This window comes from Salvia hispanica, chromosome 1, assembly GCF_029641045.1.
Source record: "Salvia hispanica isolate PSC_SH4W2 chromosome 1, Shi_PSC_v1, whole genome shotgun sequence".
Classification (NCBI taxonomy): domain Eukaryota; kingdom Viridiplantae; phylum Streptophyta; class Magnoliopsida; order Lamiales; family Lamiaceae; genus Salvia; species Salvia hispanica.
The window spans coordinates 17101435-17171670 of record NC_142692.1 but is presented as its reverse complement, the minus strand read 5'-3'; the positions used below and the strand labels follow the sequence as shown (position 1 = coordinate 17171670).

Here is a 70236-nt window from a genome sequence, read left to right as displayed (position 1 = left end):
TTCAAGTAGTTTAAGATTTGAGTTTGATTTCCTTCTAATTTGTTACAGAGTTGTATTGGCATAGGACTCTTGATGCATTCATCTATATTGGGGAACGATCAAGAAGTAGAAGCATCCAAGGGATCAAAATAGTTGAGACCGGCAAGTGTCGTCCGTTCTTAGTTTGGGATTCATCCCTTTCTTTTATAAATTTCAGTTGTTAATTGTTATCGTTTCTCTCAGACAAATACATCATACAGTTTGTGTGCATTTCTTTTATCTTTCTATATCATTGTATTGTAGTATTAAGTCAGTTTCATCACACTTCTGGGTGAACTTCAATTCCCATTCGACCAATCTATCATCCGTCTTTCACTCTGTATAATAATAGGATAAAACAGCACCTATTCACTCTAGCTACTAAGGTTGTTGTTCCTTCTTTATTTATTACTCCCTCAGCCCGCCATTAAATGTCAATTAAACGTTCAGTTTTACTATTTTTTAGTAAATGGACCCCACACTCTTCTAACGCATTCAACTCATATTTGACGAGTAGAAAACTAATACTTCCTTCATCCCTGATAAATTGATTCGCATTCCTTTGCGGGACGTCCTATGTTAATTGATTCATTTCCTCTTTTGTAAAAATTAACTCTCTCTCTCTCTCTCTCTCTCTCTCTCTCTCTCTCTCTCTCTCTCTCTCTCTCTCTCTTACTTTATTCTCTCTCAATTTAAGTCACTAAACATCTTTTTCTTAATTCTTGTGTCAAAACAACCTCAGTTAACCGGGGCAGGACAAAGGGAGTAAATAAAAGTAGGACTCTCATTGCACTAACTTTTTCCACCCACTTTCTTTAAATTTCTTAAAACCCATGCCGAGTCAAAGTGGGACATTTATTTATAGACTGATGGTTTTTTTTTGGGAGTTGTAGGCATGTAGCTAACAAGGATTGCATGAAATCACTTCCGAAAAGGCTAATGGAGAAAGCTTTCTTCACGAATGGATTTACACACTCCATAATATAAGTTCTTTACTTACACTAAGAATTCCAATCATAAGTGAATCTATAGGCAGATTTTTATCATCACCGTTGAAGTCATAAGGAAAAAAGTAATTACCGTGTTGGAGAGAGCATCTTTGCAACAGAGGTCCGGCTGGATGTAAACGGGCTGATTCATATACAACTGCCAAGAGATTAGGTGACATATCAAAATTCTGTTCGTCTAGCCTTCTCCCAGTTTTTTGGTCAATAACTATCTCCGAGTGGATCTATCAAAAGTACATCATCAATCAAAGGCACTATCACTAATATTAAAAAAATGAATCAGAATCATAAACTTCAAAATGTAATGCAGTTTAACATCCTAGGTAAAGAAGTTCAAATGAGATTTCGTAAGCAATGCACTTATACAATACAGCCATTCATAAGGGATGCCTTATTTTAGCCTCGACTAAGAACTACAAAAACAGCTATGGGAATACACATGGAAAAAGAAGAATCTAGACAGCCACTGAAAAGTTTGCGATTTAAAACAAAAAAGCACTGGAAAATTGTTATACTCATAAGATATTGAAAATCCAGAGAAATTTTTCGGTAGAGACTAGAGAGATCATTTTTTTTGTCCGCGAACTTCACTAAGGTATCAATTTTGGTCCGTATCATTTGAAAATATCTTTTGAGGTTCAATAAGTTCGATATAATATCGTTTGAGCTACTTTTTTATTATTTCAAACTTTTTTGGATGAAAATACCCTCTAGTCCATGCACATGAAGGTCATTCAGTCTATTTATTCTCTTATCTTTATAAAAATATTTAATTTATCTCTTAATTTTTGTTGCCCCTTTATTAAAAGAGAGAAGGAAAAAATGGGGAAGAAAAGAGAAAAAGAGAAGGAAGAAAGGGGCAAAAAAAATAAAAGCGATAAATGAACTATTTTAATAAAGAAAAGAGATTAAATAGACTGAAATGCCCCCTTTATGGGCTTGCAGGTATTTTCGTCCAAAAAAGTTTGAAACAATGAAAAAGTAGCGATATTACAATTAATGGACCTTAAAAGATATTTTCAAATGTTACGGACCTAAATTGATACATTGGTGAAGTTCGCGGACCAAAAAAAATTCACTCTTTTCTGTAAGTAAATGAAGTAATGAACATGTAAGACCTTCAACTAAGAAAGCAACTGCATAAGAGGCATATCAAGGAATTATTCTAGGACATCACGCCGTCGTAATGGATTTTGTTTGTAAGATGAGGTACCTTATCCTGTACGTCTGCATGTGTCACAAGTCTTTTCAAGATATTAGCAATAAGAGAAGCCATAGTGAGAGACCCATGGAACATCAGGCTTATTATTTCTCCACACGGCTCATGTTCCATGTGATCGAGGGCATCAAACTCCCATAAGAATCCTGACTTGCGGTTTTGCCTGCACTCTGTTATAAGCTCCAGCGTTAAGCACTTCAACTGAGCACAAGAATCCTGATACATCCAAAAACCCCTTTTCCAGAAAGGCGTGACGCTATAAGATGCCCAAAAGCATGCATCTTTAGCTATCGTCAGTAGCAGATCCTTAAAGAGAGTTGCCTTGGGCCAATCCAAAAACGTATCTCCAAATAGTGTAGCTCCGAGGATGGTATAAGCTAGATGAAGAGAAATTGTTTCAGAGTCCACAGCTCCATCGTGCCTTGCGCTTTGAGCATTTTCTATAGCACGAACCAATATCTGTTTAGGAATTGAAGTAGCTCTCTCAAGCAACGCACCTCCAAGTTTCAGTTCTAACGACTTCCGCTGATGTTCAACCTACAACAAAAATGTGAAAAGTTCAAAAGAGCAGACTGCTGTTTTCGGCATAGAAAACATATCTATCAAGTAAGCTTCTAGACTAAACACGATAACATGGAAACGGACTATTGAAGGATCAAACACGGGGGGATGGATATAAGGCATAACTCGCTTGTACTAACATGATGTACATGTACATCATCTAAAAAATATGTTGCGTTGCTACTTGAAACACATCCAAAACATAACAAACCTTGTGAAACGATGAGATAAAAAGGCTAGATCTTCCAAATGCAAGACGAAAGGCCCTCCCTGTCAAAGGCAGCTTATCCTCAGCCTTCAAAAGTACCTCTTTTATAAGATCCATTTCCTCTACCGAGACCAATAGTTGCGTAGGAGCTAGCCAAAGTTTCACAACGCCACCATATTTCTTATGCATCTTATCAAGAACATCTGAATCAGAAGCAAACATGTAGTCCATCAAAAAAAGGAACTCTTTATGCATATAACACACAAACAGTTGTTCTGAATTTCGAATCATATTCTCTAATAAATACACTACACTACTACCTCCGTTTCCTAAAATAAAACCTTCATTTTTTATTGTTACTCTATTTTAGGAAATGAACCTCACAAACCACTATCATTAATTTCACTAATTTGTTCTCTTCGTCTTTCTTACTTTACAAATTTTCAAATTAAAAATCCGTGTAATTTCCAAAGTTTCTATATTTAGGAAACGGGGGAACGTGTTCAATTTAAAACATCATTAATCCCTTCCAAAACCTAACATGAATCTTCGAAATTGCAGAGTTATACTCGAAATTAGCAATAACAAATAAGGGAGGAAGAGAGAAACCGGGGAGATTGGAGGTGGAGAAGAGGCAGGCGTGGCCGTAGAAGGAAGGGCAAGGCGGGCCAGGTATGAGGCGGGCCTTGCACCATAACTGGAAAATCTTCACTAGTTTTCCAAGCAAAAAGGAGGTTACGCCGATTAGCGACAGCCATAGGAAGGCATTGATCTCGCGTTCAAGGCAAGAAGCCATAGTTCCCAAACATCGATCAAACAGAGATGGAGGGATTGGGGATTATGACAGACAGCCATGTTAGTATGATTTTAGTTGACTGTCCCTCTCTCGATTGTCGTCTTCCGAATAAATGGGTTACTCTTACTTATCCATCTACTACTATTATTACTCGTACTATGCACGGATCATGAATACAAAACTCTTAAGATAAGTGAATACTGAGCCAAATTTTATAGTGTTTAAAATTATGATATGTATAGGGTAAATAAAATACAATAAAGAACATAGTTAAGACAATGATGCTTATATCTAAGAATACGTGTACATTATAATAAAATATATACAAATAAAAGAAAATATGCAACTAATAGCAACATACAAATACAAAATATACAAATAAACCGGGACTACATCATTAATAGCTGAAATATTAAAAGTTGGAGTATAAATTAAGAAGATCCATTTAAATAAAAACATCACGCAAAATACCCAAATATTTTTAAAAAGAAAAAAAAAAGATAGAAATACAACAATAAAATTATGAAACCCATACATTTAATTCAAAAAATGTAACAAAAGAAACGAAATAAGGAACACAAATAAGCCCATTAAACGGCGACACATCCTCACATCTCAAACGACGACAAACATTACAGATCGGCGGTGAAAAAGCACAACTAATAGAAAAATATGCATGTTCCCCAAAAAAAACACAATGATAGAAATAACCTTTCATATACGTAATACTCCCTCCGTCCCGGATAATTTGGGTCACTTTGACCAGGTACGGACTTTAAGAATTGTAATGAAAAGTGGGTCGAAAAAGTTAGTGGAATGTGAGTCCTACCTTTTTATATTAGTTTTATAATAAAATGTGAGTAGAAATGAGTTAGTAGAATATGAGGTCCACTGCCAAAAATGGTAAAAGTGAAATGAGACAAATCATGTGGGACGGACCGAATGGAAAACTGGGACGAATTATTCGGGACGAAGGGAGTAATAAATAAAAGAATATTAGATAATAAATTATTAAAAAAACTAAGCATGTTCAATGTGTAAATTGTAAAGAGTGAACTACATAAATGGTACCTGATCTTTCACTTTCGCACGTAAATGGTACCTGATCTTTATTTTATATCGTTTTTGGTACCTATAAATCACATTTTTGGTACCTGATGCAATTTTCTCCCCAAAATGCCCTTTAAACAAATATATTTTCCCATTTATGTCATAGAGGATATTTTGGGCATCCATAAAATTAGTACCAAAAGTGATATTATAATATCTTCTTTCATTCTCCTAATTCTTTACACTATTATTATTAATCAATATTAATATTATTATTTTGATGTTATAAATTAATAATTAATTCATTTTTAATATCATTCAAATATATTTAAATATAATTATAGTTATAATTATATTTAATTATTATAATAATATTACTATTATAATACTAAAAACTAATAGTAATTAATAAATAATTATAGTATAATTATATAAATTTTGAATCACATAATATTATGTAATAATAATAATAATAATAATAATAATAATAATAATAATAATAATAATAATAATAATAATAATAATAATAATAATAATCATTATTATTATTATTATTATTATTATTATTATTATTATTAGTAACTAATCAATATAGCCTTAATAAAAATTTAACATTGTGAACTGTAATGATATAAAAGTTGAATATTATTAGTTAGGTGTTTGAACCTTAAAATGAGTATAAAATAATTTAATAAATAATATTCAATTAATTTAATTACTTTAAATAATTAATTTAATTAGGTATTTTATTTTTTATTTATATAATGCAATAAGATGTATGTATAAAACACTAAAGAAAGAAGAAAAAGAAGAAAAAAGAACAAAGAAGGAAGAAGAAACATAAATTAAGGAGAAAAAAGAAAAAAAGAAAGGAAGATAAAATACTAAAAAGAATAATGAGAAAAAAGAAAGAATAAGGAACTAAATAAGAAAAAGAGAAATAAGAAAGGAAGAAAAAATAATCACATATTTGGTTACCATTTAATTGAAATTTTCAAAAATATCCTCCATGAAAAAAAAACCACATATTTGGTATCTAGGGTTATTTTTGTCACTGGGTACCAAAAACGATATAAAATAAAGATCAGGTACCATTTATGTGCGAAGTGAAAGATCAGATACCATTTATGTAGTTCACTCAATTGTAAAACAATAGTTAAGATAAATATTTCAGAAAAATAATACACAGTGACTTATGATTAATACGTATTAGATTGATGTTTACAAAACGTAATAGACACCAATCTAAATCTATATTAGAATCATGATTTAAAAAATTGTTGCAAAAGTTAATTTAAAAGGAACTAAGTAACCAATAAAAAAAATGCTAAAAACCGATTAATAATAACTTGATTAAAAATAATAAGTTAAATGCTGATAAAGATTAAAAATTGTAAATATAGAAAACACACTTAAACTTAAACTTATGGTAACAAATAAAATATTAGATAAAAAGATTCACCGGCCTACTATTAGTAGCCGCCACATGTTACTTGGAAACCCAATCTATACAAATAATAGAGGTATGAAATCTAAAACTCAATAGATTATAAATGAATCTGCTTAAATAATGTATAAGTTACTCATAAAAATCTTTAATTTCACCTATAAATCCATTCCATACTAATAAATACTCCCTTCGTCCCATTGAAGATGACTCACTTTCCTTTTTAGTTTGTCCCAACTAAGATGACTCATTACTTAAAATAAAAACACTTTTATCTCTACTTTATTCTCTCTCTCTTACTTTACTCTCCCCTCTCAGCACACAAAATAAATTTGCATAAAATCCCGTGCCGCCAAAGAAAAGGATCATCTTCCTTGGGACGGAGGGAGTACATTATAGTTTACAGATGAGGAATTGATTCAAGATTGAGAATCTGAATAACTATACCATGAAGAATAAAGAAGAAAGAAGAAGAGGTGGAGATAATACAAAAAGTAAAAAACTAATTAGTATAAAAGGGTTTTCAAATATTATGTGAATATAATGAGTAGTTACATATAAATTCAGTAGTCTATCTAAGATTTCATCACTTCAGTTACATATGACATAACGAATTTATGTCAGAACTCAATTATTTATAAATTTTTTAAGATTTAACATAGTCAGAACTCAATTATTTATTGTCCCTTCTTTATAGGAAACAATTCATAAAAGTGTTTATCTACTATATAATCATTTATTGCAAAAATTATTTCCTAAATGCTTTACTAACATTCTCATGAATTTTTTTTCAGGTACTTCTCATTGGAAACAGCCAAGTGGAGCTAGAACAGCCGTCTCTCTCCCTTCATGGAGTATGTAATAGAATATATATATTGTGTAATAGAATAGCAATAAAATACTGCAATAAAATTCATGATGTTTCCCGCCTATATTGTGTCAGAGTGGCAGTCATGTAAATTTATCAACAACTCTCCTTTTATATTAGTATAGATAGATATCCACAAGAACATACCCTATTTCATTTTGAGTTTGTGCACTAGAAAATGTGCATGTGCTTTGTAATTTTGGTAATTATTTCTAAATTACTCCATCTATTAATAATACTTTAATTAATTTATCTCTATCTTTCTTATTATACTAATTTTTACATTAAAGCTCCTGTAGAATTCAAAGTGCATATTCTTTCGAATTTCTGAATGTTTGGTTTTCTATTTTTATTTTTTTATCAATAAATAATTCAGATTAAAATGATGCTATGGGGAATACACTTCGCATATCATTTACTTATGTGGCGAAATATGAAGTAGTATGACATATTGTTAACCCGCAATATATGGATTCTCTGCATTTTCTGATTTTTAACGTAAACTTCATTTTTTTATAGTAACTAGTGTCAACAGCCGTGCTATGCACGAGATATAAAATTTTTAAATTATGTGTGAATAAAGATAAATAGTACTATGAGTTAGTTAGAATAAAAGATTAGTAATAAAAATAAATACAGAATATAAAGAGAGAGAAAATAAAACATGTGCAGATAAAGACGAAAAAGTAACAACCGAATAAATGGAACAAAATAAACATCTCACCAAAATATGATCTACAAAACACCAATAGTTCATATGTTTTGGAAAACCTCTTTGTAAACAACATTAACAGTCGAATCACCCTTACTATCATCACCAAGATATGTGATCTACACGACTCGTAATCTTCAGACCTGTACGACTCGTAATTCTAGATATAGCAACATACAATTGTCCATGATTGAAGACTGGTTTTCGTAAGAATAACTCAACATGAGCCAAAGACCGACCTTGACTTTTGTTAATTGTCATTGCATACGACACAACCAAAGGAAATTGTCGTCTTTGAAATTTGAATGGCAACCTTGGATTAGAAGGAATTAAAGACATTCGAGGGATCAAAACTTTATGCCCAACATTGCCTCAAAAACGTAATCACCTAATCGTGTAATTAGTAATATTGTGTCATTAGATAATCCATTCGAGTAATCTATATTCCTTAGCAACATCACAGGAGTACCAACTTTCAGCAATAACTCATGATTAGGTGTACCTGAACACTTCAAGATATTCAAAAACTCAACGGAATGTATCTCAGCTAAACCATCCGATGTCGAATCTGAGTTGGAAATACTATCAGAGCTCAAATAAAGACGATCTTCATACTGATCCAAAGACATCATGAATTGGTTAACCCCGTCAACAATCTCCAACATAGGAGCAAGTATAGCACGATTTTAAACAATTTTAAATTCGGCAAACGATTTTATACAATTTTAGTTATGATATTGATATAAGTGGAGTAAAATAAACGACATAGAAGAGACGTGTGACTAATGATCAGAGAGTATGAGTTAGTTAGAATAAGATACATGAAAAGAAATATAGTACTATGTTTGAGTAGAGATTAAAGAGAAAAAAGCAGATAATTGGAATAAACTTATTACTCCATGTAACATTAACAGTGGAATCACCACTACTATCGTCATCATATATAATTAACAATTTCACTAAATAAATACTCTCTCCGTCCAAGATTTATAGTCACATTTTGCCATAAAAGTCCGTCCCACATTTATAGTCACATTTAGAATTTTCTATATTTGGACATAAATTTTTACCCCATTATTCACTATAATTACATCCAAATGCCATTATCTACATTAAAATAAATCAAAACAAAAATAAAAAATCAAAAAAGTCAAAAAGGGACCTACCTTCAACCAACCCACTTCATTTATTACACACTCCATCATCTCACTCCACCATCTCATTTAATTTATTACATACTCCACCTCTCACTTCATTAATTACACACTCCACCAATTCCTTAAAACTCGTGCCATAACTAAATGTGACTATAAATCTGGAACGGAGGGAGTAGTTCATAAGTCGAGGTGGCAATATAACTCGCATTCGCATCAACTGAATTAATAGTTTTGCCTTGTAATTGTTGTTATTGAAGTCTACGTTGCCTTCGTATTTTGCTGGAAATTATTTTGAACTTTAAACTATGGATGTTTTCGTTGGTGTGTCTTTTAAATCTCATGGTGTTGATGCGTAGTTGTTGTTGGATCTATTCTTGTTTGAATATGTTTAGAAGCTGGTTTCTGTCAAATTTCTGTTGAGATCTCGTTAAGAGATATTGGATCCGAGTTATTTGATGATTCTTGCGTGTAGCAGCCATAAGATGTTTGGATCTAGGTTATTAATGTTTGATGTTGCTGATCTGCGCTTGTTTATGTTTGATAATGTTAGATTCACGTCAGATGAGAGCTTGAGTAGGAAGATCAAGGTTGTTTTGTTTTTGAATCCTGCATGATGATGGTTTATTACTGTTCATTTCTCGATTTCGCTTGGTCAAGTAGATCTGGGAGTTATGTTTTGATTTTTATTCTTACGCTAGTTTCTTGGTTTTCTCTGTTAACGATGTCTGAAATCTTGTTCATTCTCTGTTTCTGATCGATCACATAAAGAAGATGAAGTAATTTGTTAGTTGTTAGGTCCATATTTGCAGTTTCTGCGCCATGTTTTGCTTTTCGGCAGCTTTCGAGGGAATCGCTAGTTACGGGAATTGGTCCCCACTTGCTTTTACTTCTTGTTTAGCTATTTCGGGAAAGTATCAGCATGATGGTTTCACACGTTTTTGTTTGCAGATTTAAGTCCTAATTACCTTTCTATCTCGTCGCATAATTACCTTTGATTACCAAGTTGATCAGTTAGGAGTCTAGTAGTGCAGTTTCTGTTAGTTAACCTAGTTGATCGGTTAGATAAGTTCCTTTGTTCGTTCAGTTAAAGTAGATAAAACTTAAGCCACTCTGTATGCATGGCAGCAGCCATCGCAAAATGTCAACAACAAATGTTGAAACACCTCATCTCTGTGGGATTCGACCTTACTTCTCTTTACGAGTTAATAGTATTATGGGATAAGGTTTTGAAGGTTCCTTATTCTAGGATTGCACACCCGACGGCACATAGATACACCTTTAAGAGTCGCCTTGATCAGTTAAACTTTTACTGCTTGATCCGTCTGTGAGAAATTGCAGGTCAGGTTGAAGCGTATATTCTGGATCAGTCGATCTCTTGATCAGTCTGCATAATTTTTGCTTAATTACATCGCGTGCAATTCGAGAAACGACGAGCGAAAGATAAATAACCTTCAGTAAGGTCGGTAGCCACTCGGAATTCCCGAGTCTTGGGTAGTAGGAGCGGCCAAAAAACCCGTATTCGGCGAGTCGGATGACGGACTCTCAAACCAATTGTGGTTCCAACCGCTGGACATGTTTGCAAGACAGAGTGTTTGAGAATTTTGAGAGAGAAAATGAGATTGAGAGAGTTGTTTGGTGTGATTTTTTTGGATGAAATGGGGGTCTTCATAGATGAAAAATGTGAATATTGGAGGAAAAAATGAAAAAATAAATTAAAAGTGGGAAAAAATGATACTCCCTCCGTCCCATTGAAGATGACTCACTTTCCTTTTTGGTTTGTCTCAATCAAGATGACCCATTACTTAAAATGGAAACACATTTATCTCTACTTTATTCCATCTCTCTTACTTTACTCTCTTTTCTTAACACACAAAATATAACTGCATAAAATCCCGTGCCGCCCAAGAAAGGGGTCATCTTCCTTGGGACGGAAGGAGTATATTTTATTGGGAAGTGGGAAATTTTTTTATTAAAAAATCCTTTTTTTTTTGCATTTTTTGAATTAAAAAAAAAATATTTTTCGCGACAGCTATAATGAAGCCCAGTCACCGGGGCGCAATTGAGTTTCACCGCCCAATGTGGGTGCGCCACGTAGCCAGACGCGTGTGTTCGTCAGAAAGGACGGAGCTCTTAGCTAAGAGCAGTGCAGTGTCGTCGGCACGAGCACAACGGTGAACAACTCTTTTGCCGTGCCGTAGGCACGACTCCACTCGTCAGATCGGTGTCCGTTGGAGATGCTCTTATAATTTATTTACTATTTTAGACCCATATAATGATATTGTTTCTTATTTTAAATAAATATTTCATAGATTGAAGAAAATAAAATGGACCGTGCATAGAACGAGTGTATTACTAGATTTTTTTTAATAAAGAGAGAGAGGATAGATTTTTTTTACAAAATGTACAAGTGGACATTTTTTAATGGGATAAAGTAAAAAAGAAAATGACCATCTTAAATAGGGTAGAGGAAGTATCATAAATGAAAGTATTGTGTGAAATTAAGATGGAATGGAGGGAGTATCATAAATGAACTACTCCCTTCGTCCCATAATAGGAGTCATATTTGGCGTGGGCATGGGCTTTAAGAAATGTAAAAATAATTGGTTAGAAAAGTTAGTAGAATATGAGGTTCACTTTTTTATATTGATTTTATAATAGAATGTGAGTGAAGTGAGTTAATGGAATGTGAGACCTACTTACCATTTGTGGTAAAAATGCAATATGACTCTTTGTGGGACGGGACCGAAATGATAAAATGTGACTCTTATTATGAGACGGAGGAAGTATTTTTAGTATTGCGAAAATTATATTTTTGGTGAGAATGTGATAATATCACAAAACGTAAGCATACAATCATCATACATATACTACGCGAAGAAATACATCAATGGCGTTTGATTCGTTAAACAATATAACAGTAATATACGATAAGAGATAAATTACATGATATATTATCAAAGTTAAATGATTAATAATGAGATATAATCTAATCTTGGCATTATGCAAGCCGACCAAGATACATTATTACGGGACGAGAAAAAAAAGCAACCAAAAGTCAAGGCCTACAGTGATGACAATCAAATTACGTTTTACTATTGTATACAAATAAATTACATAAAGATTAATAAATAAGTAATTCAAACTCTGACAAAGAAGATACTAAGCTCGGGCCCACTATTCCCATCAGGATTCATCATATAGTAGGTCTCAGAGTCCCTGGACCCCACCACCCTCTCAAAGTGGGCCCTCATGTACGTCATCTCCCCCTCCGCCGCCGTCGCGCCGCCCTCCACCGGCAGCACCCCCGCCCCCATCGACACCGCATGGAGCAATTGCATGACCTTCAAGTCATCCTCAGTTGGCTCCCTCTTCACCGCATACCCCACTTTCTTCCCATTGCAATACATGCTCCATATGGGCTCGTCCACCAGCTTGATCTTCTCCGAGGGGCTCTTCTCGCTCTCGAGGGCGATCCGCACGAGCCCGAGCCCCATGTCCTGGAGCAGCTTCCCCGTCGGGAGGGACAGCTCCAGGACCAGCATGGGGAGGCATCTCGGGTGCTCCTGGATCGCCAGGTTTACCCGAGACTTGCGGTGCCCGAATAGGGTCCCGCTCATCTGCCTCCCCCCGTGCATGTGGCCGTCATGGGTGCGCCCCGTGTGGGTTGGCCCTGGCATCTTGCACGGGGGGTTGATCACGGGGAAGGACCGGAAGACCGACTTGAACCGTTTGAGGAGCTTGGTGGATTTAGAGGGGTTTTTCTTGTGGGAGGGCGGCTCGAGGGGCCGGGGCGGGGACTGGGCCGGGTTTGGGGACCGGGGCGGGGTGGAGGCCTTGTGTTTTGGTGTTGGCATGTTACAAAGATTTTGTTGTTGTGTATGAGATCAAATTCTATGATATATATTGTGTGGGTTTTGAATTTTGATGCATTTGTGGTGGAAGTGTACATGGAGATATCAACTATAGTGGGAAGCACGATTATTTTGCTAAGGTTTGGTTTACTTGTTTTATTTAATTAGAGTTTGGTACGTTTTAGTTGGTCTTGGTAGGTTGATAATTAATTAAACTTTTTTCTACTGTTTGACTTATTTTTGGAATGAGTTACATGAATTGACCTTACTAGATACTGGTGTGTAAGCCTTGCACTTTAATTTATTCTTGAATTTCTTCTTTAGTGTACTATATAATTTTCTGGGTTTTTCTTCCGAGTTTAACACCTACAAACTTAATATGTATTGGATAACTCGAACTCTAATCTAATACTCCCTCCGTCCCTGAATAAGAGTAGCACTTTTCCATTTCGGTCCGTCCCCGATTAAGAGTAGCACTTCATTTTTATCATAAATGGTAAGTAGGTCTCACATTCCACTAACTCACTTCACTCACATTTTATTATAAAACTAATATAAAAAAGTGGGTCTCACATTCCACTAACTTTTTCAACCAATTTTTCTTTACATTTCTTAAACACGTGTTCGGTCAAAGTGCTACTCCTAATCGGAGACGGAGGGAGTACTAATTAGAAAGAAAACATCTTATCAACTTAATTATGTTTAGTACTCCTCCATTCCATAGTAATAGGGGCGTTTTTTCATTTCCGTCCGTTCCATTGTAATAGAGTCATTTCCCTTTTTAGTAAAAGTCAACACATTTTTCCACATGTACTTTACTCTCTCTTACTTTTTTCTCTCTTCATCTCTCTACTTTTTTCATTTTCCACTTTATTCTCTCTTTACTTAACTCACCTAACATAATTTTTCTTAATTTCCATGCTGAAAAGTTTTGCCTCCATTACTATAAAATAGAGGGAGTACTATAATACTCAGGCTAAAAAAACGAAAACTTCGCTATAAACCTATTCCTCATATACATGTAATTACTCGACCATGCACAACATTGCATCACTTTGTAATGTGGTTGTGTGGTTCCCTACTTAAAACATAAATAATATTTTCCCGTCCAAGAGAAATAATTATATTATTTTATTTTATTTTGGGTCATCCACTAAAATCAATTTTTATTTATTCATGATAATGAGATGTATCTTACTCCCTCCATCCCCGAATAAGAGTTACTAATTTCCATTTTGGTCCGTCCCCAATTAAGAGTAGTAGTTCACTTTTACCATAAATGGTAAGTAGGTCCCACATTCCACTATCTCATTTCACTTACATTTTATTATAAAACCAATATAAAAAAGTGGGTTTCACATTCCACTAACTTTTTCAATCAACTTTTCTTTACATTTCTTAAAACTCGTGTCCAGTCAAAGTGTTACTCCTAATGGGGACGGAGGGAGTAGTATTTTCTACTAATAATGCTTCAGTTTCATTTTTTTTCTATCTCTTAGCTTATCAATTTTGTATTAAAACTATTTCTTCACAAATACTATTCCCTCGTCCCACAATATTATGCACTTTTAATTAGACACAAGTTTTAATACAGAATTGGTAAAATAAGAAAGATGTAGAAAGAAAAGTAATTAGAGCATTGTTAGTGAAAAATGAGTTTTATTTTATTAGAGATAAAAGAGTTTTCAAAATTAGAAAGGGCATCTTTTTTGAGATGGAATAAAAATGAAAGAGTGTATATTCTTATGAGTTGGATAAAGAGTTTTTTTAGATTGAGATAGAATATGTATTCTTTTAAATAATTGTAGTTTAGGACTGCATGATACAACTGGTCGAAATATAAAAATTGAGAAAAGAAAGAAAAGTCTAAACAAGTTGAATCTTTAGAAAAATGAATATATACAAAACAATAAATAAATCATTTAATTTGGTTAAATTTCAAGGAATTTTAAGTCCATGTCATATTTATAAATTTTCTAGAAAGCAACCTTTACACTTGACGGCATTTCATAATAATCAGTAAAGTTTCTTTAAGCTTAGCAACTGAAAATAGATACAGTATATCGCAATGTATTTCATACAAGTTTAAGTGATACTGTATCTCATTTATATGTCCAAACATAAACATCAAGGTAGATTCTATCTTAACTTTTGGTATCTCCATTCGGAAGAATATTTTGGGTTTGAGCCAATCGTTTGGCCTCCTGCACAAACACGAGTTTTAATACCAAATTAGTATAATATAGGAGAAAAATAGAACGAAACAGTGATTGATGTATTGTTAATGGAGAATGAGGTCCACCTCATAAGAGAACAAAAACTTGCCAAAAATGAAAGTGGACTAATTTTGCGGGGCGGACCAAAACAGAAATAAAAAAAAAAAGAGACTATAGTTTGGGGACAGAGGGAGATGTTAGTTGCTCTGGCCTTGTCATCACAAAAATGCATTCCTAAGCGCAAAAAGAACATGCCTAAGCTATATAGAAACATAAAAGATCAAATGAAGAAAAAGAGACAAGGATAAACATTGCTGCAGCATGCATTTTCATATAAGAAATACAATCTATAAAGAACATAAAATGTAGAGGAAGCCATAATATAGCAAATATGACTGGTTTAACTTGTAACGAAAGAGAAAACAAGAGTCTAAAAACTTACGGCTGCAGATGCTGCTCGTATCTCCCTATAAGTTTCAACTTCATCAGGAAATACCTGCTCCAGTTCTTCAAGGAGATGTCTTCGCAGGCCCTGCATCATTAAAAGAGGATATAAGTTGCTAAAATTTCAAAGAATCAACTCCTACCATCACGAAGCATACAATGAAATAAGTGCAAAGTGAGCACTAAGGGAAGAATGCCTATTGACTAGGAGTCCAAACCAATTAGGTTGATCATTTTCTAACAAATTGAATGCTGGTTCCAATATCTAGCCATACTTCTTCAAAACAACTGGTTCAGAACTGACCACTGAACACTGCCAAGACCTTGCTCAGGTCTATTGAATGCCATCTTTAGAAAAGACATAGCTCAAACACTCAACCAAGAACCACAATTATGTTTATTCCAATTAACTGCGATATAGTTCTATTGCATAATCTGCAGCACCAACTACAAATGTTCCAAATGATCTTACCATTTAAAAATGTAATTTGAAATGTCACCAAGAAATCAACAGAAGCTTAGATACATAAGACTAAGAGTATCATTCATAATTGGTTAAAATATTATCCCCATGTTGGTGAGATGAAAGGGCATCAGTACAAACTCTAGTGTCCAGAATGATCAGATTGTAATTTTAGGTGCATCACCATGTGAATTAAATATGCCGTAAATTTAACTCGCAAAAAAAGCTCCATTAAGCTCAACCAACATGGAGGAAAGAAAAGAGACAACCTAGTGGTCCTTCCCTTTTAGCATATCACCTTATTACAACATGTTAATCTTGCCACGAAGACATCTACCATGTCTTTAAGATTAAAAACTAGTAGTACATGGGAAAACATATCATGCAAGTTTCTAAGTTTCTGTACATACACAACCTCCTACGTATTAGGATATCCCAAAATTCAGTTTGATTAGAATAAATGTCATCCTAATGAAGTTAAAAATCCCCTACTCAATAAAAAATGACAGCAATTGCTTAGGGCAGCTTCTAGAGCACCAAGCAAACGTTTGACTAGTACAAACCATCCTATCTATGGGGTCAAAACATATTCTAAAGTCTAAACCAAGGTTTCCACCTTCCTGACTATTCAAATTATTTATTGCAGAATCTGGTAGTTAGCAAAATCAATTAAATAATAATCAAAGAAAAATTAGCATATTCTAGTTTGAGTCTATCAGATAAAATTTGTGTTTAGGTGTGGGGGAGGTCATCAGCAACTGTTCCTAAATCCTGATACTTCATTTTGATCTGATTCTTAAAATGCAAAATCATGCAATTCACCAGAACAGATCCTTACTCCTCATTCTTCGAACAGATTGAGTTTGGAAACTCAAAATATAAACTTATCATACAATCTTGGCTTAGGATTTAACATTACAATCACTTATACTAGGATTATCAGAACTATAGCTCATTCCCACAATCATACTAGATAAATAGCCCCCACAGGTTAAATCGGAATAGACAGCTCTTTGCATAAACAACTTTTTTGCATTAAGGGAACAATTCAAGAAAACATGCACGCAGATAAACGAAGAAACTACATTAATAAGATATCCATAGATTTTTTTCTTGCTGATGAAAATGCTAAAGAAGTTATTTGCATCCATGATTCCTGATGCATATCTGTATTCAGACATAATGTGTACCATCAAACACAATACAGGTAAAATAAATATGCAAAATAAAAACAAACGTGCATCAAAATAATAAATGTATTATTGTGCAAACGAAGACCAACCTTGAAGGCATCTGTTTTCCCTTTAGTAATCTGGTTCTTGGCAATGCATCCATTCAACATATCACGAGTGAACTCATCAGGATTCTTCCCATCATCTATCAAACTACATTACAATTCGTAAATCCAGAAGAGACACAATTATTAGAAAACTAGTCTAAAATCAGATTTATCAATCATTAAAAAGAAGGAAAAAGAGGGGCTTACTTTAGAACCTCCATGGGCACCTGAATGTTACACTTTTCTGCTAATCTCGTCATATTATCCAATTCTAACACTAGATTATTCCTAAACCACAGGAAAAATACAGCCAATCATAGAAATAATCTATGGCAAACAAATTAATAACGATCAACATTAAGATTTTGAATTAGCTTAAAGCATCAATTGAACAAATACCCGACAATAGCAAACCCTAGAATCCCCAACCCCCTAAAAATACTACTAATTGAAAAAATGGAACTGGAAACTGAAGGAGGAAATTACATGCGCTGGAGGAGAGGGAGTTGGGAAGCAACATTGTAGGAGGAGACGGTGAGGTAGAGCTGATGGAGGAGGGCGAGAGTTTTCTGGATTGAATTTATAACTTGAGGCAAATTCTGTTTAGGATCGTCAACTGAGGTTGCGGCGGGGGCGGCGGTGGCTGAAGAATCCATAGGCGACGCAGCGGTTGATTGCGAGACCATAATGTTGTTTCCGCCGCCGCCTGCGGTGGTTGCCGGTGATGAATCCATATTCCTCGAAACTCTGATAGATTTTTCTAGAGAGGAAGTCTATGAATTTATGCAAGATCAATTATGTAAAATTCTACTATGAATTATGATTCCCACAATTAACCTTGTAGTAACATTTAATATATTTATACTTAGAGGGTGTTTGGTTTGCAAGATTATGTCCAGATTTAATTTTGTACTAGTATGTTTGATTCATTAGATTCAGCCTACAACTCAATCCTAGATGAATAATCATGGAAATCGAACGCCACCTAAATGTTAGTCTGTAATATTCTGAAATTTTTAATAACTTATTATGGACTTAGGCCTGCTTATTCGGCATTGACCGGTTAATTGGTTTTAATTTTTATAAATCCTAGAATCGGAAGGTCGGTTAAGAACCAGTCTATTCTAGTTCCAAACTGGAACCAATGTACTCCCTCCGTCCTATAAAAATATGTGTACTTTCCATTTTCGTCCGTCTCACAAAAATATGTGCACTCCATTTTTGGAAAATTATATCAATTTAATAATGTAGGTCTCATTATCCACTAACACTACTTTAGTCTTTAACTACCATTCTCCTCCTCTCTCTTATTTTACCATACCATCGTCCTCATGTCTTTTACTTTACCAATTTTGTCTTAATTTCCGTGTCATACACATTGCCCATATTTTTATGGGACGGAGGGAGTATAACTTTAATCCGAATTCATTTATAATTTTAAAAAGTTCAATACTAAAAAAATAATAATCCAACATCTAAAAATATAAAGTAACAAATAATACCTAAAAATTTAAATAAATACACAAAAAATACAATCAACACAATAATATTCATGTATGGGTAAGAGTGATACCAAGTGTAGTAGGTCAACTAGTTTACGTTGTCAATTTTTTTTATCTTTTTTGTTTATAACGGAACAATTAATAAAGTATTCACAAACAGTTTAAAACCGTATGTTAAATGAGTTGTTACGTAAATTTGTTATAAGGTTAAATTTTTATCATATGAAATGGTATTGTATTTGTATAAGTTCTTTTGGAAATAAAATCAAACTTATGATGTTCTACTCATAGTAGTAGTTGATAAAAAAATGGATTTAGGAAATAATTGTAGATTCAAAGTATCACCCTTAATTTAAACACTTTAAATACTTCAGAAAGAAGACAGAGTTGTAAATTTAACACTGTTTAAATCTAAAAATCACTCAATGTTTCAAATTATTTTACTTCAGTTCAATATTAATTCAATTAAGTTAGATTTATTAGTATATGAAATTATTAAAAAATTAAAATTAAATTATAACCCGGTTCCCGGTTAAGAACGAGTCGTTTCTGGTTAGAATCAAAACCGATTTTATTTAAAAAGTTGGAACCGTAACCGGTTTCCTATTATCGGTTCCTAAATTAACCGGACGGTTCCCATTCCAATTTCGGTTAACCGAGAATCGTTTAAGCACCCCTACATGTTGGTACTTAAGTCACAAAAATTATCAAGTGAAAGGAGTACACAATAAATTGTGCATGTAATCTATAGGAGATTGAAGAAAATAACAAAATTATCATTATGAATTAAGTATTTAACAAAATTAAAGAAATAAAAAGTTTTTCTACATATATTTTTTCTGGTAATCGGAGGAAGAGGAAGTGGAAGTGAAAAGACTTGTGATGATAAATTGAACGGGAGAGATAGAAATGAAAGGTTTTTGAAGTGAAAAAGAAAGCCGCCCCCTATCTGATAAATAATTTCTACGCTCGTTTCGTAAAAATAATTTAATAAATAGTTAGTTAAAGTGAAGGGAAGACAAAACAAGAAAGAGAATAATGTAAAGAAAAATTTTAATTAAATTATTTTTTCTTATTTTACATTCTCTTCAGTCTAACTATTTATTACTCCCTTCGTCCGTGAAACGTTGTCCAATTTTATTATTTTGGTCTGTCCGCGAAATATTGTCCACTTTGCTTTTTTTCCATTTTTGTGGCTGAAACGTAACTGTTCCATTATTATGGACACTCTAATGCACCAAAAGTATTATTTTTTTCAATAAGACAATAACAACAAATATCAACAACACCATATCATTTTATAAACGTTATAATATCATTTTTTCAGTCTTTTATATAATACCACACAATTGGAATTTCGTCTGCATCGTCCTTAAATTTTCTTTAATTTGATATATTTTTTGTTAAAATAATTTATACTATTTAAAAAGTTTTAGCAAATTTAAATTTTGAATTATTTCAGGAGAGAAAAAGTGAATTCCAAATAAGATACTCCCTCCATCGTATTTTGCCATTTCGGGCCGTCCCACAATAAGTGTCACTTTTCACTTCACTCACATTTTATTATAAAATCAATATAAAAGTGGACTTCACATTTTATTAGGAGCATTACATTGCTTTGTTCGAGCCTCCAAGTTAGGTTCGTCGACATCTACGAGTTTGGGTGCTTCTGCTTGATTTGAGAAAAGTCGTTACATCTTTGGGGGATATTACGTCAATTCGTGAACACTAGTCGGAGCGTATCTCATCTTGCAGAAAGACGGATACCTCGATTCAACTTGAAGAAGAAAATAATTTGCTTTCTTGTAACCTTGTTATATCAATGTTGTTGTTATTTTACCATTCTAGTTTTTTTTTTAAAAATTTGTAATATCAAGAGTTTCTCGTGTACGGCTAAAATATTTTCAACATGAGGGGGAAGGATGGATCGTACCAGAGAGTTTGTCAAGCATGGAACATTTTTGCATACATTTTTGTGGAGAGAAGCTATGGGGAAACGATTTTGCGACAAGAAGATGATTTGAGAGTAATATTTTGCAAAGCTAGGTCAATTAATTGAGGGTATTTAAGTAATCAAACTAAATTATACGCCCTCCGTTCCTGAAAAGTATAAATATTTGGTTCGACTTGAGTTTTAATGCATAATTGGTAAAGAAAAAGAAAGATAAAGAAAAAAAAGTAATTAAAATATTGTTAGTGCATGATAGGTGTCATTTTTTAGAGAGAAGAAATTTTCAAAATTCGAATATTCATACTTTTTAGGAACGGACTAAAATAAAAATTGTTCATACTTTTCAGGAATGGACTAAGTATTTCATATAGATAAATAAACCCACCTTCCGGGGTTGGTTCAATTATCCTGCCAAAACATGGAGGACAATGCAGGTCTTTCCGAACTGAACAACAACAAAAGCTTATTGTTAATTTATTTTTTAAATTAAACAATAAGTAGAGCCATGATAAATAATACTCTTTTCATTTAAAAAATAAATAACGTTTGAAACGTTTTTGGTTTTAATGCACAATTGGTAAAATAAGAGAGAGATAGAAAGAAAAACCGATTGACGTATTGTTAGTGGAGAATGAGATCCACCTTATTAAAGTGAAAAAAGTTTCCTTAAATAGAATTGGTCTATTTTAAGGGTCATCCCAAAATGATAAATACTCCATTCGTCCTACTAAAGATGACTTACTTTCCTTTTTGGTTTGTCCCAATCAAGATGACTCATTACTTAAAATAGAAACACATTATCTCTACTTTATTCCCTCTCTCTTACTTTACTCTCTCCACTTAACACATAAAATAAAATTGTATAAAATCTCGTGTCACGAAAGAAGGGATCATTTTCCTTGAGACAGAGGAAGTATGATCTATCTCACTTTGGTCCTACAAAAGATGTGACACTTGTTGTGGGATGACATAAAATTTTAGAAACTTTTATTTTGTATTAACTAGAAAAAGAAAATATAACTTTTATATTAATGTGATAGAATTTTTTTTCAAAAGTCAAAATATACTCCCTCCGTCCCATAGTAGATGTCACACTTTCCTTTTTAGTTTGTCCCACTAAAAATGACACATTTTTTCTTTCCGAAAAAGTTCATTCTCACATCAATTATAAAATTATATTTCCTCTCACCACTTAACACACAAAATAACATCTCCTAAAATCATATGTCATCTTCCAAGTGTGGCATCTACTGTGAGAAGGAGTGAGTAACATTTTTAATGGGATAATTAAAAAAAATGAGGCATTTTTCGTGATGGAGAGAGATATCCAAGCAATTAAAATAACGAAGTCAGAGGGCTAAAAGTCTTGATCACTGATGTTGGCAAGGCCGGCCAGCTTGCACAATCAACCCTATTACACTAAGTTCATATATACTAAGTCAGAAATAGACAATAGTAGTATTGATTACAATACGAATAAAAAGAAGTTTGAACATCGAACATCATCACTCTACAACGCCAAAAGTCTCTAACAAATGTTGAATATAACATTAAACATTTCATATCATCACCACTAGTCTTCTGCAACCTACATTAAAAAAATGACAATACCTTCATGGCTTTTCCTTATACCTGTACTCATATCTTGGTCGACCTCCCTTGCCCTCCCCTCCGAGCAATCAACTCTCGTGGCCCTAAAGCGTCACATATTTAAAGGAAACACTCATCACATATTAGCCCAAAATTGGTCGGAGACGGCCTCCGTTTGCACGTGGATGGGAGTCACTTGTGCCTCATCCCCGGACAGAGTCACTGCACTCAACATCTCCACCATGGGACTGACGACAACTCTCCCTTCTATGCTCGGCAATCTCTCTTCTCTCGTTTATCTCGATTTGCGCAACAACAACTTCTATGGCGATTTGCCTGAGGATTTGTCGAATCTGCCTAGATTGAGGGCCCTCAACTTGTATAACAACAGTTTTAGTGGACTCATTCCTCTCTCCTTGTTCAACATCTCCAGCCTCCAGAGTTTGATCATAGCATCTAATTTGCTAAGAGGGAATATTCCTCAACAAATTGGCAATCTTAGTAATCTCAAGGAGTTTTATGGAGGAGTCAACAGGTTTAGTGGAGCTATACCAAGTGGGATTGGAGGGTTAAGGATGCTTGAATATCTCTATCTTGGGAGCAACATGCTTCAAGGTTAGTACTATATCATTAACACTCTCTTGGATAACTTTATTTAATTTTATTGTTGTGTGCATTAGCATTCATAAATTTTATTGTTGTGTGCATTAGCATTCATAAATTTTTATGTGGAAAACTAGTAATCTGCAGTAAAAAAATTTTCATAATTAGATGCATGATTTTTGTACTAGGAGATCCATATGCGTTCCATCTATTAATGAGATGTCTAGACAATATAAACAGTGAGATTCATACGAGATAAACCACTATAAAATTTATCTAAAATTATAATAGTAGTCAAAGGGATAAATGTCAGCTGGTTAATCATAAAATACAATCTAATTTCGGCATTATGAAAGTGGATCAAGGTACATTATCACAATCCAAGATTTTGAACAAAACGCAACTGAAAAAGAAATTAAATTAGTTATAACCTTTAATGTCAATTAATCATGGACAACCGTAGGAGTGTAGGACCCCTAAATGGAGAACAATGTAAGAGTGATCGGTTAATAGAATTATTCGGAGGTGCGAATGTCCTAATACTTAAAAAAACTTACTCTTCAGTCCGCTATCAAGAGTTCCATTTCTTGATGCCACGAATTTTAAGATATATTAAGAAAAGTGGATAGAAAAAAGTTAGTGGAATATGAGTCATACTATTATAGTTTTAAATAAAATGTGAGTGAAATGAATAGAGGAATGTGATACCCTATTACCATTTATAGTAAAAATGGACCGCGACTCCTATTTGCAGACAAATTAAAACGAAAAAACGAGACTCCAATTCGTGGACAGAGGGAGTATTTTTAAGGATGAAAAAATTGAGATGCAAATTTACTTACATTAGAAAATTTTTATAAAAATAATAACAATTTAGGACGCAAAAGAAAGCGTTCTTAAATTAAAAATAAATTAACTTAATTTCTTTTATTTTTTTTAAAACGCTATTATTTGCATCCTATAATTTTAGTTGAAATACCAATAATAAGAATGTTTTTTGAATGGATAGTGACAAATTCAGAAACGCAAATTAGCATCCTTAATTGCATTAAAAATGTCTTCAAACAGATTTTTTTTAAAAATAGAATGTCCCAATATTATGACGCATGAATACCACATTCAATTAAGATTATTAAATTATAATTGAAAATGACATTAGATTAATCAACCCAAATCGGTTGGGTCTCCGTGCTTGTCTCAGATGAAGACATCCTTACACGAATACACGATAACTTAGTCAACCCATTTTATTTTTATATGATCATCATATTGTTAAAGATATTAGGTAATAAAGATGGATCTCGTACTTCCTTTTTATTGTTTGCCCAGGACCAGGATCAACCTTGCAAATATAGAATAGAAATAGACACCTTGTTTAAGTTTGAGTGTCACTAAAATATCTTTTATAAAAAATTAATAGAAAATTATACCAAAGTAGAATACCAAAGTAAAAATATACCAAATATAGAATAGAAATAGACACCTTGTTTGTTTAAGTTTGAGTGCCACATGAAATTAATTTAGTGTCAACTATTTCGGCCGGTTGAACAAATTTAAGAATTTGGTCAATATTAGGTTGGTTTTATAGACTTTAGTGATTTATGATCTTTCTTCTTTGTTGACTTAATTGATTCGCGACAAGAAGTAAGTTTGCATAACTTGATTACCAAATTGACTGCCGCCATTTACGAATTAGTGGTGTGCGTTTTAGGTTTGCATCTACTGTTTAGTTTTAGACTTTTTGTCAATATTGTTTTAGATTTTTTGTCAATTTTACTTCTATATGATGTCTTTTATTTTGACAATAATATATACTCCCTCCAAATGTCCTTTAATGATCGATTCAAGTTTTAAAAAATTGTTTGATTTTATAATAAAATTATTAGAATGTGAATCTTATTTTTATATATTTATCTTAGAATAAAATATGAGTAAATTGAGTTAGAGTAATGTGAGGTCACTTGCTAAATATTAAAAAAGTAAAATGAGACATCTACATCGGACGGGCAAAGAAAATAGAAAATTTAATGGTGGACAGAAGGAGTGTTTGTTTTATGAACTAAGAATTCAAACTTTCAAAACTTGTAAGAAGCTAGGGTTCCTAGCTATTCCATCGAATCACTAATTTTATACTCCCTCCATCCCATACAATTTGTTCAGTTTGATCCGGCGCAAATTTTAAAAAATTATTTAACTTTGTATTAAATGGAATTGTGTAGTAGAATAAGGGTCACACATTGAGGAGATCGAGGGGTGTATTTAATGTCTATTTTTTTTTATAGATTTGAAATGGGATGAATTTTGTGAGACGTATGAAAATTAGAAAATGGGACAAACTTTGTGGAATTGAGAGAGTATTAAATTTTGATATTTCTCACAATTCTCGTGGGAAATTCTGATTGAGGTTAGGTACTCATTAAATAATCAATTAGCAAGTGATTTTTCCTTTTTCTTTTTTAAAACTATTTATCGTACTTTTTATTTTATTTTTCTCCCTACTCTTTTTTATGAAATTTTGATTTTGCAACGCAAATTAAAAAGTTAAGGGACACATCTCACTTTCTGTTAGACCAATCTCTCTAAAACCTGATGTTATTCGGCAGGTCCAATCCCTGAAGAAATAAGCAATCTTGATCATCTACAAGAGATTGGATTAAGCAACAACACTTTGAGTGGTCCTATACCAGTTGGATTGTTCAACATTTCCACACTGAGAATAATCTCAATGATCATGAACAATCTCTCTGGATCTCTCCCATCCACCATGGGCCACAACTTGCCCAATCTTGAATATCTGTCTCTCTACATGAACAACCTCAGTGGTAGAATACCAGACTCCATCTCCAACTCAACCAAACTCATACAAATAACCCTTCAACGAAACAAGCTCTCCGGCCCCATTCCACACTCCTTGGGAAGCCTCAAGCTCCTAGATTGTCTCCACTTATTTGGCAACCAACTAACAAACAATGCACCTGATCAAGAACTCACCTTCCTAACTTCCTTAACAAATTGTCCCATGCTTAGAGACCTAGTCGTGTCATACAATCCTCTTCGCGGTCGCCTTCCTTCTTCTATAGGAAATTTCTCCACTTCCTTGCTTAGGCTTTACATATCGGGTTGTGTGCTCGTTGGGGAAATCCCGGATCATATAGGAAACCTTACCAATTTAAACAATTTAGACCTAACAGGTAATGACTTGTCTGGATTTGTTCCAACCACGATCCGAGGTATGCTACGTCTGCAAGGCTTGTCACTTAGCCAGAACAAGCTACAAGGACCGTTGCCAGATAATCTATGTGATATGCCAGAGTTGAGCCATTTGAAATTAGGGAAAACCCTAGTTTCAGGTCCTATCCCAAACTGCATAGGAAATGCCACTTCTCTTAGAGTGCTTCATTTGTATTCGAATAGATTGAACTCGACTCTGCCACGGAGCATTTGGAGCCTCAAAGACCTCCTGGAGCTTGACCTATCTTCGAATTCTCTGACTGGCAACCTGTCTCAACAAACTGAAGATCTGAAGGTTGCAACTTACATAAACCTCTCCAGAAACGCGTTCACTGGCACCATCCCTGACGCGTATGGCAGCATGAACAACTTGATGATCTTTTCTCTTGCGAGCAACGAGCTCCAAGGATCCATACCACAATCCCTTGGCAAAATGATAAGCCTGGTTTCGTTAGACTTATCGGACAATGCTCTCTCGGGGGAGATACCTAGAGCATTAGAAAACCTCCAATTCCTAACCTATTTCAATGTGTCTTTCAACAAACTAAGTGGTGAGATCCCTAGTGGAGGGCCTTTCAGTAATTTCAGCTACTCCCTCTTCGCATCCAACGAAGGCTTATGCAGTGCTCGTGACTCGCCATACGTGGATAGATGTAAGAAGAAGGGGAAGAAGAGCAAAAGAAGAATCATAGTTGTTGTGATTGTATCTTCCACTGTGGTGGCATTTCTCATCACATCCTTCTCAGTCCTAACATGGACAACGAGGAGGCGTAGAAGACGAGCAACGGAACAACCTAGCTCACACAACATCAAAGAGATGGAGAGGTTTTCATACCACGAGCTCAAACAAGCTACCAACGACTTCAGCAACGAAAAGCTACTTGGAAGTGGGGGCTTCGCCTCGGTCTACCTGGCGAATTTTGACAACGGGAACCACTTCGCAGTCAAAGTGTTTAATCTCGGGCGAGAATACGCTTCTAGAAGCTTCGAAAGGGAGTGCTACATGCTGAGCAAGTTGAGGCATCGGAATCTGACGAAAGTGATCAGTGCTTGCTCGAATCATGATTTCAAAGCTTTGCTTCTTGAGTATATGCAGAACGGGAGTCTAGAGGATTGGTTGTATGGCGATGGATTCTTCTTGGATGTTGTGCAGAGGATCGAGGTGATGATCGACGTTGCGTTGGCTTTGGAGTATCTGCACCATGGCTATGTGAAGCCTGTGATTCATTGTGATTTGAAGCCGAGCAATGTATTGTTGGATAAGGATATGGTGGGGCATATCACTGATTTTGGGATTACTAAGTTGTTGGGAGAGGAAAACAGTGTTGTGCGCACACAAACTTTGGCTACTCTGGGTTATATGGCACCAGGTAATTAACTTAGCTTTCTTTCTCAATATATATACACAAACTTTCTTACTAGTTACTAATAATATGCATGTTTAACTTGTTAGAATGTGAGAAATATGTTGGAGGATTAATTTAGTTTGAAGGAAATATTTGAGAGGATAGTTGGTGGAATATATGGCAAATGGTTTAGAAGATGGTGGCAACTTGTGCAAAATGATACAACTCACCCATATCCATTCCAACCTTTTCCTTTTCTTTTTTTCAGAATATGGGAACGAAGGAGTGGTGTCTAGTGCATGTGATGTATATAGCTATGGTATTCTATTAATGGAAACATTCACAAGAAAGAAGCCGACAAACGACGTGTTTGGGGGAGAATTAAGCTTGAGGAGTTGGATAGATGCTCTGCTTCCTGATTCAGTTAATCAGGTTGTGGATTCAACCTTATTGAGAGAGGAAGATGAGCATTTTACTGAAAAAATGTGGTGCGTTTCGTCGATTTTGGCCTTGGCCATGACTTGCACAGTTCAATCTCCGAAGGATAGGATGAATATGAAGAATGTGTTGGCAGCTTTGGAAAAGATCAAGCTTCATATCACCTCAACGCCGGATGTTAGCATATAAGTCCCATTGCCTACTTTGTAGATATATTTTGATTGATTTGGCTTTAGCGTTTGGAAGCACTGCAAAAAATAAAAAATAAAAAAATTTAAAGATATTTTTTAATGCAATTAAAGACGCTAATTTATATTTTTAAATATACCACCAGCGTTTTAAAAAAATCCTTATTGTTGGTGTCTCAACTAAAGTTAGAGGACACAAATGAAATTATTTCGATAAATATGAAATTAATTTTCTGAAAGAAATTGTAGCATTATCTTCAGACAACAAGTCTAGAATATGTAAAACCATTCATTGCACAAACCCATCGTTAGATCTTTGTTGCTCGTGAACAAATTTGACTATAGTGAAGTTTTGAAAGAACGGAAACAAATTAAAAGAACTTCGTATGATTGAGAATGTCATGAGACTGAAAGGAATCATCACCAAAGTGTACACAATTCCAAAATGTAACACTGAGGCAGTGCCTCAATGAGTTCAGCGACAAATTTTATTCACAAATACAGAAACAGACAGCCTAAATCATGACTGTTGCACAGTTTCGCGAAGGGGAAGAAATGGCAAAAGCACCTGCTGGCTCGATCATGAAATGGTTACTTGTACCTAAGAAATTGGATGAGGCTGCAAGGCTTTCTGGACAAGTTCGGTCTGCTCCTTGACGTGAACTTGGTAAAAGCCGGTTGCAGTAGCAGCAGACGGACCTCGGCCAGCGTACTTGACGTCATCCGCGGTACCTCTATTGAGAGCTTTCATCGCAGTTCCAAGCCGTGGCAAGATGTGGCTGTATGCTCCCATGTTCATGGGCTCTTCCTGGCACCACACGACTTCTGCATCTGTAACAATCACAAACCAAAGAAGCCATCACTCAACATGATGATTCACATAATCTGTTTGGAGTCGGTAACCTCAAGATCGACTTGTGAATCATTAAATAGAATAGAGTTAGTGATGTCTTGTGTCCCCAACTTGCAACATTTTCCATAAAAATGTTCCCAACTTATGTTTTGTGGACACAAAACACTATTAATCAAAAATCAAAATCCACCTCAATAAGTTATAATCCACCAAGAATCCGGTGGGTTGACTCATTCCGTTTCGAACAGATCAAGCAATACATAAATTAAACTTTTCGACAAGTTGGGGTTTAGAAGAAAAAATGTAAGTTGGGGACATTTCTTGAAAAATGTTAGTAAAAGTTTGGGACGCAACATGATGAACCCTTATCAGTATTGAATAAGTGGCTTAAGATGCCAATAATTTATGTGCAATTATTCAATTAAACAACATTTATTGTATAAGACGTACTTGGGTATCTTTTCAGCTCACGTTGGATAAGATCATATGGGAAGGGGCAAAGCTGCTCAACCCTACAAATTGCGACATCTTTGCCATTCACTTTTTTCCTCTCTTCATCAAGCTCATAATAAATCTGCAAATATGAACCATAGACTATAGTTGTAAAATCATAATCAATATAATAACCGACTCTCGAGCATTGACTTTGTTATTTCCTTTATTATTCATTTTAAATTTCTTTTTTTTGGGGGGTTGGGAGGATTCAGAACGAAGAATATCTCATACCTTGCCAGAGCAAAGAACCAAACGTCTAATACCCTCTTCAAGATCTGAGTGGTCATTTTGGTCCTTTATGAGACGTTTAAATCTTGTTCCTTGCTTGTCAAAACCTGGGTGTCCTTGAACATCATCAAACTCTGATAAATTTGATTTACATTCCTTGTGACGAAGTAAATTCTTTGGGGACATCACAATGAGGGGTTTACGGAATTCCCTATGAATCTGGAACAAATACGCAAAATGTGAGAAACTAGATACAGCTGCTCAGTCTTAGGGATTTACCGATTTAGTGAGTTAAAATCACTTACCTGGCGACGCAAAACGTGGAAATAATTTGCAGGAGTAGTAACATTAACCACCTGCCAATTGCATTCCTGAATCTGTTTCCTAAGGGTAGGGTCCATCTCGGGGATAACATAGGGATGTTCATCACTCATCTGTATTATAGCATAAAGTCACCTATTCAGTTCAAGAATGAAACAACCATACACATAGACTTCGAAACTATATGTGACTGACCAGATACAATGTTTTAAAAGACACTGTAATTTAAGAAAAAGGGGCTAAGAGAGTGTTTGGGAAACAATAAGCCCTTCAAAATAGTGTATAAGAGAGGGTTTAGAGCTTAAAGCTCCTTGACAATGGATCATATTAGCTCTTAAAATAAGATGTCAAAAGTTTATAAGCTCTTCTGGAAAGACGGGAAAGCCACAACTGAGCGCAGGAAAAGGTCCTAATTCTGGAAGCCAAGAAGATAACTATTAAACACTGCACTCTTTCAGTGGCTAGAAAACATAATTTGTTCTGATTTTTTCCCAGGAAAATAGTTAATGGATGATGATGAAGCGCAACCTAGTTGGTGAAACACTTCTCCTCCACCCAAGAGGCCGGAATTCGAGTCACCACGGGGGTAAATGGGGAACCATTATTGATCCTCTTTTTAAAATAGGAAATGTACTTTTAGAATGGAGTGGAATACCCCTCTGTTCTAAGCTATCTTTATTACTCTTCCTCAATGAGCTTTTAGAATGTCTTAACAAACATCATTCAGCCAGTGAAGACAAGTAACACAATAATAAGTTATAAGCAGAGTAGAAAGATCAAAAGGAGATACCTGAAGTAAACGCTCCAAACGAGCACTTGAGTGTTCAGGACCTTGACCATCATATCCATGAGGCAGTAGGACAACTAATCCAGTTTGACGCAACCATTTTGCCTCCCCACTGCTAATAAATTGGTCAAATATCACCTGAGCCCCGTTGGCAAAGTCACCAAATTGGGCTTCCCAGAGTACCAACGAATTGGGATTTTCCATGGAATAACCTAGTTCGAAGCCTAAAACTCCAAACTCCGAAAGAGAGCTGGAAATGGGCAAGAAACAATAGTAAATAGTAGAATTTTCACATGCTCGTGAACAATTACCTAAGAATTTTAGAGCCCTAAAGGAAAAGGACCAACCTTGTATCAAATAAAAAAGTAAAGAACATATGTTTTTTTTGGCTTTCTAAACATCCAAAATTACAAGAGTTCAGAAGGCACAAGAATCACGTATCGGCACTCCTTTTCTTTGTATGTAAGAACTTTTTAACTATTGTATAAAAAAACAAGGTAAAAAGTTTCTAACAAACAAGTATTTCATCCCAGTCAACTCCATGGAAAAATAAATATCACATTCAATGTTTATAGTTCAGCTGACATTAATTCATTCTTCAATATCAGAAATTTACTAAGAAAAAACCTAATCAAACAATCGGTTAGAAAGTTGTGGTTGTTAACTGCTTTTGCACAAATATTGCTCACTTGAAACAATAAATCCCAACTAGAGCGTGATATGGATGTTGGTTGGAAAGTTTATAATTGAGGAGAGTGTGAAGTAGTCTTGTGCTCATATTTATCGACAGCCTTTACTCCGTATCAATTTGGTGTGGTGAACGATGCTCAATTCTCTGACAGACGCCACACTCGTGTGGATAGATTGGAGAAGGCTATAGCAAAGAGAAGTTGCAGTCCCAAAAGACGGTAGATCAAATCGAGGCTTTAAATTCTAAGTTAGAGGATTTCATATGGGAGATTCGAGCTTCTCGTGCTTCACCATTGATGACCTTTCCGAAGTTTGATGGATCTGGGGCTCTCGTGTGGCTCGCGCGGGAAACTTTAGCCAGGGCATTGCTGGACTGGATATGGCATTGATGGCTACATCGACACATCTATCCGATGGTGTTTTGTTGATGAGGAAATATAGGTTTGCCCGCGCGAGCCACACGAGAGGCTTAGATCGATCAAACTTCAGAAAGGTCATCTGTGGTGAAACATGAGAAGCTCGCAACTACAACGTGAAATCCTGAATTCAAAGCCTCGATCTGAATTGCCGTCTTTTGGGATGGTAACTCCATATCCGCAATAGCCTTCAACAATCCATCCAGACGCACGAGTGTGGCATCTGTGCGAGGATTGACCATCGTTCATCCCACCAAATTGACACAGAGTAAAGGCCGGAGACTGATGAACAATAACATAAACTAGAAGGAAACTCTGATACTTAAAGAAATCGATAGAAATGGAAAATAACATAATGGAATTAATCGACTACAACAAAATAATCCTCACGTAGGAGGCCATTCCTCACATAGGAGGCCACGATCAAAATACCATTCTACCTCTTATCTTTTCCCAAGATGTCTCTAACTAATAAGACCATCCTTTATATAGAAAAGGATACTGAATCCTACTGCGGTTAGAAAAGAAAACTAATCCTGATTCTAATCAAAACAATTAATAATATTGGACACAATTAAGATAAAATCAAATCAAATCCTACCTAACCGATTAAGGAAGTAAATTAATAAATAAATCTAATAAAATACTAACTAAATATAAGTATGCATATCCTGCTATATCCATATCAAATCTCGTTCTGTATGAAAGCGTGCAAGGAAAAAGTATCTCGTTAGCATGTGTATTTGCATCATAAATAGGAACATAAAATACCTGTTGCTAACAGTAAACGTCTCTTCATTTTGGTTTATCATAACATGATCTAAGGGGCAATATTCTCCCCCAGTTTCTTGATCGTGTAAAACAGAATGCCTGTGGCTGAAAGTACCTCGCTCAACATCCTGCCCACTTAACCTGACATGATTTCCCTCAACCAACAAGGTTGCAAAAGCAAGTGCTTCTCCCATTGCCCAGTCAATACCCTCACCTGTTTCAATCATCTTTGCACGATCTTCAAAGATCCTCTTCACTGCACGGTGAGGTTTAAAAGTTTCTGGAAGAGTTGTGATAGCCTTGCCAACATTTTTCAAAATCTCAGGTTTTACTCTGCAAATAAAATAATTTTTTAGCAACCTAAATTGCAAGAGGCAATAAACAATGTCATCAGAGGATCAATTAGCCAAAAATTTACCCAGTATTACGAATGCGAGAGAGCTGTTCCGGAGATTTGAAACCACCCCAGTACGCTGAAAGCCAGTCCCTTTTCTGAGGCACGTACTCTTTACTGGCCATAAATTCTTCGTTGAGAATTGAAAGTACTTTGGTGTTAATTCTATCAATGTCCTCTTTTGTAGCCTGACCCGATTCTAGAAGTTTGTTTTGGTAAATCTGAAGTGCGGAAGGATGATTCCGGATGATCTATAAAAAAATTAAAGTACAATATTTTAGAAGCTTCTACAATGAATGAAATTGAGAAGAAACGGTAAAAGAAGAAAGCTTGATTTCACACGAAAGTTGAAAAAGAGGATTGACAAAATGGACCTTATACATCTTTGGTTGAGTAAATGATGGTTCATCAATTTCATTGTGGCCAAATCGACGATAGCACACGATGTCAACAACAACATCTGTATGGAAAGTTTGACGCCACTCTGCTGCAAGTTCACAGGCATGGACAACTGCTTCCACATCATCACCGTTGACATGGAAAATTGGAGCACTGAGAGCTTTTGCAACATCTGTACAGTACTGAGAAGATCTTCCTGCTCTTGGGTCAGTAGTGAATGCCACTTGATTGTTCACAACAATATGAATGGTCCCACCAGTAGTGTAGTTTGGAAGAGCACTAAGATGCAAAGTTTCGTAGACAACACCCTGTCCGGCAAAACTACCATCACCGTGTATCAAAATGCCCATGTTTTTTGTTCTATCAACATCATTAGAGTAATACTGTTTGGCTCTAGTTTTTCCAACCACAACGGGATCCACAGCTTCCAAGTGACTAGGATTTGCAACCAGTGACAAGTGGATTCTCTTGCCTCCCCTTGTTGGACGGTCATAAGAAGTTCCCAAATGATATTTAACATCACCTGTTCCAGTGTATAGGCCAACCTCATCCACAGGTTTCGTACCACCACTAAACTCACTGAAGATCTCTCGGAGGGGTTTCCGCACAACATTGCCCAGAACATTCAATCTTCCTCTATGTGACATTCCAATTACTATGCTCTCAACTCCAAGATCTGCCGACCTATCAAACATTTCCTTCATGCCAGGAATCAAAGTCTCACAACCTTCAAGCCCAAACCTCTTCGCTGCAGTCCACTTGGCAGCTAAGAAGTTCTCAAATTGGGTACTCCAAATAAGCCGGTCAAGGATCACCTCACGCCGCTGGCTACTGTACTGAGTTGGTGTTGGAGTCTCAATCTTGTCTCGCAGCCAGTTACATTTTTCCCGATCAGCAATGTGCATGTACTCGTAGCCTATGTTTCCACAGTAAGCCTGCTCAAGTCTTTTCAATATCGCCCTCAGGGTTTGCACCGGGCGGTTCTCAGACAAGAACCCAGCCATTCTCCATACCCCAATGAAGAACTCTCTATCAAGATCAGCTTCTGAAAATCCATAAAGGGCTGGATCAAGGTCGTCAGTAACAGGCCTCTCTTCCAAACCTAATGGATCCAACTTGGCTTTCGTGTGACCATAAACCTGGTAAGCTCTCACAAGCAACAACAGCCGCATACTCTCTTGAATGGTTTGCCCTGAAATCCCAGGTGACGTAGCAGCCTGCCCAACAAAGTTCCTGAAAAAATTGTCCCACGATTCATCAACACTACTAGGGTCCTGCTCCCAAGCCCTCTGGAGCTCTTCCAGATAAACGCTGCTCGTCCCATCCAAGAAGCTATCAGTCAACCTGGATAGTGGAACTGGACGAGGAACAGGTGCAGATTGCGCCTTTGACCTAAAAACTGTAGAATGCAAATATCTGTTTCTGGAAGATAGAGTCCTTGTCCGAGTTGCATACGAACAACTATGTGCTAAAGTTCTCTGAATAGCATGCTTTGCAACACTAGACCCCACTCTAAACCAGGCCATTGTTATGCACAATATCCAATTAAATCCACCACTCAGTATCCAAATTCAGCCCTTCTCCAAGAAGATTAACCAGTATGAGCTCTCAATCCATCACCATCAAAACCTAATCAACAAATGAACATTGATAAACGCATTGGAACATCTTATAAGCCCAAAAAAAACACAATTTCCCTAAATAATTAGCCTAGAGAGATTCTAGCAGAATAACAAATTAGTACCATACCGAATTATGAACTAATTCCACGGTGCAGTCAACCGAATTTTAATTATCATAAGAGAGCACACAAAATTTGAGAAAACACACTAAAATAACAACACACAAACAAACAAACAAAAAATTCAACTACACAAATTAAGCTCGCCCACTTAAAAATGGTGAAAGTTGAAGCTTCTGAGGTAAATCAACAGCGCAACAGACGCTAATAGTCCTTGATTTGAAACCTGTTTGACTACGTATTTTGCTTAAGAATCAATTTCCATACCTCAATTGTGAGAGAAAGCGAGACTGAACCCCAAATCTGAGATGATTGCGTTTCTCTTCTATTTTTTCGATCTTTACTGTTTTCAAGTTTTTAACTTTTTTTTTTACTTTCCCACCTTCGATGTGAATAGCACTATTGATTGAATATGAGAAATAAATTCAAGGCAACTGCAACTTATCTCGTATTAATTGCTGTTAGTTTTAAGAAAAGATTTGAATTCGTAAGAAAATTGGATGAAAAAATAGTGTAAAATATAAGTCTTAATTTTATACGAGTAATAATTACGAATAGATAGAGTTAATAGAATATGAAATTTACTTATTAAAAATAATAATAAAATAAAATATTTATTAAATACTTCCTCCGTCACAAGGAAGATGACCCCTTTCTTGGGCGGTATATGCAAATTTATTTTGTGTGTTGAGAAGAGAGAGTAAAGTAAGAGAGAGGGAATAAAGTAGAGATAAAGGTGTTTCCATTTTAAGTAATGGGTCATCTTAGTTGGGAGAAAGTGGGTCATCTTCAATGGGACGGAGGGAGTACTCTCCAAATAAGGAAATACTATAAGACATACTCCCTCCGTCCACGATTAAGAGTCATACTTTTTTATTTCGGTCCGTCCCCAATTAAGAGTCACACTTCATTTTTACCATAAATAGTAAGTAGGTCCCAAATTCCACTAACTCAATTCACTCACATTTTATTATAAAACCAATATAAATAAATGGGTTTCACATTCTACTAACTTTTTCAACCAACTTTTCTTTACATTTCTTAAAATTCGTGTCCGATCAAAGTGTGACTCCTAATGGGAGACGGAGGGAGTATAATAGAAATCGGAGGAAGAAGTAAATATTTCACTGTACCTTTCTACATAGATTTTCTTTATTTTCATTTTGCATTCTAAATACTCTCTCTGTCCTATAAATTTGGCATCATTTGACCTGGCGGTTTGGTACGAGTTTTAAAAAATGTAATATAAATTAGATTAAAAAAGTTAGTGGCATATGAGTCCTATTTTTATATTATTAATTTTAAAATAAAATATAAATGAAAATAAGTTAGTGGAATGTGGGGTCTACTACCAAAAATAGTAAAAGTGAAAGGTGACAAATTTTTAGTGACGGACGAAAAAAGAAATAGATGACAAATTTTCAGGGACGGAGAGAGTAATATTTAAGTGTATTATCTAATGTATTTTTTAGAGATACATACTCAATTACTCATACATCGGGTCCTCTTCTATGCTCATAACACCTTAATCCAAAACTAAGACTAAATCTACACCCTTGGATTTTGAAATGAGTGGATGAGATTAAAGCTCACAAATTTCAATAAGAGCATCCACAATGGTCGGTGAGCGACCGGTTAGCCGATTCCCGGCGCTGGCCGGTTCGCTCGCCGAACCATTGCAATCGGCGAGCGCTGGCCGATCCGCTCGCCGCCATTGTAGGCTGGCGATCGGCAAGCGATCGGCCAGCGCATTTTTTTTATTTTTTTAATTAAATTTTCGAAACACTATATATACGCGATTTTCACGTCATTTTCATTCGCACCACTTGTTTTAGCGAGTTTTCTCTCTCTCTTAATTTTTGTACAAGAGCAACAACGCGAAATGGATAACAACAACGAGTCTACTCCAGCAACGAGCGGGTCTCAAACTCTCACGGTACCCGTGGGAGCTGGATGGGGGCCAATGGGCGGGTACTACAACATGTACCCTTGGCAACAGATGATGCCCGGGATGGCAGCCGGGGGTACTATGGCAGCCGATGCAGATGATGCCGCAGGGAGGCGGATGCAACCCAGTATGCAGATGATGCCCGGTTGGGGAGTCGGGATGCAGATGATGCCGGGGTGGCAGGCGGGGGTGCAGCCCGTGATGCAAGGGACGCCGGGGGAGACAATGTCTATCGCCCCAGTCTTGATTTTTTGACTGCGTCTTCCCACACATCGACCCCCATGGAGACTCAATTCACTGAAGATGAGACTTTCTCCTTAGAGGAGTTGTTTGAACAAGTCAATCGATACGATGCCACTCCCAGGGATACAGGGGAGTCGGTCAGGGGCGGGGGCAGGGTCGGGGCGCACCGAAGAATAAGAAGAAGGGCAAAAATGTGGTTGGCGAGTCGTCGCAGCCGGCTGATGGCGGCAGCCCGGCACGGAGGAATTGGACGGATGATGAGAACGTCGCACTGTCCAAGGCTTGGTTGTCTGTTTGCGATGATCCCCTCGTATCGAACAATTAGAGGATCGTCAACATGTGGGCTAAAATTGCAGCAGCCTACAAGAGAGATTGCCCCCATGGAACGGCATACAGCGGGGAGGAGTGCCGGAAGGGGTGGGAGCGAATAGGGCTGCGGTCTCCCGATTTGCGGGCTTGTACACCAACGCCCTCCGCATGAAGACCAGAGGCCAAACTGACGAGGAGTGTAGGAGGATAGAGGAGAAGCATTCCTCGTGTCGGGGTTGTATAAGGAATTCACCTACTGGAACTGCTATCTGGTGCTGATGGATTCTGAGAAGTTCCGGGCGGGTGTCGATGTTGGTTGGCCGAAGAAGCAGCGGCTGAACTATGCCGGTGATTACAGCGGCAGCAGCGGCGGTTCCCACGACCTCCCCGAGGATGTTCAGGAGTTCCCATCCCCTCCATCGTTTACTCGCCGCACTCGCCCGGTTGGTCAAAGGCGGGCGCAACGGGCAGCGAGAGGAGTCGCCCAGGGGTCCCAGGAGGTCCAATCGGCATCCCCCCTGCTGACAAGTCGACAGCTGAGCTCGCTTGCTACGCGCGTCAACAAACGATTAAACAGATGCACAAGATCTTATCTGAATGGAGGGAGGCAACTGACCCGTGGAGAAGAGGTTTCTTCACTCAATGCTCAAGAATATGTGGGTCGATTTGGATGCCGCCGCGGCACAGTTGGGGGGATCAGACGCAGGCTCAGATGCCGCAGATTTGGGGGTCCCAGGTGGCGACGAGGAGTAGAGTGGGGCGGGGGGCTCGTGTGTGGAAGCCCGGTTTTTTTTTATGTAATTTTTTTTAGTTAATGTACTTTTTTTTATTTAAATAAAATTAATGAATTTTTCTGTATATGTGTCGTAAATTTAATTCCGTATTTTGTGTTTAATTCCGTAAATTTTTAGTTGTTTTTTAAATTTTGTTTGATGTGGCTAGCGTATTGCTTGTCCAGTTGCTTGTCCTGATGATGCGACAGGAGGAATTTTAGTGTTGATGATGTGGCAGGAGGAGTTTGTGGCTAGCCTATGGCTGGCCTTGAAGGAACTGGCAGCGGAAGCGGTGCGATCGGATTAACATAATTTGACAATTATTAATCGCACAAATAAACCACATAATAATCAGATCTAATTAGCAGATTATTTAGACAAAATCTATTCGCGTAATTCTCACATGTATCATGCTCATAACTTGAATTAATCATGTTTTAAGAATATTGAAACCTAAAACATGCTTTTCTACGGAGCAGAAATAATACCTAATTAATTCTCCAAAGAATTAAAGATGGCTAGCAATTTCTCCACGTGACGCTTTGAATACTAGACCATAGATCTTCTCTCTGGTTCCCAAACTGTACTCCGATATCAGTGTGGGTTGATCTCACCAGAATACTAGGACTTAAAATAAAGAAGACAGAAGAAATCCTTTTTGGAATAAAAAAAAATTCGAACTCCTCTTAGACAGGGGGGACGAAAATTATGAGTATTAAAACTTATGATTTCTGTCTCCTTTATTCTCCTATTTATATTAAGTTCCTTTTGGGCCCAGACAGTGATCTATTGAAGGTTTTGGATATGGGCTCATCCAATTTACTTTTTACTAATTAAATTGAACCCACAATTTAATATAAGCTTAATTGGAATTTACGAGCAGCCACTACAGAAGTAATATTGAACTCTCCCAATCCAAATCCGAAATTATAAGTAATCTGAGTTTCCATTTTAACTTTCATTTTCCGCGCTTAAGATAAAAATGTCCATTAATTAATTAATGTCTGCTATGGACTTAATTAATTAACTTCTTATTAATTCTAAGAGTGGACTTAGCATGAAACACTTATTTATTATTCATAGAGTAATCAAACTCCAACTAGCTAGGTTCCGAATAATAAAACCTTGTTTCGCGCTCCTCTTGAGGACATTATCAAACGAGACTCTCCTCGCGCACGATTCAATATAATAGCAATCCTAGCACCGCTAGATATTAATCACCACTACCCAATATATCAGGATTATTGGGTTACGAAAAACCCGCACCATTTGATAAGTCAAAGTAATGCATAATCAATACCGTATGCTCAATGCTAACCTACATTGATTAAGAAACAAATATTTATCAAGACCTCGCCTTTCAGTAGATAGCCTAAGGATAAGTCTTGCTGTTAGATCCGTTCAGTGCTACCACACCAATGTCATCTTATTTCAGTAAGGCTTAGAAATATGCGGACTGACATTGCAACCTTTCTCGATGGATAGTCTAATTCCATCTAGGTTGTGAAATTCTTCTTTTTCTTTGTTTAGGACTGACCGTGTTACCTTAAAGTGGACGCCGCCCACAACCGGTCTACTAAAACAAAGACTTAGACCTTGTTAAGTTAACTTATACAGTTAAACATGCAATTAACATCCATTAAATGTAAAACATAACAACATTATGACAAAAATAATATGTTTTATTTCTTGGAAAATAAAATAAGAGTTTTACAGTATTCAATCACTCGAAACGTGATTTCTAGTATACAAACTCTAACATGCCTATTGCCATTGTGGATGCTCTAAATAGTAGATAAAATATCGACATAAGGATAATATCGGCATTATGTTATCATACGATAATTTTCATGGTGTTTTTTATATCAACATAGTGTATTACAAATATCAACAATATGACATGAGAATATCAACACAAGTACAAGAAAATATCAATACAGTTTTATTGATATTTTACCTACACTATATTGAGATTTTGCATACACTATATTGAGATTTTTTTTGTATTTATTGATCAAATTTGCTTATCAACATGTACGAAAATTGAAATATAATTTATCAAATTTCATCACACGAACATCGTCGAAACATATGCAATTGAAATCTCGTTGAAATCGTTACAAAATTATCTTTAATTTGATAAATTTTTTGTGAAAAAATAATTTAAATCGAGTGAGTTATGTAAATTTAAAGTTTTGAGATGATTTTGATGGGTAAGAATTGACATTAATACCTTTTAAATTTATTTAAATAATTTTTTTAATTTAAAATATAATCCATGTGGCATTATTTCCTAATCTAATGGCTAAGATTTTATCTTAATTTGTGATCGTTAATTAGTTAGCAATTGATCACTCCCCCTCATATTTCTATATACCATCTAAGGGGTGATCAATTGCTAACTAATTACGAATCACAAATTACGACCGTTTTAGGGCGACAGTTTTGAGGGAAATCAGAGAGAAAAGAGGGAAGAAGAAGGGAGGAGGATCTGGCATCCAATCTTCATCATCTCGGAGACGGACTACCACTGACTACCGGAGAACACCATTAATCTTATGGTTTTTCTTCTTTAGCATGTGGGGCTAGTTTGTCTTCATTGCTCCTAACACCAGTAGGATGAATTGATTGTAGAGATTTTATATTTAATCATTCGCTTTGGTTTTCGTCAATGGTTTGTATTTTATATATGTTATGTTTTTATGCATCTAATGTAGTATATTATTTGTCTCTTTCTAATGTCTCTTCAACTTGGAAATTGGATGATAACATAGATGAAAAACTTATGAATTTTACCTTGTTAAGAGAAAAATGCATAAGTGAATATTGATGTAAAAAAAGTCTTCAAAGTTGAATTAATACTTACTACACTTCCGTGTGAGTTTAGTTTGATGAGAAGATGTTATGTGTTAAGTGTTCAGCTAACCATAATATTTGTCGGTTTTGAGAAGTTAGTCTAGTATTTATTGCGCTTCCGCGGGAATAATAGTCTAATGAGTAGGTACTTTTGGCTATGTGTTCAGCTAGCACTAGTACTATAATTCTTTAAGTATGTTCAATACTTTTAGCTAGAGTGTAAAATTGATACATCGTTCTCAATAGCTTATGAACTTGAATATAGAATCAATACAATAGTGATTCATCTGAATGTTGTTTTCACTACAAACTATCTGTTTAGATTATTTGTCTATGATCTAAATCTGTAGAATTTTAGGGATGTGTTAGTGATGTAAATTTTTCGAGCTTTTATATCGCTGAACTAATAAAACATAAGTATATCAAAAAGCTCTAAAATTACAACCTTTCTGCAAGAGTACAGATTTAGTTGTAGTAAAGAGTGTCGAACCACAAGGAGACGTATGATTATTTAACAAGGTTTGACAAGATTTATAAACTAAATTTAAAAACTAAAGTAAGAAAATAGAGAAACTCAAGAGATAAAGAAGATTGCTCCAAACAACATTCAGATGAATCACTATTGTATTGATTCTATATTCAAGTTCATAAGCTATTGAGAACGATGTATCAATTTTACACTCTAGCTAAAAGTATTGAACATACTTAAAAAATTATTTGTCTATGATCTAAATCTGAATGTTGTTTTCACTAACTCCATGTTAGGAAAGTCTTGGAGAGAAATTAGGTATAATCATGCGCCGTCCGATTCCAGCGGGCATTTGGGCAACTTCCGGCGGTCGCTGCGAATTCTTTCGGAGCTCTCTGGACTACTACGAGCAGTCGCTGGACCTGTTCCTCTTTCATGCAAGAATTTCAAGACGGGCTGCTGCAGGAATAACGGTCGATGGGCGCCAGCGGCCGCTGAGTACGGTCCAACGAACCGCTGGCTGGCTCGAATGCTCCAGATTTCAAACTTTGACTTTTAACTATCTTTTTAGGCTCTATTTTGCACATTTCTCACAAAACACGTCAAAATACCAAAATAGTTAAAATATGCAAATGATGGACATGTAATGCAATTTTGACACTCAAAACGGACCAAATAATGGCCTCAAAACAATTCAAAATTTTTGCGTATCAGTTACCAATTCTGATCTAATATGTGGATCATCACTCAATTCCCTCACATACATAAATCACGCATTCATTGTTTGTCAAAAAATCCGAAGCATTATCGTATAAAATTGAACAAAGTTAAATGAAGTCTTAGATATCAAAATCTGAAATTTATATAAACCTAAAGAGTTACTTTCAATCCATAGAATTCATGCATTTTAGCTGCCAAAAACAAAATGGCACAAATCATGATTAAAGTACTAGACATGAAAGCATAACTAGATAAAATCTAAATGTTGATCCTAAAGTTCTCGGTCTTCTGTTGCCTTCAGGATGGATGATGGATGATGGATGAAAGAGAAAGATGAAATATAAATGTGATTTATAAGACTAGATCTTGAATTCTAGACCTCTTCGATTATACATTATGGAGAGTGTTTGTATACTTAGAGACTCATTCTCTGATTAGGGTTCAGCACATTTGCCGTAGAATCTCAGCGGACTACTGGCATGGTGTCAGCAGGTTGCTGACTACTCATCGGCACTCTCGGAATAGACTCGGCGGACCGTTGGGTGAGAGGCTGGCTCTGGTGCATTTTGCAACGGGCCACTGGCGCTCTCAGCGATCGTTGACTTTGGGTCAGCAGACTGCTGAATTGCTCCAGTGAGTCTAAACTTTAGTTTCAGTCATTTTGTACTTTTTTCTATATTTTTTTAGAGTGAACTGCATTAAAGGGCCCTAACTTTTCGGTTTGTAACACCGGTGATCCCTAATAAAAAAAAATCCTACCACAGGGGTCTAACAAAATACTCCCTCCGTCCCATGTTATTTGAGGCATTTCTTTTCGGCACGAGATTTAAGAAAGTTGTGTTTAGTGAGTTAAATAAAGTAGAGGAGAGAGTAAAGTAAAAGAAATAAAGTAGGTGAAATTAAATGTTTTATTTTTAGCCAAAAATAGAAATGACTCAACTAACTTAGGACAATCCAAAAAGGAAATACGACTCAAGTAACTTGAGACGGAGGGAGTGTACAATCACAAACAAGGTTTTTTCGGATGATAACACCGTCAGGCCCTAAAAAGACATTCTTGCCTATTTACTGATGCCGCCTCTGCAGATAGTCTGCATGCACCTGACACCCTACCAATGATGTGACTGAAATGTCATGTCTTCTCTCCTCTTTTCCGCAAAATAAGGCAACGCATCGTTTCCCATAAAGCAAACATTCAGGTGTGGGCCCCTTCCACCAGCGCCAAAGCCGCACCCCAACCCCAACCTCTTTTCACCCCTCTAGCCCACGCTTCACCTTTCGTTTCGTGCCACATTAAAAATAACCAATCCAATTTTATAATTATGTATATTAAATTATCCATTAACTATTATTCGAACTACAAAAAGGAATTTCACTTTTATCTTGTTGCATCACATTTGGGGTGTGATAGAAGATATAGGCTTCCGTGTGCTGAAATATCATCATGGGCATTTTATAAATATATATAGGTACGTTGGAAAAGAAATTTTCTGACATGGGTAGACAATAAAAAATTATTATTACATCAATTGATTAATTACTTAATCTAGATTTGTATACCTATTTATATTTATTATGCTCTTGTCATAATAATCTAGTCTCACCACAAAAGATTTTCCATACTTTTAAACCTTTTTTTTTTTTTCAATTTACAAATTTTAATTGAACTATATACCTACCATAGTTTAAGAATTAAGTGGCATCTTTATTCCACTCACAAATAACTTTTCCACTAGTTATGTTAATTGAATTATTAAAATTCATGTCAATAAAAAGATGAAAAATAGTATTAGTATCATAAAGTAAGCGAGCTACTGAACGAGTAGTTATATGGAGTATATCAATTTTTAAAAATCGGATCGGATCGACCGGTTCGGCCGCAAACCGGTAGGTGGTCCGATCTGGTTTGCCCTATAGAACCAGTGACATGTTCAACCGCCATGAACCGCCGAAACCGGCCGGCCGGACCGGGAACCGAAAACCAGTTTAAATGCTTTTCAAAATTTAATTTTAAAATTTCAGCCTTGATAGGTGTCGAACTCAAGACCTCATGGTAAACTTACCAACAATTCTACCACTACACCACAAAAACTTCTTGATAGATATATGAGCATAAGTTAGTTTTATATATTAAACACGAAATATTTTATCTATATAAACTAATAATTCGTGTTAAATAGCAAAGTAATTAGTAGTGATATTTAATTATCATCCACTTTATTTATGTATCACTAACTGCTTGTTTTTATTATTATTTGTATAATACGTATATTATAATTATGTGATTAACTATACTTAAAGTGTACAACTATTTGATTATATACTATTTACTCAATATATATTTTTAATTCATGTTTATTAATATATCTTTATGTATAATATTATTTTGCTGCATTAATTTTTGAAAATAATACTATGATCTTATTTATTTTTATACATAAACTATTAAAATATTTTATTTACAATAACTTACTAGTAGTATAATTTATATATTTAATCATATTTATTAATAAAATAATTAATAAAATTCTATCATTCACTAAACTTTTATAGGTGGAGCTGTAATGTTTTTGGGATATACTAAAAATATTTGGTATATTATTTAATTATATATATACATTTATAATAGTATAACGGTTCGACCAGTGATTAAACCGGTTGGACCGGTTGAACCATGAATCAGTAGCTTCGCCGGTTCGCCGGCCGATCCGATTTTTAAAACATCGGAGTATATAGTATTTGGTATTATGATGAATATGTCTTACTCCATCTAATTATATTTATTGATAATAAGTAGCGTCAAAACAAGTACAGTAGTATAAATATGGGGAGCGTTGAGTTACAATCAATACAATCTTTATCAATATATTATGCATTTGTAGGTCCTAAAAAAAGAGAAATGCTATTGCCATTGTCAATGGCATAATTAGAGCTCCACCTTGTAAATCTTAATGGCTGGGTAATGTATGCTAACGCATAATTATTCTAATATCTATACCATTACTTTATGTTGATATGATTATTATGGTGAATAATTACGAGCATTATAATAAAATGGATAAGGCTAATCAAGATTAGTGGGTGGACGTGAGGACGTCCAAATTTTGTTGGTGAAAGTACGATTTATTTTTAAGTATATACACTAATGGGTGGTGTATACAGGTAAAATACGTATTGTGATTTAACAGACATAAATCCAATGTTGCATCAAATGTAAAACACAAAAACAGAGAGAAATTGATTAAAAGAACTTCTCTTATTAGATAGAAAATTTACTATAAATAGCTGTATGATTTTTGACATCTCTAATTACACACCAGCTTGAAGTCACAGAGTAGGTGTGCAGAGTTCTGCAGGTTTGAGGGATAACGAGATAAAATTGCCTTTCAAGTCATTTGGGCACTTTCGTCCGAAAAATGGCAAAATATGCAGGGTTTGTGATTTTATATTTTGTTAGACCCTTATGATGGAATTTTTTTTGTTAGGGGTCATTGATGTTACAAGCCGAAAAGTTAGGGCCCTTTTATGCAGTTTACTCATTTTTTTATAGCATTACTCAAAAAACAAGCCAATAAATCAAAATATACGCAATATATATTCACATGTGTTGTAATAAAATTGACCCAAATCTAGGTCCTAAGCTTGTAATTCTGTGTTTATCAGGGCCCATACCCGACTACAATGGTTATTGGCTAAACACTAATCGACCTTATAAATAACCATTTCAGTAATTAAGTAGTCCTACTAAAAATCACTAAAACTATTGGATCATCATGAACAGGAAAAATGGATGATTAGGCTAAAACAGATGACCTAGTTTCTATATTTAAAAAAAACAATAATCTCCTTTACTAGGTTTTCATTACCTTTTTGTTCCAATCCTCTTTTGTAGAGTAATATTTAAATATCTTGGTATTGAAAATGTCCACAAAGTTTAGTGGCTTAGATCCGGTCCATGGGCACCGTAGTGGCTTCAGTGGCGGATCCAAGATCCGGAAATAGAGGGGGCGGAATATATAGTATTAGCTTAATTTAGTGCGGACATGGCTATTTTTTTCGTTGTTCGGGACGACGTCGGAGGCAAACGGAGAGGTCGGACATGGTAATTTTCAGTCCCAATAAGGAAAAATTAGTCGCACGGAGGGGCGACCGCCCCCTCCTGCTCCCCCGCCACTAAGTGGCTTAGTCTGATGGAACTGATGGATTATAGTAAATAATGAGTAAAGTACTATTTTGATATATATGGACGAAAAATGAAGTTGGACTAGATCTTCCACTTTTGAATATCTAGTCCTAAACAAATGAAATCGTCATCGGATCGGTACTCTTTTGACAGTTCGTCAAAATACGGTCAACGAACGATTACTGAAATTTTGACTAATTTAGTTAAAATGTCACTAATCGCCTGTTGACCGATAATTTTTTATGGAATTGTAAAAAAGGACCGATCTGACGACGGTTTTATTTATTTAGGATTCTATTTTTAAAAAGTGAATATTATGAACTATATTTTGACTGTATGTTTAAAATCAAATTCGTACTTTATTCATAAATAATTCAATTTTGTATGATGCATAGTGTTCTAGATTGATTACCGAACTGATTGAGGGCAAGTATCACATGCTTTTCCTCTATTCAAAATAATGCTTGTTATTGATTTCATTTTATTCTACTTTTTGGTTACGCATTGTGGTCAAAATTTTAAGGTTTTGTTGCGGAAGTTTCTTTTTCCTTATCTAGAAAGAAGGGAAAAGCATAGAAGTCACCATCATAAACCTGCGTCACGCATTACCTCATTATTTGACTAAAGAATCCACTAAGAGTGTCCATAGTGGGAGGGCCGCGGCCCTTGGCCCGGGCTTGGGTAGGGCGCGATCCCCCACTACTGAGCCGAGAGGAGGACGCGGCCTGGGGGGGTGAACAAGCGATGGCCGAGCTCTCGGCCAGGCCGAGGCTCCTGGGCACGCGGCTCGGCCCGCCACTGCAAGGGCCGAGAGCCGCGGCCCTTGGTCAGATTTTTTTTTTTTTCGAAATTGTATTTATAAATACTATATTCATCCCATTTTTTTTTATCTTTCTCAATTCTAAACCCTAAAATTTCAATCTCTACCATTTTCAAAGTCTACAAAATGCAAGTATGCATTTTTAATTATTATAAGCATATAATTTTTATTCTAGTAATATTAAAATATAACAAAAATGTATGAAAATAATTTTAATTGTTGAAATATAAAAAAAAATGGTGGCCCGAAGAGCCACCATTGTGGTGGTCAAGTTTTCATGGGCAAGGCCAAGTTTGTTGGGCATGCCCAAGAAATGGTGGCTTGGGCATGTTCAAGAGGGCCACCATTATGGATACCCTAAGTACCTCACTTTCTGTTAATATTTCACAATGAACTCCCCAAACGTTGTACGGCGGTCATGGACATTTATTTCAAAAATATGTTTTTATAGTCAATCTTTGGAATGGTGATTGTTCTTTATATTCTCTCGTTACAAGTCCCAATTGAGTTCGTCATGAGTTTTAAAAAATATAAATGAAAATAAGTAAGAAAAGATAGTGGAATGAGAGACTCATTTTTATATATTAATTTTATAATAGAATGTAAGTGGAATGAATTAGTAAAAAATGAGGTGTACCTACCATTTATAGTAAAAATGAATCGAAACTCTTAATAATAAATGGAGAAAAATAATAAATTAGGACTTCTAATGATGGACGGAAGAAGTCCGTGGATAATAAATGTATATAGCCTCCATGAAAGGCTAGCAAAATAATTCCTTCGTATAGGACCGTCTCATGCAAAGGATATAATACTCCACATGAAATATTTTTTACACCTATCTAAATATAGTCAATAAGTAATAAATGTATAAATTTAATTCGGTGTACTCTCTCTTTTACTTCTCATGCAAAATAGTTGTACTCTCTTTTTTAGTTCGTCACTAATAAAATAACACAAATTCTATTTTTAAATAACTCTCTTTAAATGATGTACCCAATCATTTTATTTTTTCAATCACTATTTAATATTCACACTAATTTTTTTCTTTTCAAATTAAAAACATTGACCAGCAACTTTTATATCTCATAGCAATTAAACAATTGTGTAATTTTAGTCAAGTCGGAGGGAGTAGTAATATTTATGTTGTTTTGAGGAAGCTTTGATGGATGAAAATGTTTAACTTGATTTGCTGAAGCAATGGAAAGATAATGCATCTCGCTCTAAAGAACTTGCTAGATTGGCACGCGGTGTGTTTAGCATTTATTTCCTCGGTCTAATAAGAGTATGTATTTTTTGTTGGATACGGATTTTAATGCATAATTGGTATAGTACGAGAGAGACAGAAAGAAAAAGTAATTGAAGAATTGTTAGTAGAGAATGAATCTTATCTCATTAGAGATAAAAGAGTTTCTAAAATTAGAAATTAAAATACATACGCTTGTTAAACGGACTAAAAAGAAAAAAAAAAGTGTACACCTTGTGGACAAAAGGAGTATATAACAATAATATCCGTTTAGTATTGAAGCGCATATTTTGAATAAATACAAAAATATGCTCATTCCTGATAAAGTGCAGGTTTTCATTTTTACAGGTAATTAGTTGCGTGGTTATTCTAATATAAGTTTTTAATTTTGCTTGAAATCTTATATTTCAAAAACTATAATGGGACGGTCCAAAAAGGAAATGTAGCACTTATAATGGGATGATTCAAAAAGGAATACACCTCACTTATAATATGACAGAGGAAGTATAAAATTAAAGATTATTTTTTTAGTTATTTTATATTACCCCCTCTGTCTCATAAAAATATGAGTAATAATGTAGGTCTTCATATTCATTAATAATACTTTAATCATTTCCCTCTTATCTCTTACTCTATCAGTTGTGCATTAATTCTCATGTTATTTCAATTATTTATATTTTTGTAGGATGAATGGAGAATAAGAATAGGCAATAAAGTGACAAATTAGATGTCAAATATACAAAACATAATTAATTAGTTACGACTATATCCAACCCATCGGATGGCCTATCAGGTCAATCCTACTAAGATCGACCTCAAATTGTAATTTTTATATAATTAGAAATTTCATATGAATTGCAGGCAACTGTACTGACATTCATAGCTTTATATCAAGTTCAGTCACATTTTTGAAAGAACAATCATGAAACAAATTTGTTATTTTAGTAGATAGAAGCCGATGGCAACCTTTCCCTACATATCAAATTTCTATTTGAGGATTTAATATTAGAAAAACGAATACAGTCATCAATCTTTTCCAAATACCTTGTATATACACATATTCCAAAGGTTTCTCTATCATATTTTAATACTCCTTACGTGTATAAAACAGACCCATTACATTTCCCTAGTCACCTAAGGCTGCGCACGTGACAATTATCATATGTCATATTTCTCTTTCAATGTCAAAAGCAATCATATCCTATGTATATAAGGTAAAACTAAATATAAATAAAGTTAATAACCAAACATTTAGTTTTATATTTTAAAAAATAAAAATAGCTTTAAAGATAGAATAAAATAATTAAATAAATAGATATTTTTAGCTTAAAGTACATGTAACTATTATTCCATCCGTTACCTAAAAATAGAAATTTTTGAAACACCACGAGTTTTAATATTAAAAAATGTAAAAGAAAGATAGAAAGAAAAATGTATTAGTGAAAAATGGATCCGATCTTATTGGAGAGAAAAAATAATTTAATTAGAAAGTTTTTACATTTAACGACGAATTTAAAAAAAAATAGTTATTACTTTTAAGGAATATTGGAGACAGTACTATTATATAAGAAGGTCAAATCAATATCAAAAAAAGTTTTGTGATGATGGATAATAATTTAAGTGTGGATAAACAGAAACTGTCGATAATTACTTACATATTTAATCAAATAAAATATCATACTGTCTAAATTTAGTTATATATTTGATCAAATAAAATATCATACATGGTTGCATAGAAACCTATGAGCTTGCGGGTCATCCAAGGACCTTTACAGAAACTTCTATTTATTCCATTTTCCTCCAACCTTCCTATCTCTTAATCAAGCCGAATATTTTCCATTTTCTTCATTTTTTTCAATCTTCATCAATTTCCAAGAAACATCCTTTTGTGGATTGCCTCTTTACATCCACACATAGTTAGATACCTATATATATATGTATGCCAACTACTAATCCTATAATACTTCAAACAATATCTTTGTCCCATCAATCATCAAAGTCCCTCAAAAAATAAATTTCCCTATAAAGAAATGAACTGCAATGATCAAAGCATCCCAAGATTGGTGAGGAGCCTCAAGAAAGGTTACAAAGGCAAGAAAAAGAAGAGTGACCAACTCAAAGTAGTTTACATTTCTAGCCCCATGAAGGTCAAGACGAGCGCCTCGAGATTTAGGTCACTTGTGCAAGAACTAACAGGTAAAAATTCCGATGTGTCTCAATACATGGATGAGAACACGGATTATTTGGCGAAAGACTTCTATCATGAGATTGATTGTGATGATCAATCTCCGGCCAAGGAGACGAACGACGGTCAATACCGGACTTATTCGTCGGTATCTACCGAAGATACCCCTACAAGCTCTGACTCCTTTCAAGAGCAGATGGACATTAGTGTGTTCACTTCTCAAATGAGAGAGGAATTTCAAGGGGTGTTTTCGTCCAATTCGTTTTATGACCCTTCGCAACTTGATGTTCTTGGAAGCTTCGATGAATTGCTATGAATTTATTTTTGTAGTGTTTATATAGGCCATGGTCTTATTAACACTTCATTTGTATTTTTTCCTATCTTTGTATCATATGTTTATATTACAATCTTGTAGGAAATATTGCTTAGCATAGTATTTATTTATTATGGATAGGGTACTTGGATTAGGTGTTTTTATATTGAGACATGAATAATACCTAATTTCTAGTTATATCAAGAATCACGGAGTATCTTTTTAACGTTAGTTGTGTGTGCGCGCCTGTTGTGGTCTTCGTGCTCGTGCATATGCAATCCAACGTATATAGGGTATAGATCCTCTTATATTGCCTATGATTGTAATAAAATAATAACCCATATCTGCAATAATGATTAACAATATAATTTGGACCATATAATCTTAGGATCTAGTGACTACTATTAATCCCTTTTTTTATTTTTAAATGAAATGACATTTTTTATATTTGAATATAAGATCCCAAACTGTTATTCTTCTCTACTAAAATATTTTTAAATTTTAAATTTCACAGAACTTTTTTTAATTTTTTGATATTGTAACACAGGAACAATGATATATTTTTTTTTTTTTGTGATAACAATATCACGTTTCTTAACAAAATGAGAATGAGTTCGATGCAGAATGATATTGCTCAATAAAGAAAACGATACTAAGTTCCATACAAAACCAATAATTGAATGGGTTAATGATCAATATAATCATAACGTTTGATCAAAATCTGATTTATCCCACACCTGTCCAAAAATTTTGAATGACAAATCATAATATTTCAAAATTCTCAATTGTCTCATGTGATCAAATTTGTGCTATTATATTCAGTTTCTTGAGCTCAAAATTACGTCATATAATAATCTACATTGTCTGATGCTCCTCAACCGTTGAGGGTATACACAAGAGGTCCCCTGTAAGATATCTACTCATACATGGGAAGAAGAGGAAACTGTCATTCTTACTTTCAAGTTAATTCCAGTTTAATTTAGTGATCTTGATTCTTCACAATCACAAGGTTGACGAATTGCTCTCATATCATTGCTATGCTCATATACATTTATGTCATTATTCATCCAACATCGAAATATGTATGCACCAATTTAGCATCAAATTTGCCTCCAAAACAATTATTATGTGACAATTGAGAAATTTTTGAAACTTCTTAAGTTATCATTCACTTTTGAAAGCGTGGGATAAACTAGAATTTGACTAGACTTTATAATTTTATAGGCAAAAACTATAACTAATTTTGTGGCCATTTGATGTAAATACGATAACTGCCATTATCAATATCAAAGAAAAGCATGTATCTCAATTGATAAGATGTTTAGGAATATTTATCTCAACTGATTAGATATTTGAAATGGAATATGAATAAGCATTCCATCATGAATAATCCTTTTATCATTACTTCAATTACCAGATACTCCATATTACAAGGTCGTATTAGAATGTAAATCATAGTAAAGTTTCAATTATTGTCGCAATCTGCAAATGATACTGCACGCTATTTCAACACCACATTAATCAATATACAATTCTCATAAATTCCAATGACAACGAACACACATCAACGTAGCCATTGAGGAATAACACTTTGATGGCTTAGACAATATTTAAATGACATAGCAAAGGCAAACGAAACAACACAGATTGATGTTAATAGCAGTCTATTTTCAGATGCACAACAAGCATGTGTTGACAGACTATGCGGACTTACTTTTGAGACGGAGCGTGAACCCGTGTAAGGATAAGAGAAGCGCCTTCAGCTTTTCCTTGGTTAATTCGTCATGCAAGTTGCCATCGCTATCGAATTTAGCAGGAGACTCAAACGCATTGAGGAAGAACTCGGGTTTGTTGACGAAGTGAAGATCAATGTAAACGCCTACCTGACGGAGGTGATACTGAGATCGGCCTCCACCAAAACCTCCTCCAGCGCTCACAATTGCAGCAGTTTTATCAGCCCAAACATTTGGGGGCCGAGATGCCCAGTCAATCGCATTTTTCAGAGGTCCTAAGCCAATCAAAAACAAAACGCAGGTATTGTTCATACTGATGTATTCAAGTGCTGACTAGAGGCATGGCAAATTAAATGTTGAATACACACATACACAACATATGACAGGTGAGCATGATTATTCATAGTGATCATTTCCTACTCAATAGAAGGGAGATATCGGTGTAACATTTTACCATATAATGCCATTATTCGGCTTTCTACCTAATGGGAACATAAAGGCAACAACATTTTCCAAAATCATAACAACACCTCATAAAATTTCAAATTTGAAACCTTATGTTGTTAGAATTGTAGCCACCATACATGTCATTTTGTATCTTTATTTACTAGTGTTTATCCCTAAATGAGAATGGAGATAAGAGACATCATTATCATGACGCAAGTTCCGTGACTGGTAGCTAGTCCATTCAAGAATCTTGTACCGATTCTATATCATGAATTAGGATAGTAGTGCGGAGGAAGAAGAATCAGGGAACTCACAACAACTCAAGCAAAACTGAATTAGATTAGAGGACAGATAACAACAAAACAGATGCATTCCTGATGTAAAACAGAATGATATCCTTTTCCACTGTCCCTGGTCCCTGGTCCCTGGAATTCAATTTTGTTCACATCATTCTGTAGATCGCTCAGACGAGATGCATAAAAATTCTATGTTCTTCAATATATAAGATTTCATTTATTTTTCAAGTGCAAAAGTGAAAGTGCTAGTTAGATTGTGGTTTCATCTTTCCTTTTTATAGTTAGACTGTATTTTGTAAAGGGGCTTCTTCTGCAATATAATCACAGAAAAATTAACCAAACTACTTCTATTTTTTGCTCTGTTTTCTCTGAAATTTCGACATTCCTCACCAACTTAAAAAAATTATTATAATTTCTCCCCAACAAAGACATGAATCAGTCCTTAATACCTTATCAAGTCCTTGTGATATGGAGTGAAAGGCGGAAGTAAAATAAGAACTGAAATTAATATAAAAGAAGAACAATCCTCCGAAGAGGCCAAGATAATCCTCCGAAGAGGCCTACGGTTGATACCGTCCTAATACACTTTATTTTCCCAGATATCTAGCTCTTCTAAAGAGTAGCTATTTATAGGGCTCCTACGCACTCTAATCTAGGAAAGTGAATCAGCATATTAATAAACAAGGAAACAGATCCTCAACATTTAAAACAATCTTTTCATCAATCTCCACAATAATGAAAATGATCTCAAGAGATAATGGAGATCATTAGCTTGATCTCTATCAATTGCCCCACTGTCAAAACAGCCTTGCCCGCAAGGCTGGATTTGAATCCTAAACACATTGCTTTGACCGGTGGAGGCTCGTACTCGTGCTTTCGAAGAGGATCCAGATTGCTGAACAAGAGAAGACGACCAACAACATTGATGCATTGCTTGGGTGTCCTCGTTGCTGGGCTTGCAAATAGCCGTTCATACTCGAGATGTTCGGTTGTCATGTCCAGGGCCAGGAGCGGGGAGTGTGCAAGCAATTTTACAGGCAAAATGGATGGTGGAAGTGCAACATTAGGTTGGGTGACGGGAAACTTACGGAAATGCTGATTTTCAGGGATGGATGGTGCATCCAAATGTGGGGAAGCTAAGGGGGGTTGCTGGGCTGGTTGTATCTCCTGCAGGAGGGGGCTGGTTGTGGGCAGAGCAGGTGCAGGAGGAAGTGAGGGCGGTGTTGGCTCAGTGTTGAAGTTGTAGGAATTGGTATTGTTGGTGTGAGATGAATGTTGATCATCTAGAGTGAAAAAATCGTGCTGCCCGCGCTCCCAAATGATGCCACGAGACTGCAGCTCCCGCCAGAATGGTGCCAAGGCATCATTGATACACTTAGAGATCCGGGCATCGAATGTGCTCATATGCACTTTGATGTCTGCAACCGCCTTCTCCAGTGTGTCAAGACGTTGTTCAGTGCTCCGAGTGTTCACCATGATGTGTTCCACGTTCACCGCACCAAATTGATATGGAGTGAAAGGCGGAAGTAAAATAAGAACTGAAATTAATATAAAAGAAGAACAATCCTCCGAAGAGGCCAAGATAATCCTCCGAAGAGGCCTACGGTTGATACCGTCCTAATACACTTTATTTTCCCAGATATCTAGCTCTTCTAAAGAGTAGCTATTTATAGGGCTCCTACGCACTCTAATTTAGGAAAGTGAATCAGCATATTAATAAACAAGGAAACAGATCCTCAACATTTAAAACAATCTTTTCATCAATCTCCACAATAATGAAAATGATCTCAAGAGATAATGGAGATCATTAGCTTGATCTCTATCACCTTGCATCAATTATTTTAAAGAATAACTAATCGTGCTAAACTCATCGTTAGCAGAGAATGCGGATAACACAACATCACGAGCTTACTACGTTACCTCACAGCAAACTCAAGACTGAAAGAATAAAGCTCACAAGCATACAAATCCAAATTAAGAATACAACACAAACTAGCCACAAAATTCTGAGAAACTTAAATAGATAATTTGTATGAGACAAGGAATGGTAGAATACCAGTTACAGAGTAGTTGTACTCAGGCGAAGCAAAGAGTACACTATCAGCAGCAGCTATCTTCTCCCTGAAAGCCTCCACCACAGGCGGATACGTTCCATTCACCTCAAGATCGGTGTTCAAGAACGGCAACCCTGATATATCCACATACTCTACCTCCAAACCTTGAAATGTCTTCGATATATCGATTGCTGGTCATCAATTCAAAACAAATTAATAATAATAATAATAACATTAGCCCCAGAACATCCTTATATGATCTTCTATTAATTCAACAGCAAAAGAATGAAAGAAGAAACTTTTATAACAGATCGATGAGTTAGGAAACAAGATAAACAGATTAGAGCTGAGATGTAATCGGCATCTTTGAAAATCCTAATATGATCTTCTATTAATTCATCATTCCTATCAGCAATACAGTTCCTATTATCTCTTTCCACATAACCTTCGATTCGCAAACAATAATTGCAGCAATATCTTCAACACATCGATCGTTGATTATAAAATCCAAAACAAATTTTAAAAAAAAATTGAAAATAAAAGAAAACATGAACTGCACACAATCTTCTAGTATAATACATCGATCGCTTATCATCAATCGAAAAGATGAACAAATAACACAGAAAAGAGCAATGACAAGTCACAAAACAGAATCCGAGATCAATCTCGAACAGCAATAATGATATTCAACGAAGTAGAAATTAGCATTACTAGGCCAACATCAGAGCAAAATAACAATGGAATCAAGTTGCCAGCAGGGGCTTAGCGCAGTTGGTTCTGGGGGAGCAGATATTGCTACAACAATGGAATCAAGTTAAATTGGGCAAAAGAAGCAAATATAGCTACTGTGTGCAAGCAGAAAGAAAAAGGTAGAGAGTAGAGAGAGAGAAGCAAAAGAGAGAATACCGGCATTTAGGAGGCCGCGATTGTAGGAAGCTTTACGGAGGGAACCGCAGAGAGCAGCGACTTTGATAAGCGGGGAAGATGTAGGTGCAGCCGCCATTGATTTTTGTTGTAGGTGAAGCAATTAGGAAGTGAGAGTGTATAAATAAAGAAGAGTTACTGTGATTGATTGGTGTTGTTGCATATTCCATAGCAGGTCCTACAGAATGATTATTTCCCACGGGTGATGTTACACTTGGATATTGACGCGGGATGTGTTAAGTGAAAAGAGAAAATAATATATTTATATTAATGTGAGACATAATTTTTTCTGAAAATATAAAGTGTGATATCTTTTATTGGATAAACTAAAAAGGAAATTGTGACATCGATTGATTGAACACCTAAATAAACACGTAATCCTTAATCATTTTAGATTTAATTGGAGTATATTCGTGTTGTGATTCTATAAACATAATTTGGGTATTTTCCGATCATTTTTAATGGAGCCACTAAAATTAATGGCACGAACTAAAATATCGATTTACTCATATACTCCATCCGTCACAAAATATGCAATATTTGTTTTTCGGTACAGGAATTTATGTAGTGTTGTTTTGTGAGTCAATGAAGAGAGAGTAAAATAAGAGTGGAGAAAAAATAGAGAGAGTATTGTTTCTATTTTTAGAAACTTTTCATTTTTAACGGGACAGACTAAAAAGGAAAATATTACATTTCTAAATGGGACAGAGAGAGTATTAAGGGAAATTTTTTGAAATTTTCGAAGAACCTGATGTGTAATCATTGGCTTGGACAATATTTCAACGAAATAATAAATTATGAAGTTTGGTTAAATTTTGATTGATCTTATGAATTTAGAAATTAAAAAGTTCAATTTTTTTCAATTGCCATATTCATGGCAAAATGTCGTATTTTTACAAAATTCAAAATGACGCATTTCATTAAATAAGATTTTTTTTCTTTTATATTCCTATATTTTATTATCTCTTCTTATTTATATTGAAATATTGTCGTTAAAGTTTTAGTCTGTGAGCTGAGAAAAATTGAAACTCCATGATTTGATATTCCAATTTCAAATTCATATACGACTCAGAATTGACCAAAACTTCATGAATTAAATAACAATTATCCCTATAATTAAACCCCCTATGTATTATAAAAATTAGTATTAAAACAATTTATAAAAATTTGTGTCAAATCAAAATAGTCTTTAAATGACAGACATAAAGGAGTAGTATTTTTTTATTCTATTTTACTTTATCAATTGCGGATTAAATCTATGTTGCCCCGATAAACACATTTTTATAAGAAGGGGAGAATTTTATATAATCAATATATATAGTAGTATAAATATTACTAAAATTACTATAAGAAAATTACAAATACAAAAACCTTTAATAAATTTTGGCTCAACTCCAGTTTTTATTTTTATTTTTATTTGCTTCTCAAAATGCGATTGCGTCCAATTCATGAGATTTAGCTCTAAGAGCATTCCTAATAGTTTTCCTAAAACCTCCCTTATTTCTCCCTAACTCCTGCCACATCAGTGCCACATCAGCACCATAATTTATTCCCAGTTTTTAGCCAACTTTTAGCCAACTGCTCCAATGGTTTCTCCCTTATTTCTCCCTAATTCAACATTTCATTTTTACATCATCACTAATTTAATTGTTTGATTTTTGTATATAATAAAGCTAGCTAATTTAATTTATAAGACAAAACAAATAATAGTAATAAAGTTCGTTGTATTAAACACAGGTAAACATTACAACGAAAAAAATTAATTAAAAAAATAGTACAGGAATGGAAAAAAAAATTCAAAGTAAAAAAATTCAAGGGCGGTGGGCGCGGTTTCTATTTGCCCACAATTCTTCGATCATATCGTGTTGTAGTGCTCGATGGGCCTCCTTCTGGTGTATGTCCATGAACGCCTTGAACCGTTCATGTTCGTTGTACGGTACACCTCGGCGGGCGGACTCGGACTCGGTTGAGACACCGTGACTCGATGATGCAACACTGGTGTCGTTGGTGACGTTGAGGACGCCTTCGTGTTCATCATCGATAATCATGTTATGCATGATGATGCACGCATACATGATGTCGGCAATATCCCCCTGGTAGAAAAAGCGCGTCGGGCCCTTTACCAGTGCAAATCGCGATTGGAGCACCCCAAACGCCCTCTCCACATCCTTGCGCGCAGACTCTTGCGCTCGGGCAAAATACTTTCTACTATCTCCGATTGGGCATCTGATCGTCTTCAAAAACACGGGCCATTGTGGATAGATGCCGTCAGCCAGGTAGTACCCCATGTTATGCACATTGCCATTGGCCGTGAATTCGATGGAGGGGCCTAACCCGTTGACCCGCTCGTTGAAAAGGGGCGAGGAATTGAGAACATTTAGGTCTTTGTTCGACCCGGCTATACCAAAATAAGCATGCCAAATCCAAAGCCGTTGGTCGGCAACGGCTTCAAGAATGATTGTGGGATGCGTACCTTTGTAGCCGGTAGTGAACTGGCCTCGCCACGCGGTTGGGCAGTTCTTCCACTGCCAGTGCATACAGTCGATGCTGCCGAGCATCCCCGGAAAGCCGTGGCTCCTCCAGTGCCAATCCAGCAGGAACTGGCAGTCAGCTGCGTCCGACGAGCGAAGGTAGTGCTCCCCAAATATCTCTCGCACGCCCTGACAAAAATTCTTCAGGCACTCGTTGCCAGTCGTCTCGCCGCATTGCAGATACTCATCGAACATGTCGGCGGACCCTCCATATGCCAATTGTCGGATGGCAACAGTGCATTTCTGCAGGGGCGATAGACCGGGCTTCCCTGTGGCGTCTCGCTGGAGCCGGAACTCGGGGTAACGCGCGGACAACGCATTAACAATGCGCAGGAAGAGGGAGCGGCGCATTCTGAATCGGCGACGAAATACATCTGCCAGATAACGTGGTTCCTCAGCAAAATAATCGGCGAACAGCCGATCGTGCCCACCAGCGTGGTCGCGGGGATGTATCGGCGCCTCCTGCGGATTGGCCGTTGGGGTGGCTGCTGCATTCGAGCAAGCTCGCTTTGTATGAAACGGGAGATATAGTTGTTGACTGGGTTGTTGGCGAAACCTGCGACATCCCATCCGGTGGGAGCGGGAGGTACCTCCTCTTCGGAAGAAGAATGAGATATCTCCTCGTCGGACCGAGAATGAGAAGACGATTCAGAATTCATTAAATATAGATGGAGAGAGAGAAAATAAATGAAGAGAGAAAAGGGATGAGGATGAGGAGAGAATGCAGAGAGAAAAGGGATGAGGATGAGGAGAGAATGCAGAGAGAAAAGGGATGAGGATGGGGAGGGAATGAAGAGAAGATGTGTATTTATAGGGGGGAAATTAAAAAAAAAAACAAAAAATATATTTATCGCCGAATTATCGTCCACAGTGGTCGGCGATAATTCGGCGATAATCCGACGATTTTTCGCTGGTTGGCAATAAAACGGGAGGAAAAATCGTCGAATTATCGCCGACCTCTCCCATTGGTCGGCGTTAACTCGGCGATAGACGGCGAAAAAACGCCGACTTTTAGCCGGCACCATTAGGAGTGCTCTAAGACTGTTTGGAAAATAAATTGCTTTTAATAAAGTGATACCACTTGATTTGTAATCAAAAGTCAACAAAGTCACTTTTTTCAATATTTATATCTCTACTTTTTACATGTACTTTTTTATACTCGTCAATTTCATAAATATAAAGATATTTAAGATGAAAGAGATTTTAATACTCCCTCCATCCATAATAGACTTTACATTCTAATAACTCATATCACTCATATTTTTTTATAAAACTAATATATATACTCTCTTCATCCACTAATTAAAGATATATTCTGATTTTGCACAAATTTTAAAAAATTGTTTGACTTCTGCATTACGCTTTTGCATTACTGAAAAATTGCTTGACGTAATAAAGGAAGTGTGTCAAAAAGTTAGTGGAGTGTGTGAGTCTCATTTTTATATATTAATTTTATACTTCCTTTCTCTCATAGAAATATTTGAAGATGACACGAGCTTTAATGCGAAATTGATACCGTAAGAAAGAATGAAAAAAAGTAGTTAAAATAATGTAGTTGGTGTTGGGTTCATAAATGATAAAGTAAAATAGAATGAGAAAAGATTTTCATAAATGGATATAATTAAGACTAATTGTATTGGAGGGATGAAAGGAAATTAAGGTTATTTTCTGTGGAATGGAGGGAGTAGAGAAATATGAGTGTAATTAGTTAGTGGAGTATATGATCCACACTAAAAATGGAAAAAATGTAGATGTGTTTTTAAACGGCAAACAACTCAATATGACAATATGTGTCTAAAAGTATGTACTCGATGTACATGATGTTAGAAACTGAGTACAAAAATAGATTTATCGAGTGTAATACAAACCAAAAAGTGCAATAGAAACTGAGTACATATTGAACTACAAAAGAACTAAATGATAGAATCGTAAGGTAAAAGTTGAGTCGAAAAGTCATCTATCCACCTAACGAGATGCGCCCAAGTAGTACTCTCGGATTTGGCGTGCTGTTCCAAAAAATAAAACGGTTTCGTCTCTAATGTAGCAACACCGCAGACAACATAGCTCCGACAAACTAGATGATAGCGATGACAGAGTTTCGACATAAGAACAATGCAGAGAGAAAGAGACAGTGTGTATGTTGAATGCAAAGAGAATATTTGTGTGTTGAATGCATATAGTAGCTACCCTATTTAAAGGCGTAGTCCACTGCATTGGGAGCTGTGGAGTCAACGCGGACGTTAAATCTGCCATTAGTATTGGAACGTAACGATTGATGTCACATATGTTAAGATTCGTTCGATGACGCATGTTGGATTGCAAACTTGGTCCGATGTATCTGAACATGTGTGCATGACTGGATAGTTGCAAATCAAGCGACGTATACTTGTTAGCCACGTTGCGTTGGGCTACGTGTCCAATGCAAGATTTAACTGTTTTAATTAGTCTATTTTAGTGGTCAAAAATATTAAGCGCGACGCAGATAAACCCCAAGCCCCTATAACGATCCAAAGACCAATTGTCAAGATCCAAGGCTCCAGCCCGAGCACCGGCAGAGTGCGTGTGAGGTTAACAGTCTATATTTGTGCACATTAATCATTACATGCAATAATTTAGCTTCTTAAATAGTACAAGTTTAATGAAAGCTCTAAAACCAATGTGGGATAATTAATACACATAGATAATGTTCAGTTTCTTAGATAAAATAGTACTCCCCCAGTCCCACAAAAGATGTCTTGTGGGATGACACGGGATTTTATGAGGTTTTGTTTTGTGTGTTAGGTGGAAAGAGAAAATATAATATTTATATTATTGTGAGAGAGAACTTTTTCTAAAAATAGAAATGTGACATCTTTAGTGGGACAAACTAAAAAGGAAAGTGATACATCTTTTATGGGACGGAGGAATACCAAAATATAATCTATGATTAAATTGTGAGATTATATTAGTTAGACAGAGTTGGCTATGACTAATTATCACACTATTATCCATCTACAATTGAGTTGTGAGATTTAATCTCATGAACTAAACACACTACATATTTAATTCGGATACATAATCTTGCAAACCTAACAACCACATAATATTAACTAATCTCACAACTCGTGAATAACTTTAATTTATTATTTCTCATTCATCGGGAATCTGTTTAAAAACAAAATGAATGTACTATGATCATCTACTTGGAACGTAGACCGATTCTATATTAGTAACGAACCGAATTACGTACAAATGGATACGGTTATACCCATAAAACTATGAAAAGCTCAATCTGTTAACCCAAAAAACGACCAGGGTTTGAATATGTTCATTGTTTTACTATTGTTATGGTGATATAATATTTTCTCTTTATGGTTAATAATGTTCATATTAACATTACATAGAAAATATGATGAATTTTATTTAATTTTATTTTAAATATTTAAAACGATTTTTAGATTAAAATAATTTTTTTTTTGTACAGATATAAGAATTTTCATTTAAAATACTCCGTAGTAAATTTTTCAGTAATAATAATAATAATAATCATTTATGTGCAATGAAGTGACTCACTGAAAAAAATAATTGAGATAATAAAAAAAAATCGACTGAATTTTAAATCTCTATGTACTGATGTAACTATTTATTTCATCCTCAATCTGAAATCTGGATCTATCACTATTTTATACCCTTCGTCCGCGAATAGGAGTCCCGTTTTGCCATTTTAGTCCGTCCGCGAATAGGAGTCCCGGTTCACTTTTACCATAAATGGTAATAGGGTTCCACCTTCCACTAACTCATTTCACTCACATTTTATTTAAAACTAATATATTCACGTGGGACCCCTATTCCACTAACTTTTTCCCACCCACTTTTCTTAATATTTCTTAAAACCCGTGCCGCCAACAAATGAGACTCCTAATAGCGGACATAGGGAGTATCATTTAATTTTATAAATTAAATATTCCATCACTTGTATTACGATGGAATTAGATACTAATTATTTATCCAATCTATTTTTTATTAACTAACTACTATGAGTTGGAGATCATACGTTTATTTTTAATTTCCAAAAGAACTTATACAAATATAATATCATTTCATATGACAGAAATTTAACTTTATAACAAATTTATTTAACAATTCTTTAACATACGATTTTAACTTATTTGTGAATAATTTATTAACAGTTCCGTTATAAACCACAAAGTCACAACAAGATTAATTAATTAGTATTGGAAATTCCATTGAATATTTGTTTAGCCAAAAAAGAGAAAATGGAATTCAATTTAAAACTCATTTTTCAAAAAAGTTGCTAAATTATAGAACTCCTATATTTTTTTTAGAAAATAGACTCGTCCTACCTTCTACACTTGGCATCACTCTTACCCATATATGAATATTATTATACTGTTAGTTTGTATTTTTTATCTATTTATTTGAAACTTTAGGTATTTGTTATATTTCTAGATGTTGAATTATTATTTTTGTAGTATTGAACTATTTAAAATTATAAATAAATTCGGATTAAACACATCGGTTCCGGTTCTAGAATTTACGAAAAATTAAAACCAGTTAACCGGTTAATGGTCCGGTTAGAATCGGAGCCGCCGAATAAGCAGGCCTAGTTTCAACCTTTTTAAATTTTATATGACGGAAGGAGTATAAAATACTCCCTCTATCTCAAGGAAGATGTCATCTTCCTTGGCAGCATAGAGATTTTATGCAAATTAATTTTATGTATAGAATGGAGAGAATAAAGTAAGAGAAAGTAAATAAAGTAAATATAAATATATTTTTATTTTTAGCAATTTGTGTTTGGATAAAATAAAATGTATAGTGGTCATTTTGACCGGTGGAGTACTTTGGAAACCAAGTATTTGTGTCGGTGCAATGAATGTGGATGGGATTCTATTCGTCTATTAATTCAACTGATGATGATGACAGTTTAAATATATTTTTCATAAAAATAGAAAAATAAAATGAAAAACAGCTAGATAAAATTACTATAGAAATTCAACTAACAAATAATGGAGTATAGCTTATTTGAATTATCAAAACTGTTTGAATTCCTCCTAAAAAACCAATAAAAATATGTTTCAAAACTAAAGCGTATCAAAAAATAAAAAAAAAAGTTGTCAATAAGAAGTATTTTATAGATATTAGTCTTATAAATTCATAAGCAAATTCTTTTGTAGATATTATTTTATTTGTATTTAATTATGAGTGAACTTAAAAAATGGTCCATGAATATGGGTTTATCTGAAAAATAGTCCCTGGACTTTAAAAATATCACCAGTAGTCCCTGGACTAAGGGTTTATATCATAAACGGTCATTTTGTACTGTTTCGAGACGAAAATTCCCTTTTGGAGGGTTTTGGGGGGTTTGGGCAATTTGGTCTTTTTACACTTTTAACATTTTAAATCTAATATTATTTCAGTTATGTACTAAATCTGATATTATTTCAAAATTATCATTCTTATGTACTAAATCTGATATTATTTCAAAATTATCATTCTTCTTCCCTTTTGTCATCATTCACTTTGTTTCTTTATTTAAATATTAGATTTAATTTTACAAAATTAAATTTTAAATTTTAATTTTTAAATATCAATAAATTTTTTTAATTATAAAAATTATTAAATAACAAAAATAATAAATTTTTTAATTATAAAAGTTACTCCCTCCGTTCCATAGTAATGGAGGCGTTTCTTTTCGGCACGGAGATTAAGAAAAATTGTGGTTGGTGAGTTAAGTAAAGAGATAATAATGTGGAAAATGAAAAAAGGAATGGGTGGGAATACGGATATCGGGTATTGGGTTTACCCGTATCCAACCCGATACCCGCCGGGTATTGGATACCCAATATCCAATTTTATGGGATTGGATATTGAAATTTAAAATAAATCGGGTATTGGGTTACCCGAATGAATTCGGGTATTGGGTATTAACCAATATCCAATTTATTATTTAAAGAATTTTTTAAATTAGATTTAGCCATTTTGAGCTTCAAGAGTTGGGCTAATTTATTTATTAATTACTAGTACAACTTACCAGGTTAACTTTCTCTAATCTTATATAAATAAGTCAATCTCTCTTACTTAACTCTAGGTCATGGCTTCTCCAAACTTTCACCTCGCATTCATCATTTGGAAAAATTATTTTGACTTTTGAATTACAATATTGGTTGATTCTACAGTATAATTAAATGCGTAACTTTTATTGTTTTACTTACATATTGCGTAACCAATCCCCATAAATATAATGTTATACTTTAAAATAAAAGTGACACATTTTTTTTTCCAGTTTTATACTACTACAAAATAATGCAACAATAAAAATATTAGTCAATTTAAATATTTCTATATTTATATTAGTATATAAAATTTGAATTTTTTTATTAGTTATTAACACATGTAATGATTCAGGTATTTGGGTACCCGATACGTCGGGTATGGATACTCGGGGAGGGTATTGGAGTACCCGAAAATATATCGGGTCGGGTTTTGGATAGACATTTAGATGATTTTCGGGTTTGGGTACCCGGTATTCCCACCTAGAGAGATGAAGAGAGAATAAAGTAAGAGAGAGTAAAGTAGGCGTGGAAAAATGTGTTGACTTTTACTAAAAAGGGAAATGACTCTATTACTATGGAACGTACAAAAATGGCAAAATGACTCTATTACTATGGAACAGAAGGAGTATGAAATAACAAAAATTCATAGTCATAATCAATATTTGATAGTGTCTAATATTTAATCAATAAGGTATGACAACGACTTAGTTTTAATCAATATTTACTAGCTTTAATCATAAATAGATCATATAATTAACACAATTTATTATGAAATAAATATGCATCTAATGTAAGACTAATATAATTTCCGTTCATTAATTTGAAAATAATCAAAATTTACTAGAAAATTTCAACAAAAATACTCTTATATAAAAATTTTAGTAGGATCAAATTTTTAGTCAACTTCGTAATATTCAATCACAAGTAATTATAGCAACCGAATAAAGGCTAAATAGAATAGCTCTTATTTTTCCATCATGATTATTATTTTTCTGTACTTCTTCAATTCAGCTGAATATTATATTAAATAACAAAAATTAATAGTTTTAATCAATATTTATAGTGTCCATGAATTAATAGTTTTAAGAGCATCCGCAATGGTCGGCTAGCGACCGGCTAGCCGATTCGTCGCGCTGGCCGATCGGCTAGCCGAACCATTGCAATCGGCAAGCGCAAAATCGGCGAGCGGATCGGCGTGGGCTCGCCGATCGCTCGTCGCTGGCCGAAACGCTAGCCGATCGGCTAGCCGCCATTGTGGAGGATGGGGGCAGATGGGCCCGGGATTTAACATCCCTTGGAATCAGATGATGGGGATGATGGCTGGTGCGCCGGGGGGGCGATGGGGGGGAACCAGGGGGGTATGCCGTGGGGGATGCCGGGCGGCGGGCAGGGGAGCGGCGGGCAGTCAGCGCCCGGGTGGGGGGGTATGCCCCAGATGCAGCAGCAGATGATGGGGATGATGTGGCAGGGGGGGATGCCGGGGGGGGGGGGGGTGCAGGGGTCACCGGGAGGGGACGCGGTATATCGGCCCTCGCTTGATTTTTTGACGGCTTCGTCTCACACGTCGACCCCGGTGGAGACGCAGTTTTCTGGCGATGACCTTCTGTCATTGCATGATATGGGGATCGATCTCGGGGACGATGATACTCCCGTTCGAGCGACGCCGGCCGCGCCGAGGAAGAAGACGAGGGGGAAGGGGAAGGGCAAGGCGGTCGGCGAGTCATCGCAGCCCACTGCCACCGGCCGGAGGAAGTGGACGGAGGATGAGTACGCCGCGGTGGCCAAGGGGTGGTTGGAGGTGTGCGACGATCCACTGGTTGCGAACAACCAGCGGGTCGTCAACATGTGGGCGAAGATCAGCGCTGCCTATAAGAGGCACTGCCCGCACGGGAAGGACTTCAGCAACGAGGAGGTCCGGAAGGGGTGGGAGCGCACCAGGGCCGCGGTTGGCCGTTTTGCGAATTTGTACGCCAACGCCCTCCGTCAGCTCAGAAGTGGGCAGACTGAGGACGACGCCCGGAGGATAGCCGCGAGTCAGTTCCCCTTGGAGGGGAAGTATAAAGAGTTCACCTTCTGGGAGTGCTTCTTGTTGCTGAAGGACTCGGAGAAGTTCCGGGCGGGGTGCGACGCTGGGTGGCCGAAGAAGCAGCGACTTAACTATAGCGGCGACTACAGCGGCAGCAGCGGCGGATCCCACGACCTCCCCCCGGATGCTGAGGAGTTTCCATCCCCTCCTTCATTTACTGGTCGCCCCCGCCTGGTTGGACAGAAGCGGGCGCAGCGGGCTGCGAGGGGCGGATCCCCCCTATCGCCCCGCGAGGTCCAGTCCTCCGCCCTCCCAGCCGCCCCACTCGAGTACACTCTCCATTCGCGTAACCAAACGCGGGCTCAGATGTTACAGGTCTTCCGAGAGTGGAAGAACGCCACTGACCCCACGGAGAAGAGGTTTCTTTACGAGATGCTCGAGAGCATGCGTGCTGATTTAGAGATCGCGAGGTCATGGCTGGGGGGTTCCGACGTGGGCTCGGATACCACGGGTGGCGGCAGCGGCGGCGGAGACGGCGGTGGCGACGAGGAGGGCGACGGCGACGGCGATGAGGAGTAGAGAGTGGCGGGGCTCGGGTGTTGAAGCCCATTTTTTTAAAAAAAAATCATGTACTTTTTTTTTAAAATCTTTGTACTTTTTTTTTAATGGAATGGATTATTTTTCCCGTATATGTGTCGTAAATTTAATTCCGTATATCGCAATTTTAATTCCGTAAATGTAGTATATTTTGAATTGTTTTTATTGCGGCTGGCCTATGGCTGGCCTAAATCTGACGTGGCAGGTGGTTTTTTTAGTGTTGCTGACGTGGCAGAGGAGAGAATGGCTGGCCTATGGCTGACCTATTAACCATTGCGGATGCTCTAATTAAAAAAATTTATTGATCCAACGCCTCCCTTCACGCCACCTAAACTTGATCCGCATCTTCCCAGTCGCATTGCCTCACCTTTAAGCTTACATGAGTCTCCCTTTGCCCATCTGTGATCCTCACCTTATCCCTGACTCTGAATGGCCTTAATCTTTCCATAAAGCAGAACACCACCCAAACATCTTCATCTTCTATACGGTGCACAACTCTAATCCTTGAATGGGACAACATTTGGCTTGACCCTTACCCAATCTCGAATGTAAAGTTCCCTTTCCTCGATAACTTCTATTCTCTGAATGATCCATATGCATCTATTGCTGATATAGTCCCTATACTTGCATGGTTGTTTGAACGAGTTCTTAACCTTAACCCGTTGCCCTACCATAACTATTGCTCTCCACAGAAAGCAACCAAAACATTTCCATCCCATTCATTTTTGTTTTGTCGCATTGAATCCCTTGTACAACACCAACACTGCGGAAACCTTTTTTACCTATGGTGTTCCAATCATAATATGGTGCACCTAGTCAATACCTGGAAGTCTTTCGGCATCACCAGGTGAAACTTTCCAGAGACTATGTCTTCCAGTAACTTTCACCTAGAAATAGATAATTAGGAAGATGTGTAAGTGGCAGAACTCATGAAAACACAAGACAAAAGCTTAGAGATCAGTGAATAAAACCAAGGAATTCTGTACCACAAGGTTTATTCATTTTGGGTAAATAGCCATTTAAATCATCGAGTATAATTAAATCACAAAGTTTTAATTTTTTTAATTTATCCTATAGGTCAAATTTTAGATGGAATATTTGCATCTCTTTATTGAAATCTATCTTGAAATACCAATCCAACTTTAAGATCAAGCTTCTGTGATTAAACTTTGGATTATACACGTATCTTTTCGTATCCACGTTAACAATGATTCCATCTAAAATTCAACTCATGGGAATTAACTAGAAAAATTGAAACTTCATGATTTAATTAACAGATTTCAAACTTTGTGAGATAGACCAAATTTTGATCAAACTTGACGATTTAAATGGCTATTTCCCCTTTAATTTATAAGCGAGAGTAGATAATCCAATCCATCCAGAGGAAAGTCTTTATTGAATTGGTAACCAACTTATTCCACCAAGAGGGCTGAAAAGTCTTATAAGCATGGGGCGCCACATCTTCGGTCACCTAGCAAAACGATATAGGCCCATGACTCCCAAGAGATTGTTGATACATATTAGAATTGGAACTTCACCAAGTCGATGTGGCACAGAATTTTAGAGAGTTTAACACGCCCCCTTACATGCGGGCTGGAAAGGACATCGGTCTACCACTCGTAAAGTAGATAAGAGATAAAGAGATAACCATCATCGACTTAGGCCTGCTCTGATACCATATTAGAAATGTGCCACTCACTCCTTAAAAGACCTTATAAAGGGGAGGGTTATCCATACTTATATAGAAGAGATATGATCATCATCAAGCCGATATGGGACAAGATATTAGTGTGGGACAAAATATTAGAATTTTAAATACATACTAAAGAAAGTCCAAATTTGTCATACATCACTAAACAAAATCAAGCCACTTCAGGCCATCCGCAACGCTATCTCTTATCCGTCTCTTAACCGTCTCATCTCTTCACTATTCATGGGCCCCACTGTACTTTTCAGCTCATCTCTTAACTAAGAGACAGCACCTGCAACCCTCCATCTCTTAACCATCTCTTATCCATCTCTTAACTATTCATTCAATTTCATTTTTTATTTTTAATTCCAACAAATTCCATTAATAAAAAACACACTTCATTATAAATAAAATAAAATTACAATTTAAAATAAATAAAAAAATAAAAAAGACATAATTAAAAAACTAGAAATTACAAATTGCACACTTAAACTCAAATAAAAAAAATGGAGGCAAAGAAGCAGAAGAAGGAGTTCTCTAGTGACGATCATCTAATGGTTGCCAAATTTTGCCCAAA

General features: G+C 35.7%; 7 protein-coding genes across 8 annotated transcripts in view; 2 read left to right on the top strand and 5 right to left on the bottom strand.

Annotated features, from left to right (window-relative positions):
* LOC125185275 (cytochrome P450 734A5-like) overlaps positions 1 to 3906 on the bottom strand; it is a 4879-nt gene extending 973 nt beyond the window's left edge. Inside the window, exons 1-4 of the mRNA XM_048081785.2 lie at positions 3623 to 3906; positions 3017 to 3216; positions 2239 to 2781; positions 1099 to 1249 (exon numbers count right to left, since the gene is read on the bottom strand). Of these exons, the coding sequence (XP_047937742.1) occupies positions 1099 to 1249; positions 2239 to 2781; positions 3017 to 3216; positions 3623 to 3809 (1081 nt within the window). The 5' untranslated portion in view covers positions 3810 to 3906. The remainder of the gene's footprint in view (positions 1 to 1098; positions 1250 to 2238; positions 2782 to 3016; positions 3217 to 3622) is intronic.
* An 8090-nt stretch (positions 3907 to 11996) lies between these two features.
* LOC125221119 (MIZU-KUSSEI-like protein (Protein of unknown function, DUF617)) lies at positions 11997 to 12897 on the bottom strand. The gene has a single exon (XM_048123243.2). The coding sequence runs from the start codon at positions 12895 to 12897 to the stop codon at positions 12181 to 12183; it is 717 nt and encodes a 238-aa protein (XP_047979200.1). The 3' UTR covers positions 11997 to 12180.
* Positions 12898 to 14899: 2002 nt separating this feature from the next.
* LOC125219728 (mediator of RNA polymerase II transcription subunit 10b-like) lies at positions 14900 to 18113 on the bottom strand. The gene is made up of 5 exons (XM_048121777.2): positions 17783 to 18113; positions 17504 to 17584; positions 17300 to 17402; positions 15553 to 15642; positions 14900 to 15098 (listed from the first exon to the last, which is right to left on the bottom strand). The coding sequence occupies exons 1-5, from the start codon at positions 18028 to 18030 to the stop codon at positions 15039 to 15041; spliced, it is 582 nt and encodes a 193-aa protein (XP_047977734.1). The 5' UTR covers positions 18031 to 18113; the 3' UTR covers positions 14900 to 15038.
* A 4140-nt stretch (positions 18114 to 22253) lies between these two features.
* Positions 22254 to 28240, top strand: LOC125220126 (uncharacterized). The gene is made up of 3 exons (XM_048122264.2): positions 22254 to 22954; positions 25546 to 27543; positions 27788 to 28240. Exons 1-3 carry the CDS (start codon positions 22351 to 22353, stop codon positions 28144 to 28146), a joined length of 2961 nt encoding a protein of 986 aa, XP_047978221.1. The 5' UTR covers positions 22254 to 22350; the 3' UTR covers positions 28147 to 28240.
* Positions 28241 to 28516: 276 nt separating this feature from the next.
* Positions 28517 to 35659, bottom strand: LOC125221120 (uncharacterized). 2 transcript variants are annotated; one of them, XM_089062431.1, is made up of 9 exons: positions 35508 to 35659; positions 33475 to 35128; positions 33125 to 33351; positions 32707 to 33039; positions 30833 to 31079; positions 30027 to 30155; positions 29725 to 29940; positions 29449 to 29572; positions 28517 to 28976 (listed from the first exon to the last, which is right to left on the bottom strand). In XM_089062431.1, exons 2-9 carry the CDS (start codon positions 35023 to 35025, stop codon positions 28747 to 28749), a joined length of 3057 nt encoding a protein of 1018 aa, XP_088918557.1. In that variant the 5' UTR covers positions 35026 to 35128; positions 35508 to 35659; the 3' UTR covers positions 28517 to 28746. The 2 variants fall into 2 exon arrangements, with proteins under 2 accessions (XP_088918557.1, XP_088918558.1); XM_089062432.1 differs by lacking the exon at positions 35508 to 35659 and adding an exon at positions 35392 to 35492.
* A 15025-nt stretch (positions 35660 to 50684) lies between these two features.
* On the top strand, positions 50685 to 51503 carry LOC125223777 (uncharacterized). The gene has a single exon (XM_048127073.2). The coding sequence runs from the start codon at positions 50838 to 50840 to the stop codon at positions 51306 to 51308; it is 471 nt and encodes a 156-aa protein (XP_047983030.1). The 5' UTR covers positions 50685 to 50837; the 3' UTR covers positions 51309 to 51503.
* A 1319-nt stretch (positions 51504 to 52822) lies between these two features.
* Positions 52823 to 56892, bottom strand: LOC125223323 (NAD(P)H:quinone oxidoreductase-like). The gene is made up of 3 exons (XM_048126415.2): positions 56742 to 56892; positions 55838 to 56026; positions 52823 to 53313 (listed from the first exon to the last, which is right to left on the bottom strand). The coding sequence occupies exons 1-3, from the start codon at positions 56836 to 56838 to the stop codon at positions 53006 to 53008; spliced, it is 594 nt and encodes a 197-aa protein (XP_047982372.1). The 5' UTR covers positions 56839 to 56892; the 3' UTR covers positions 52823 to 53005.
* Between the last annotated feature and the right edge of the window lie 13344 nt (positions 56893 to 70236).

What these genes read in the sequence shown, in the direction of transcription:
- LOC125221119 (XM_048123243.2), bottom strand. Translation starts at nt 12,897, where the DNA reads ATGCCAACACCAAAACACAAGGCCTCCACCCCGCCCCGGTCCCCAAAC.
- LOC125219728 (XM_048121777.2), bottom strand. Translation starts at nt 18,030, where the DNA reads ATGGATTCATCACCGGCAACCACCGCAGGCGGCGGCGGAAACAACATT. An exon ending in GGAAAACAGATGCCTTCAAG is followed by an intron (nt 15,643 to 17,299) that starts GTTGGTCTTCGT and finishes TTAATGATGCAG; the next exon opens with GGCCTGCGAAGACATCTCCT. An exon ending in TACGAGCAGCATCTGCAGCC is followed by an intron (nt 15,099 to 15,552) that starts GTAAGTTTTTAG and finishes GTGTTTGTGCAG; the next exon opens with GAGGCCAAACGATTGGCTCA.
- LOC125220126 (XM_048122264.2), top strand. Translation starts at nt 22,351, where the DNA reads ATGACAATACCTTCATGGCTTTTCCTTATACCTGTACTCATATCTTGG. An exon ending in TGGGAGCAACATGCTTCAAG is followed by an intron (nt 22,955 to 25,545) that starts GTTAGTACTATA and finishes GTTATTCGGCAG; the next exon opens with GTCCAATCCCTGAAGAAATA. An exon ending in TCTGGGTTATATGGCACCAG is followed by an intron (nt 27,544 to 27,787) that starts GTAATTAACTTA and finishes TCTTTTTTTCAG; the next exon opens with AATATGGGAACGAAGGAGTG.
- LOC125221120 (XM_089062431.1), bottom strand. Translation starts at nt 35,025, where the DNA reads ATGGCCTGGTTTAGAGTGGGGTCTAGTGTTGCAAAGCATGCTATTCAG. An exon ending in TGGTTCTTTGCTCTGGCAAG is followed by an intron (nt 29,573 to 29,724) that starts GTATGAGATATT and finishes TCATATTTGCAG; the next exon opens with ATTTATTATGAGCTTGATGA. An exon ending in TGAGCTGAAAAGATACCCAA is followed by an intron (nt 28,977 to 29,448) that starts GTACGTCTTATA and finishes TGATTGTTACAG; the next exon opens with ATGCAGAAGTCGTGTGGTGC.
- LOC125223777 (XM_048127073.2), top strand. Translation starts at nt 50,838, where the DNA reads ATGAACTGCAATGATCAAAGCATCCCAAGATTGGTGAGGAGCCTCAAG.
- LOC125223323 (XM_048126415.2), bottom strand. Translation starts at nt 56,838, where the DNA reads ATGGCGGCTGCACCTACATCTTCCCCGCTTATCAAAGTCGCTGCTCTC. An exon ending in TCGCGGCCTCCTAAATGCCG is followed by an intron (nt 56,027 to 56,741) that starts GTATTCTCTCTT and finishes ATTGATGACCAG; the next exon opens with CAATCGATATATCGAAGACA. An exon ending in GTACAACTACTCTGTAACTG is followed by an intron (nt 53,314 to 55,837) that starts GTATTCTACCAT and finishes TGATTGGCTTAG; the next exon opens with GACCTCTGAAAAATGCGATT.